Raw genomic sequence first — 72089 nt, 5'->3', positions numbered from 1 at the left:
CTGAAGAATATTGCTGTAGTATATTATATTTGACATTTACTGCTGTGTCTAATAATGCATCCCTTACTTCTCTCCAGCAGCCATGTTCCTTCATTATTTTAAATTTTGGGAGCTTTTGTTTTTGAAAAATAACAAAAGTCTCACTTCTCCATTTCTCATTAGGGTGCATATTTAATTGTGTTCCTCTGTTCATTATATTTGAATATTGCCATTCAACCAGAAAAGTGCTGGCAAAATCCTGTAAGTGGCTATGCCTGGTTTTTCCAAGGTATTTAAAATTCTATCGTTGTTTCCATAAGCCACAGACAGTGGGTTATTTTTCATGGACAGACAGTGCATTCTTCTCTTGGGGTTTTTATGGACAGACTGTATAAAATGATAACACAATGAATGGGATACCAGCTCCACTATATCAAGGGCTTAAATCAGCTATTTCAGACAGAAACTCAATGTAGTAGAGCACGTTTCAAATGGGCTTGCAGGTACAGGCTATAACGCAAAAATTTCAACATCTTTTGTGATTAATTCTTATGAAAGGTTAATGACATTTTTTACAATAAATAAGAGCTAAGGTGAGGGAGATTTCAGTAATGTAGGTTCAGGTGGCAACCTGAATAAAATTGAGAAGATTTGCATGCCAGAATTAAAATAGAGACAATCTATCTTCAGAATGGCTAGGGTTTGGCTTATTGTGGAAGGTATAGCAAAGGTGAATCTTCTACTTGCCTGTTCATAATCCTTTTCATTCACGTGATAGTTTTAATGATTTTGTAATACCATATTCACTATAGCTCATTTCATACTCTCGCTTTCTAAGAAGTTACTTCATTGTACTTGCTTAAAAAGAAACTTTTTAATTTTAATTTCTAATTAACCCTAACTTAATCATAGTCATTAGGGCTTCCATTTTGTTGTTTCTTTTTTAAACCTGTTGTGGAAAATGGTCTAAACTTAAGTCATTTCTTAAAACTGTCTCTAAGGAGTGTGAAGAAATGTCTATTTACAGTTAATGATCCACAAAATCAAGAATTACCCCCAGTTTGCCAATGAAGAATACCTTTATCAGTTTGAAATTCTTCTTAATGGAAAAAATTCACATGGATTTAATTTTTAAACATGGCCTTTAATGCAAACTTAAATTTCCAACTACCCACGTATGACATGTGATCCAGATCTCTCTTCTCTTGTCATATTTCTTCTGAGAATCCTGGTTATATGTAGATTCTCTTTATCCAAATTATTATGACCACAGTTTTATAATTATTGGTATGTAATAAATGGATTTATTACACAGTAAATTATAATAATATCATGTAACAGACACCAAAATAGTTTGGTTTAAATCACTGAAAGAATTTCAGCATTATATTCTAGAGGCTTCCCACTTAATCTTTATCTAATCATTATGATTGATAAACTTGTAAAGAGATGATGTTGTATGATACACTGGAGACAAAACATCATATTTTTGGCTATCTAAAAATAATAGGGGGAATGCAACTGCAAATACTCATAAATATAATGCTTTCCATGATAAATCTATTTTTACTCTTTTATTTTGTCTCTTTCATTCCCAAGAAGAAGATAAGGTGGCTTTATCATTAAAGTGCCCATATAATTTATCATCTAAACTTTCAAGCATGAGAGGGTTAATATTAATCATCATACTAAGGCATAGATGTAAACTAGCCCTATCCCAGGAATGCTGGGGCATATAGTCACCCCAGTTACCCCAAAGTTCAGTATAATAAAACCATAGACTAGGCAAGATAAGACAAAAGGAAAAAGAAGGAATTAGAAGGAAGGGGTAGTAAAAAACCATTCAGGAATGCCTGCCTAACTTTGATCTATTTAGACAGAACATATATCACTTAGCAGGTTCAAAGTTGATAATTTCTCATATCACTATTTATTAAATCATAAGGAATACTGTATTAGTCCGGATAGGCTAACCACTGTAATAAATCCAAAATCTTAGTGGCATAAGATAATAAATGTTTATTTTTCACTCACATTATTTTTCAGTATAGATTTTTTTTTACTTTTTTAATAGTCTTTTATTTTTTATTTATTTATTTTTATTTATTTATTTTCAGCATAACAGTATTCATTGTTTTTGCACCACACCCAGTGCTCCATGCAATATGTGCCCTCTCTATTACCCACCAACTGGTTCCCCAACCTCCCACCCCTGCCCCTTCAAAACCCTCAGGTTGTTTTTCAGAGTCCATAGTCTCTCATGGTTCATCTCCCCTTCCATTTTCCCTCAACTCCCTTCTCCTCTTCATCTCCCCATGTCCTCCATGTTCTTTGTTATGTTCCACAAATAAGTGAAACCATATGATACTTGACTCTCTCTGCTTGACTTATTTCACTCAGCATAATCTCTTCCAGTCCCGTCCATGTTGCTACAAAAGTTGGGTATTCATCCTTTCTGATGGAGGCATAATACTCCATCGTGTATATGGACCACATCTTCCTTATCCATTCGTCCGTTGAAGGGCATCTTGGTTCTTTCCACAGTTTGGTGACCGTGGCCATTGCTGCAATAAACATTGGGGTACAGATGGCTCTTCTTTTCACTACATCTGTATCTTTGGGGTAAATACCCAGCAGTGCAATTGCAGGGTCCTAGGGAAGCTCTATTCTTAATTTCTTCAGGAATCTCCACACTGTTCTCCAAAGTGGCCGCACCAACTTGCATTCCCACCAACAGTGTAAGAGGGTTCCCCTTTCTCCACATCCTCTCCAACACACGTTGTTTCCTATCTTGCTAATTTTGGCCATTCTAACTGGTGTCAGGCGGTATCTCAATGTGGTTTTAATTTGAATCTCCCTGATGGCTAGTGATGATGAACATTTTTTCATGTGTCTGATAGCCATTTGTATGTCTTCGTTGGAGAAGTGTCTGTTCATATCTTCTGCCCATTTTTTGATATGATTATCTGTTTTGTGTGTGTTGAGTTTGAGGAGTTCTTTATAGATCCTGGATGTCAACCTTTTGTCTGTACTGTCATTTGCAAATATCTTCTCCCATTCCGTGGGTTGCCTTTTTGTTTTGTTGACTGTTTCCTTTGCTGTGCAGAAGCTTTTGATCTTGATGAAGCCCCAAAAGTTCATTTTCTCTTTTGTTTCCTTTGCCTTTGGAGACATATCTTGAAAGAAATTGGTGTGGCTGATGTCGAAGAGGTTACTGCCTATGTTCTCCTCTAGGATTCTGATGGATTCCTGTCTCACGTTGAGGTCTTTTATCCATTTCGAGTTTATCTTTGTGTACGGTGTAAGAGAATGGTCGAGTTTCATTCTTCTACATATCACTGTCCAGTTTTCCCAGCACCATTTATTGAAGAGACTGTCTTTTTTCTATTGTATATTTTTCCCCTGTTTTGTCAGAGGAAAACTTCCAGACTCTTTTTATGAAGTCAGCATTACCCTGATCCCCAAACTAGGCAAAGACCTACTCTCTTTCTCTAAAGGAGAATTTCAGACCAATATCACTGATGAATATGGATGCTAAGATTCTCAACAAGATCCTAGCAAATAGGATCCAGCAGCACATTAAAAAGATTATCCACCATGACCAGGTGGGATTCATCCCTGGGTTACAAGGTTGGTTCAACATTCGCAAATCAATCAATGTGATAGAACAAATCAATAAGAGAAGAGAGAAGAACCACATGGTCCTCTCAATTAATGCAGAAAAAGCATTGGACAAAATCCAGCATCCGTTCCTGATTAAAGCGCTTCAAAGTATAGGGATAGAGGGAACAATCCTGAACTTCATAAAATCTATCTATGAAATACCCACAGCAAATATCATCCTCAATGGGAAAAAGCTTGCAGCCTTCCATTTTATTATTATTATTATTATTTGTTTATTTGTTTATTTTCAGTGTAACAGTGTTCATTGTTTTTGCACCACACCCAGTGCTCCATGCAATACGTGCCCTCTCTTTTACCCTCCACCTGGTTCCCCAACCTCCCTCCCCCTGCCCCTTCAAAACCCTCAGGTTGTTTTTCAGAGTCCACAGTCTCTCATGGTTCATCTCCCCTTCCAATTTCCCGTTGAAGGGCATCTTGGTTCTTTCCACAGTTTGGCGACCGTGGCCATTGCTGCAATAAACATTGGGGTACAGATGGCTCTTCTTTTCACTACATCTGTATCTTTGGAATACCATGCAGTCTTGATGATCACAGCTTTGTAATATAGCTTGAAGTCAGGCATTGTGATGCCCCCAGCTTTGGTTTTCTTTTCCAACATTCCCCTGGTAATTCTGGGTCTTTTCTGGTTCCATGCAAATTTTAGGATTGTTTGTTTCAGTTCTGTGAAAAATGTTGATGGCATTTTGTTGGGGAACCCTTTACACTTTTGGTGGGAATGCAAGCTGATACCGCCACTCTAGAAAACAGTATGGAGGCTCCTCAAGATGTTAAAAATAGAACTACCCTATGACTCAGCAATTGCACTACAGGTGTTTACCCCAAAGATACAGATGTAGTGAAAAGAAGGGGTACATGCATCCAAATGTTCAGCAGCAATGTGTATAATAGCCAAACTATGAAAGGAGCTGAGATGTCCTTCAACAGACAAATGGATAAGGAAGATGTGGTTCTTATATACAATGGACTATTACTCAGCCATCAGAAAGGATGTTTCCATCAACATGGATAGAACTGGAGGGGACTATGCTAAGTGGAATAAATCAAACAGAGAAAGAAAATTATTACATGGTTTCATTCATATGTGGAACATAGGAACTAGTCCAGAGGACCATAGGGAAAGGGAGGGAAAAATGAATGGGAAGAAATCAGAGAGGAGACAAACCATGAGAGACTCAACTCCAGGAAACAAACTGAGGGTTTTAGAGGGGAGGGAGGTAGTAAAGTTCATCAGTGCTACAAAAGTTGGAGCATGAAAAGCCTTAGTTGTTGCTTTCAGAGGGGATAGAGATGGGGTAACCAAGAAATGAGTATTAAGGGGGGCACATGTTTTGATGAGCACTGGGTGTTATATGCAATTAATGAATCATTGAACACTACATCAAAAGCCATTGATTTACTATGTGTTGGCTAATTGAACGTAATAATAAATAAAGATTGTGAGAGTTATAGTTGCTCCATATCCTTGCCAACACTTGGTATTACTAGGCTTTTTATTTAGACATTTTGCTTCAGTGTATGGGTAGTAATATCACATTGTGCCAAATTATCTTTATATACATATTAATGTTTATATTCATATTCATTCTATACCAATTTCTTTATTATCATGAATCATAGCCTGGATGCAAATTGTTGAGAAACTACTAAAAACAATTAATATTCATGTGAACTAAAGGTCTTTATAATGTACTTGGAAGTAAAGTGATGAAAAAGGAATTATGTTAAGCTTAAGTGTACTTTGTCCAATGAATAAGCTCTAGTCCACTTCTAAGGATAAAGTTGTTTTGTAAAGTAGAATAACAAGATAAAAGAGAAGGATTTAGAGTCCATAAGAGACTATGGACTCTAAATCCTTCTCTTTTATCTTGTTATTCTACTTTACAAAACAACTTTATCCTCTGAGGGTTTTGAAGGGTCAGGGGTGGGAGGTTGGGGGAACAGGTGGTGGGTAATGGGGAGGGCACGTTTTGCATGGAGCACTGGGTGTTGTGCAAAAAGAATGAATACTGTTACGCTGAAAAAATAAATAAAATGGAAAAAAAAAAAGAGAAGGATTTAGCTTATAACATGTGAGAAATGAAACATACCAATAGGAGAGATATAAAAAGGCATGATGCAAAGAAGAACTTTCATCAAATCATTTACTCTTTTTGGAGTCATTATAAAGTGAATAATAGAGTTAGATGGCTTCTATATTTTCCCTCCATCTATGACATTCTATGGTTATTTATTTTCTCCTCAAGAATATTATTTATATTCTTTTTTTTATCCAAATATTGGTTGTCATCCACACAAAACCCAAAGACCAGTTGTGGCTCATGAGGGCTCCCTGAGGCTCAAATCACTGCCCATTCACTCTGGAGAACAGGTGCCTTGATGGAAGGATATCTTTGATTCACATTTGAATATGGGCATGGTGATATGGAAACTTCTTTGGAGAAAATGTTTCATTTTTCTCTACATGCTGAAACTTGGACTTGTAAGCAGTGGTTAAGTTCTTCAGTGCTCCAAAAGTTGGAGCATGAAAAGCCTTAATTGTTGGCTTTGAGTGGAGAGAGATAACCATAAGATAGACAAACCGCCTCAAAACCCCTGAAAATAACTTATCTGCTTGTAGGTAACCTAAATGCCTGTTATGAATATCTGTGCAGGTTTCTATATCTATTTAGGCTATTTAGGGTGTGCTTTTATGCCCATGGATTGTGTCTGAGAACTGGGCCAGATCATTTGTCCGGTGAATATGTTAAGGTTTTTTTTTTTTTTTTTTTTTTTTTTTAGTGTGAAAAGATGGTTTTATTTATTTATTTATTTATTTTTCAGCAAAACAGTATTCATTGTTTTTGCACAACACCCAGTGCTCCATGCAATACGTGCCCTCCCTACTACCCACCACCTGGTTCCCCCAACCTCCCACCCCCGCCCCTTCAAAACCCTCAGGTTGCTTTTCAGAGTCCATAGTCTCTTATGGTTCGCCTCCCCTTCTAATTTTTCCCTCAACTTCCTTTTCCTCTCCATCTCCCAATGTCCTCCATAACAAATGACATGGAGGACATATGTTAAGGTTTTATTAAGGTGTCAGTAGGGGCAACTTCTTGGGCAGTAATGTTAATGTGTAAAATCCACTTGTTTAGGCAGTTATCTTCTCTGACATTAATGCCTCATTTTCAATTTGCTTTGAAATCTATTACTTTTTTTTTTTTTTAAAAGCATCCGTCCATGTGTTGGTTTCTAGTTTTCAAGTGTAATCAATGGTAAATGCATTGCCTCCTCCTATTATAATCATGGTTTACTCTTCATTTGAATCTGTCAGACAATACTTAATGTTGGCCAGTTAAGTGTTTAACATGTCACAGGTTTGCTCTGTTGACGCTGTAATAGCATCCCCCTGTGGCACAGGTAATGAGACATGGGTTTGCTTGGCAACCTGGTTCTAGTAGTTCACCTCTGACCATCAATCTGATGCAGGCCAAATCTCTTGGCATTTTATACTCAGGGGCCATTTATTTTGGACGTATGATGGTAAGTCCTGGTTTTTCTTTAGAAATAGTGTAATCTTGGTCATTCCTCTTTGTGAAGTGCATTTTTTGTTTAAAGGATACTTTTTAATTTCTGTAATTTTCAAAAATGTGCAGAGGCCATCATGGAATTATTGTACACCATAGAGTATTATAGATGTGGTTCCAATGCTATCTTTGTCCTTAATTATGATTTTTTTAGTGACTGATCTTTGCACACACATATATATCTACCTTGAACTCTCTCATTAATATTTGTACGGTATTCTATTGATGAACCATAATTTTTTTTGCCATTCTCTTATAGATGAACATTCGAGTTATCATCAGTCTTTGCTACATAAAGCAATGCTACAATAAATATCCTTTTACATACATGTTTGCATACTGTTGAAGTGAAGACCAACCAAATGAGACAGCAAAGACTATTTATTCAGTCTTGCTATAGCTGAGGAGCAGCCATTTTCACTTGCATTTTGGCAGAGACTCAAAAACAGACAGAAGAGTGGGAAAGCTTTCTAGTAGAAAAAAGGGAAAGCTGCAGGTATAGCCTGATTGGAGACTATTGGCAGCTGGAAGCTGGAGGTGCGTTAACCAGGGCATCCTATGTAATTGGTTAGGAGAGCATATTTGTCTTTTTCTGATTGGTCTTAAGTTGGAAGTGGAGACAAAAATTAGGGAACCTATTAATTATTAATAAAATCCTAGACATTTTGAACTGATTATTATAGAAGCTATTGGTTAGCTTCCTAGGTTATTACTAGAAATAGCTAGTCCAGCTTCTTTCAAGTCTGACACATAGCAGGCTTGCTTCCTGGGCTATTTATTGCAGATAAGGAGTTGGTTTCCTGGGCAGTCACTTAAGGTTGTGGGTCAAAGTTCTAGTTTTATATATGGTACAACCATTGTTTATTTGCATATTCAGTCTCTTAATACATATGCAAATGCATCTGTATGAGAAATTCCTGAAAGTGGAATTTCCAAATCAAAGATATATGCCTTTTAATTTATGTATATTTTGTCAAATTGCTTTATATAAGTTTCCATGAATTTATTGTCCTTATAGCCTTATGGGGATATAACAGGTGCATTACCAAACTCTTCATCTTTGCCAGTTTGATAGGTTAAAAAAAAAATAGTGTCTCACTGTAGCTTAATTTGTATGAGGTTGAGAATTTTTTTTCATGTGTTAAATCGTGTTTATCTTCCTCTGTAAGTTGTCTATTCATGTCCATGGTATTAACATATTTTTAAGTGCTCCCAGGCCAAGGAGGGTATTGATAAGAGAGTATGTCTCTGGAACTTGAAATTAACAGCTTGAAAATTCAACTTAGATTCAGGTCAGGACAAGAGATATACTCTCTTAGAAAATTTTAAGTATATAATACAGTTTCATTAACTATCATCACCATGATACACATTAGATCTCCAGGACTTATTCATCTTATAATTCAGAGTTTTTACCCTTTGACCAACATATCCCTATTTTCCCCATCCTTCATGTAGACAACCACCAAACTACACACTATTTTTATGAGTTTCACTTTTTTAGACTCCACATACATGTGAGATCATACAGTATTTGTTGTTTTCTGTCTGACTTATCTCACTTAGCATAATGACTTCAAGTTTTATCCCATATTATTGCAAATGTCAGGATTTTCTTCCTTTTTATGGCTGAAAAACATTTCATTATGTATATAGAAGATATATGGATATCTATCCATATATATGGATATCTATATATATTTAATATATCTATAGAGCATGTATATATATATATATATATATATATATATATATATCTTCACTATTCCCCATACTTTTTTATTCATTCATTCATCAACAGACACTTAGGTAGTTTCAAGTGCGTGGGCTTCAGAGTTGGGCAACTCAAGCTATATTCCCAACTCAGCCATTCATGACCATAGGGGAATTAGTGACCTTTCTCACCCTCTTCTTCTTCACTGGTCCAATGGAAATATTAACACCAATTCAGAAGTTCTTGAGGGAGGGTGAAATTTTTAACATAGTACCTGGAATGTTGTAAGCATGCCAAAATTGCAGGTTCAGGTACTCTTCTTGGGAATCTAGTGGACTTTCTATCCACCTGGAAACCTAGGCAAACTGAGATTATTAGCAAAAATTTCAAGTAAAGCCCTCATGAATATGAGTCACAGACCATAAAGCTTTCTAAGTTGTCAGTACTTCTTTAAAGAGTCCTAGTAATACGGGGGTGGGGGAGAGGAGAGGGAATGGGAACATGGTTGATGTGTGTCGTATAATTTCGTTGCAAATGCAAATTAGTTTTCCTGTCATTTGTTAGCAAGCCCACTCTTTATAGTAACTGTTCATAATGAATCAGGCTGATATTTTGTTCATACATTTTCCCTTGAGGCTTTAATAACTCTGCTTCTGTGTTTTATGGTTACACATTGTGGAATGAGACTCTGGTGGAAATACAATCCTATTTTATAGCCTCTGTAGAAATGAGAGGCAGAAAAAAACAGCAAGGGAAGCAAATCAGTGGTCAGAAAGAGTTCCGAGAGAGAGGAGGGCTCCTCCAGTCAGGTCTGGAAAGTGTATGGGAAATGTGAAGGATGGCCCAGAAAATGTCCATCAATAAGGTGGCTGAGTGGAATTAGAAAATATAACAAAGGCTCTTGGACTTGGTTAGGTGAAAACCTTAGGTGACCTAAAATGAATAGTTGTACAATTCAGCAAATAGTTACTGATAACCTACTACTTCCCAGAACCTTCATAAGCTCTAAAGCTGCGTTATCCAGTATGATAGCCATTAGTCACATGTGCCTATTTGAATTTAAATTACTTAAATATCTAACTAATTAATATCTAATTTGAATCTAAATTACTTAAATATCTAACTAATAAATTCAGTTCCTCGGTTGCACAAGTCACATTTCAAGTGATGGGGCTATGATAGAAGTATGTCAACATACTCTTGCAGGGGTTGAGGCTAGGGTAAGGAGGCTTAAAAAGGGTGGTGGCCAAATAAGAGGATGAAGGAATAAGCAGATCTTCAGCAAAGACTTCAGAGTGGATACAGAAATGACCTAAGTCATAAAGATGAGTGGGTTTTTCCAGGTGGTCAAAGGTAGAGGAGAGCATTATAAGCGGAAGTAGATAAGCAAATCAAGAAAGTGTGAAGCAGGGGCGTTTGGGTGGCTCAGTCATTAAGTGTCTGCCTTCAGGCAGGTCGTGATTCCAGGGTCCTGGGATTGAGCCCCACATCTGGCTCCCTGCTCAGCGGGAAACCTGCTTCTCTGTCTCCCACTCCCCCTGCTTGTGTTCTCTCTCTCACTGTCAAATAAATAAATAAAATCATAAAAAGAAAGAAAGGAAGGAAGATAGAAGGAAGGAAGGAAGTGTGAAGGAGTGTGGACTGTTCAGAAAAATGCTTATAGTTTAGTGTGGCTGAAGAGTGCTGCCAGAATGGAGTTCAGGGAGGTAGGTGGTGCCAGACTGGGAGCATTTGGGCACTATACCACAGTTTGGGGACTTTGTCTTTTGGGCAATGAAAAGACAGTGAAGGGTTTTGAACAGGAGAGTGAATTATATGGTCAGATTTATATGAATTGGAATGGGAAAAGTTTAGAGTTTGTCGTCAAAGCATCAATGTTTTAAATGCTGCACATTTCACTGTGTCTTTGGCCAGGTCATTTAATTTTCTGAGTCTCAGTTTCCTCATTTATAAAATGAGGCTTATTTCCACCTCATAGGAATGATAAGAGGCTGAAATAATATAAGGTAGGTAAAGCAGTCAGTATAGTCCCTGGTACATAATACGTGTCTAACAAATCTTAAATCCTTTTTTTTTTTGGCCTATTGTTGCAAAGGAAACAAAACAGCTGATGTCCATTTGGGCCTCAGAGATACATTGATATCTTAATTAACTGATGTCCCTTAATATTGAGTGAGAGTGGGAATGTATAGATGAGTAGGACAAGAACATAAGTAACTATGGTATTACCCACCCCCCAAGCACAATCTCTCCTACCCAAGGTGATATTCTAAGCTACATGGTGGTTCTAGCATCAGATAACCTGTGTGGGGGAAGGGGTGTTTGTTGGGGATTAGTTTTCAGTGAGGGATTGGGCAAGCTTAAAAGCAGAAACTTGATGGAACCAAGAAGATTATGTTGACATAAAGAAAGAAAATTAAGGTGGTCCTTGGTATAGTTATGAGGTAGAAAGAGATGAAGTCTTTAGCAAAACACCTACTAAACTTCCCTAGAGGGGCGCCTGGGTGGCTCAGTGGGTTAAAGCCTCTGCCTTCAGCTCGGGTCATGATCTCAGGGTCCTGGGATCGAGCCCCACATTGGGCTCTCTGCTCAGCAGGGAGCCTGCTTCCCTTCCTTTCTCTCTGCCTGCCTCTCTGCCTACTTGTGATCTCTCTCTGTCAAATAAATAAATAAAAACTTAAAAAAAAAAAAAGAATGATCTAAACTTCCCTAGAGACTCTCCTGGGGGCTCCTTACTGGAAGGTTGTATGAAGGAAGGGCATGATGCATTCTGTGTGAGGAGTACAAGTGATGCAGAACACCGTCTGTGGAGTCCGTTGGATTTCATATTTATTTATATAAAAATCGTCTCTAGTCCAATTTTATGACAAATCCTACTTCTTTCTATGGCCATCATCTCACTTCCAGTTTTTTCTTTCCAACATTTCCTGTTTTCTCTTAACTGCTGAAAATTGCATTTAGACAATACATTAGGCCTTAGTCCTGGTTGTAAATCTATAGCAGTGTTTCCCATTTGAAGACCCTCAACTCCCACATACCAGTGGAAGAAAAAGTGAGGGCACAAGGACCCTTAATAATTTTTTCAAAAACCCTTTGGCTAGAGTTCTCTCAAGTCAGTGGTGATGGCTGTGGTTATGTCCTATTGATTGAAAGGTCTCGATTGATTGACTAGATTTGTTTACCACTGATTAACAAAACATTGGAAAATTAATTTTCAGAATGTGTCATTTAATGCATAAAATCTTTCAAAAACTTTGGGGAGTTGAAATGAATACTAGCAGGTAAACAGACAGGAGTCACTAGCCCATAGCAGGACTATTGTGGGACATGGAGAGAGAAAATCAGTTCACCATGTTTTCTTTAAGATTGTTGAAAGATGACCTCAATTTTATATATATTTTCTCCTGATTGTGGGGTAGACTGTTACTAAAGCATGCATATATCAAGAATGCCTTTTTCTATTTCTAGCCATTGTTTAGATATGTAATTGGAGAGATGGTATCCCATAAGATTGCATACTAGTCTAGAAATTTTCATGAGAAATGTGGTAAGAATGGAAGATTACTCTAGGTCCATAAACATATGGACCTAAAATTCCAGACCTAAATTTTCTTCAATTCACATTAGTAATTTGTTTGTTTCTTCTTTCAGTGTGTTGAGGTATTTTAATAAATACTCAACTTAGAACATTCCGCTTAAAAATTTTAATCTTTGTAGATTTATAGTATTGCAATTCCACTGTCAAAATGACAGATACTGATACATATTTTAGGGTAATCTTATATGATTATTTTTCAGTGTACCATATCAATCAATGCCCTGACAAGTCATAAAATGTTACAGCTCATAAAGAGCCAGTAAATACCCAATTTTCCAGGTAGAGCAGAACTATAAATTAAATTGATTTCATAACTATAAAATAATTAGTCCAGTATTTCCAGCAACTTTGTTTGAGAACTTCTCTGCCACAGACCACTATTTGAAAATGAACTGGTATGTATTAATTCTGGTTTCACACACTGTGCTTGAGTTTTTAAATTTTTTTCTCTTATGTCCCAGTATCTCACCTCTCCTCCCTTCCTCAAGATGAATTCATTTCTTCCTCTGGCTTCATCAATTTTATTTATGCTGATCATTTCTAAATTTGTATCTTCTACCCAGACATCTCTTTCCTTATACAGATCCATATGCCCCAGTGCCCACGAGGCATGGCTTGGATGGGATCTCTCATTATAAACAGACCCTGAGACAGAAGTCTGAATGCAAGTAGTTAATTTGGGAGGATATCCCAGAAAGCTCAACAGAGGAATGAGGAAATGATAGAGGAATCAAGGATTTATCATGAAGCAGAATACAACTTGTGTGCAACTGGACTTCAGTCCTGATGGGGCACTCTGGGAGATAGTATAGAAGGTGTCTTAGATTTATCTTCCCCCAGAGGGAGGAGGGGACATGGTGGGGTATGTATCCCTCAACTTCTTTTGTCATGGCCAGAAGACAGCTTCAGAGACTAACTCTTCATCATGTTGGTTTGGATATCCATGCACATGGGAGAGAGGAAACTCTTAGGTAAAAAGTCACCAGTTCATGCCCAAGAGGTTATGGTCAGTGTACCACAGTGTCTGGGGCTGCCATTTTCCATGGAAATGTCATATAGATCCATCAAGCTCTTGGCATCTAAAATTGGTTCCCCAAACTTGTTTTTTCTCCATACCCTAAGAAATGTGCTACAGTTTACTCCTTGATCCAGACAGAGACCCATCCCACCATTTCCTTTTCAGGGCCTGAATCTTACCAACTTTACCTCAGTAGATCCTAACTGTTCTTTCCCCCCACCGCCCTCAGCACTGATTACATTATTTTAGACCTTCATTATTTTCCTGTTTTGCTTTTCCAACCAGTCTCTCTACTGGTCATACCCTCTACCAGCCTTACTCCTTCCAGATGTGAAAGTTCAAGAACCACTAAGCCAGGATGAGTTCCAAAACATACATCTAACAATGTCTTTTCTCTGCTTAAAATCATTAAGGATGTCCAGGGTGAGGTTTAAATTCCCTTATGAGGCTGTTCATGGTATTGCCATTTTCATTCCATGTCACTTTTCTACCTCACCAGGCACCCAGGCCACTCTGAGCTGCTTCAGTTTTAGGACTTTTGCATAGAATCTGCCCAATCCTGGTTCATCTGTGAGGTCTCCCCTCCTGAGGGTGCCTTATCCTGACTCACCTGGCAGTGGCTGTACTTGCTCACATCCCTTAACACTAGTGTTATTGACTACTTATTTGTCCATCTCCTCAACTCAGCTCTAAGTGCCCCCAAAGCAGAGTTTCTCTATTAGTCTCAATTTCTAGTACCTAACACAGTACCTACTCATAATAGATGCTCGATAAATAGTTGTTGAATTAATTATTTTGCCAGAATTATCTTCTTTACTCCTCAAAGGGGTCCTATGAAATTGTATTTTTACCTTTGCTTTACAGAAAAAGATTTTGAGCTCAGGTAGATTAAACACCTTGCTCAAGATCACAGAGCTAAAAAATTATCAAATCAGGATTTGAATTCAAATCTGCCTCTAAAGCCCATATTCTTTCCATTAAATCATCCTAATATTTACCGTTGCAAAACACTAAACATTTTCTCTGTTTCACAATTTGAGAATTTAAAAAACTATGAACTAAATTTTTTTTTCCTGGAAATGAATGTATACACAGTTAGCTTCTTCTAGTAATGAAATATTCAGCTACCAGAAATACAGTCCTGCAGGGTTTGGTATAGAGTTCACTGAGAGTAGCCTGTGACTTTGTAGTGGAACTTTTATTTTATGTATGGGGGTTAGATCATGGAAATGAATATCCATGGTTAAATTGTGATGCCTCTGAGCTTGTGGAATTTAAATAAGCATCAGTCAGTTTGACAGTCAAGAGGATATATGTGAGGGCCTAGGGGGTGGACAGGGTGAGGAGATTTGGAAATATAAGCAGTAAATTTTCATACATCACTGATTGTGGAAGTGAAATGATTATCCATCAATTACAAAGCAGTTAAATGGATATGTTTCTGGATTTTTACTGCACTGTTTATGGATCCTAGTATCTTGCAAGAGCTACTTATACACCACAGTCCATGCTTGACAGTCAGCATCAGTTTCAGTATGCTGGAAATTCAGAGTGCTCATTGGAATTAGAAATAAATAAGCAACAAAAGAGGAGATGGTCCTGAAAGAACGTTACTTTTGAAATAAAGCAAATTATAAGGAAATAATTTTCCAAGATAAATTCAGGGCAGCCTCACATGAGGATTTTTTCTTTTTGTTTTTGCCTTTATATTGTGGAACTTAAAATATAAACTTACTTGTTTACAGAAGGTGTTAAATGATCTATAAATCCAAAGTTGCAGATGTATGATTTTTTTACATCCATTTAAACTCTGGGTCAGTTGGCCCTCCAGTGCAAAATATAACACTTGGAAGATTCAAATATTGTTTGAGAATTTATGAGAAAAACTAAATGAGAAAATGAATGTAAAACATTAATATAGTACATGGACTATATAAATAATTGACACATGTTTGCTGTAATTATCATTAATATCATTATCAAAAAGACAATTACCAAATGAAAACTTGTTCTTCTACAATGCTGATTTCAGTCCGTGCTCAACTATTAGCCGTTACCCTCTCTTTAACACACGCACACACGCACACTCCCAATTGACTTTTCCCATGAGACTGAAATTAAATTTGTGATTTATCAGATACTCACAATTCAGTCCTGAAAGAACACAGCAGATATGAGTGATTCAAAAAGGATACTAAAAACTAGTCTTGTACTTATGGACCTTATAATACCTGTTTTAAAGGTATTGATCTGAATTCAACCTTTAAGTTGAATTTTTATACTAGTCTGATATCATCAACATGTGATAGGATCCTTTTTCCTTCCACTCTGTCTGTAAGAAAATTATATCATATTTAATTGGAAAGTACAGAAAGTACTAATATTCATGGGATTTCTCAAGTAAACATTGAAATTTAAAAAGTAATTAACAGGTCTTTAGTTGTGATAGGCAGGGCTTATGGCCCAAGTGCTTAATTCTGAATTCCTAGAATGAATGACATTCTTCTAGTGAACCAGAAAAGATAATCAATATAAACGAAAGCAAGTATTAAAAACATACCTACCAGTTTTGAAACATGCACTCAATAGCTTACTCAAATACACTGCTGAAGATCATGTTCTGTGGAGGAAAAAATCCAGTATTACATACCCCCTAAACTTGTAAAACGTAAGAGATTATATCATTCAAGAGTCAACTTGAAATATTTCATGTAGAAATATTGCTTGATAATATCTTCCCATTCTACTTTGGCCTTCCAGATCATCTGAAGTGTATAAAGAAGTTGTGGGTGAGACTGTTTCACCGGCTTTTGCAATGGTCCAGGGGAGAGACAAGTGAAGATAATCTGTAAAGATAATTGATCTAAAAGAGACAACTGTATATTGGGCTTGATATGGTACCTGCTAGGCCTTCAGCCTTACCCCAGGACCAGTGCTGGCAAATCCTGTCCTGTCTTTTTTTAAAAAAAAATTAATTATTTAAATTCAAGTATAATTAATATAGAGTGTTATATTAGTTTCAGGTATACAATTCTATACATTGCTCAGTACTCTTAATCCTCTTCATCTATTTCACCCATCCCACTGCCCACCTCCCTTCTGGCAACTACCAGTTTTTTCTCTATAGTTAAGTCTGGTTTTTGATTTGTCTCTCTTTTTTTAATTCATTGATTTTGTTTCTTAGATTCTATGGATGGACACATGGGTTGCTTCCGTATTTTGGCTATTGTAAATAATGCTAGAATAAACATACAAATGCATATGTCTTTTTGAATTAGTGTTTTCATTTTCTTTGGGTAAATATCTAGTAATGGAATTACTGGGTTATACGATATTGCTATTTTTAGGTTTTTGAGGAACCTCTATACTGTTCTCCACTTACACTGTAAGTAGTTGCACCATTTACATTCCCACCAATAGTGCACGAGGGTCCCCTTTTCTCTAAATCTTTGCAAACAGTTGTTGTTTCTTATGGTTTTTATTTTAACCATTCTAACAGGTAAAGGTGATATCTCGGTGTGGTTTTTATTAGCATTTCCCTGGTGATGAGTGGTGTTGAACATCTTTTCTTGTGTCTGTTTGCCATCCATATGTCTTCTTTGGAGAAATGTCTGTTCTTGTCTTGTGTTCATTTTTAATTGGATTATTTGAATTTTGGCTGTTGAATTGTACAAATTCCTTATATATTTTGGATACTAACCCTTTATTGGGTATGTCATTTGAAAATTTCTTCTCCCATTCTGTAGATTACATTTTAGTTTTCTTGATTGTTTCCTTTGCTGTCCAGAAGCTTTTCATTTGATTGTAGTCCCAATAGTTTATTTTTACTTTTGTTCCCCTTGCTTCAGAGGACGTATCTAGAAAAAATTTGCTATGGCTGATGTCAAGAAGTTACTGCCTCTATTCTCTTCTAGGACTTTTATGGTTTCGGGTCTCATATTTATGTCTTTAATCCATTTTGAATTTGTTTTTGTGTATGGTGTAAGAAAGTGGTCCAGTCTCATTCTTTTATATGTTGCTGTCCAGTTTTCCCAGTGCCATTCACTGAAGAGACTATCTTTTTTCCATTGTATATTCTTTCCTGCTTTGTGGAATCTTAATTGAGCATATAATTGTGCATTCATTTCTCGGTTTTCTATTCTGTTCTATTGATCTATGTGTCTGTTTTTATGCCAGTACCATACTCTTTTGATTACTCCAACTTCCTGATTTAACTTGAAGTCTGGAATTGTGATACCTCCAGCTTTGCTCTTTTCTTTTTCAAGATTGCTTTGGTCATTCAGGGTCTTTTGTGTTTCCATATAAATTTTAGAATTGTTCTAGTTCTGTGAAAAATGGTGTTGCTATTTGATAGGAATTGTGTTAAATGTGTGGATTGCTTTGAGTAGTATATACATTTTAGCAATATATTTTTTCCAATTTTTTGGAATTATTTATTTTCCAATATTTATTCTTCCAATCCATGACTGTGGAATGTCTTTTTATTTCTTTGCATCATCTTCATTTTCTTTCATCAGAATTTTCTAATTCTCACAGTATAGGTCTTTCACCTCTTTGGTTAGGTTTATTCCTAAGTATCATATTTTATTTGGTACAAAATGTGTAAATGAGATCAATTCCTTGATTTCTCTTTCTGCAACTTCACTATTGGTATATAAAAATACAGTAGATTTCTGTACATTGATTTTGTATCCTACAACTTTACTGAATTTGTTTATCAGTTCTAGTGGGATCTTTGGGGTTTTCTATAAGTAGTATCATGTCATCTGCAAATAGTGAAAATTTTACTTCTTTCTTACTGACTTGGATTCCTTTAATTTCTTTTTCTTGTCTGATTGCTGTGGCTAGGACTTCCAGTCTATGATGAAAGAAGTGGTGAGAATGGACATTCTTGTCTTGTTCCTGACCTTAGGGAAGAAGTTCTCAGATTTTCCCCATTAAGGATGAAAACTAGCTGTGGGTTTTTTTTTTTTTAAATATATAGACCTTATGATATTTCATATATGAACTTTATGTTCCTTCTAAACCTACTTTGTTAAAGATTTTTATCATGAATGGATGTTATACCTTGTCAAATGCTTTTTCTGCATCTATTGAAATGATCATATGGTTCTTATCCTTTATCTTATTGATATGATGTATCATGCTTGATTGATTTATAAACATTAAACCACCCTTGCATCCCAGGAATAAATCCTACTTAACATGGTGGATGATTTTTTTAATGTATTGTTGGATCCTGTTTGTTAGTATTTTGTTGAGGGTGTTTTTGCATATATGTTCATCAGACATATTGGCCTATAGACCTCTTTTTTGTGGTATATTTATCTGGTTTTGATATTGAAGTAATGCTGGCATCATAGCATAAATTTGGGTTTTCCCTCCTTTTCTATTTTTTTGGAATAACTTGAGAAGAATAGATATTAACTCTTCTTTAAGTGTTTGGTAGAATTTGCCTGTGAAGCCATTTGGTCCTGGACTTTTGTTTTTTGGGAGTTTTTTGATTATTGATTCAATTTCTTTGCTAGTTATTGGTCTGTTCAAATTTTCAATTTCAACCAATTCTGGTAGGTTGTGTTTCTAGGAATTTATCCATTTTTTCTATGTTCTCCAATTTGTGGTATGTAGTTTTCATAATACTCTTTTACTGTATTTCTGTGTTGTTGCATTTCTCCTCTCCTAGTTGCAATTTTATTTATTTAAGTCCTTCCTCTTTTTTTTTTTTTTTAGTAAGTTTGTCTAGAGGTTTATTGATTTTATTGATTTTTTTTTTCAAAGACTCAGTTCCTGGTTTCATCAGTCTCTTCTATGGTTTTTTCAGTTTCCATATCATTTATTACTTCCTAACTTCTGCTGACTTTAGGTTTTGTTTGTTCTTTTGCTAGCTCCTTTAGGTGTAAGTTTAGATTGTTCATTTGAGATTTTTCTTGCTTCTTGAGATAGGCCTGTGTTGCTATAAACTTCCCTTTTAAAACCACTTTTGCTGTGTCCCAAGGGTTTTGAACCATTGTATTTTCACTTGTTTCCATGAGATTTTTTATTTCTTCTTTGATTTCTTGGTGACCCGTTCATTGTTTAGTAGCAGATTATGTAGTTTCTATGTATTTGTGGTCTTTCCACTTTTTTTCTTGTGATTAACTTAGTGTTGTGCTCCGAAAAGATGCATGGTATGACTTGGGTCATTTTGAATTTGTTGAGACTTGTTTTGTGGGCTAATATGTGATACATTCTGGAGAATGTTCCATGTGCACTTGAAAAGAATGTGTATTCTGCTGTTTCAGGATGAAATGTTCTGCATATATCTGGTTTTTAAAAATAATTCATTTATTTCTTTGAGAGTGAGAGCATGAGAGAGAAAGCACAAGCAGGCAGAATGGCAGGCAGAGGGTGAAGCAGACTCCTTTCCAGCTGACCAGGGAGCCCAATGTAGGACTCAGTCGCAAGACCCTGGGATCAAGACCTGAGCTGAAGGCAGAGACTTAACCAACTAAGCCACCCAGGCATCCCTGAATAGATCTGTTAAATCAATCTGTTCCAGTGTGTCATTCAAAGTCATTGTTTCCTTATTAATTTTTTGTTTAGATTATCTGTCCATTGATGTAACTGGGAGTTAAAGTCCACTATTTTTGTATTATTGATTAGTTCCTTTATGTTTGTTATTAACTGTTGTATGTATTTGAGTGCCCCCATTTGGGTGCATAAATATTTACAATTGTTATATCTTTTTGTTGGATTGTCCCCTTTATTATGATTTAGTATCCTTCTTTGTCTCTTGTTATACTCCTTGTTTTAATGTCTATTTTGTTTGATATAAATACTTCTGTTTAGACTTTCTTTTACCATTCATTTGCATGATAAATGTTTCTCCATCCCCCTCATTTCCAATTTTCAAATTTCTTTAGGGTAAAATGAGTCTCTTGTAAGCAGCAGATAGATGGGTTCTTTTTTACCACCCATTCTGTCACCCTATGCCTTTTCATTGGAGTGTTTAGTCCATTTACATTCAGAGTAAGAATTGATAGATGTGTATTTATTGCCATTTTGTTACCTGTTTTGTGATTGCTCCTGAAGATTTTCTCTGAACCTTTCTTGTCTTTTTCTATTTCATGACTTGCTAGTTTTCTTTAATGACATATTTCAATGTCTGTCTCTTTAGTCTTTGCATATTTTAGTGGCTTTTGATCTGTGGTTACCATTAGGTTTGTATATAACACCTTCTGCATATAGTAGTCTATATTAAGTTGTTGGTTATGTAAATTTGAACCCATTCTTTATCCCTTTTTTTTCTCACATTTAAGGTATGTGGTGTCATATTTTATATCCTTTAATTTTGTGAGTTACTTGCCTGATATTTTACAAAAATATTTATTTTTGCTGCTTTTGTGTTTCCTACCTGTATACTGTCACCTTTCCTTTCTACTCAGAGTCGTCTTTAATGTCTCTTGCAGGGCTGGTTTAGTGGTCATGAATTGCTTTAGTTTTGTTTGTATGGGAAACTCTTTATCTCTCCTTCTATTCTGAATTATAGCCTTGCTGGACTGAGCATTCTTAGCTGCAGATTTTTCTCACCCAGCACTTTGAATATATCATGTGCCTGCCTCTGGCTTAAAAAGTTTCTACTGAGAAATCCCCTGGTAAACTTATGGGGTTTCTCTTGTATTTAACTGTCTTCTTTTGTCTTGCTGTTTTAAATTTTTTTCTTTAGCACTATATTTTTTTTACAATTTTAATTATGTGAGGGAAAGAGAAAGAGAGGGAGCACAAGCAGGGAGCACAGTAGAAGGAAAGGGTGAGGTAGGCTCCCCACTGAGCTGGGAGCCCAATGTGGGGCTCTATCCCAGGACCCTGGGATCATGACCTTAGTTGAAGACAGATGCTTAACCAACTGAGCCAGGCAGGCACCCCTCTTTATCACTGTATTTTTCCATTTTAATTATTATATGTCTTGGTGTGGATCTGCTTTTGTTGATTTTTTTGGGGTTCTCTGTTCCTTTTGGATTTAGATATCTGTTTTCTTCCCCAGATTAGGGAAGTTTTCAGATATTATCTCTTCAAATAAATTTTCTGCCCCCTTTTACCTCTCTTTTTCTTCTCTGACTCTATAGTGAGAATGTTATTACATTTGAGAGTCACTGAGTTTCCTAAATCGATTCTTGGTTTGCATAATTCTTTTTCTCTCTTGTCCAGTTGATTACTCTCCATTACTTTGTCTTCTAGGTCATTAATTCATTCCTCTGCTTCTTCCAGCATGTTGTTCATTCTATCAAGCATGTTTCTCATTTCATTTATTGAGCCCTTTATCTTTGCTAAGTTATTCCTTATCTTTCTGTTAAGGATCTCACTGATGTCCTCCACTATTTTCTCAAGTCCACTGAGCATCCTTATGATCAGTGCTTTAAATCCTCCATCAGGCATGTTACTTATATCTATTCCACTTAGATCTCTGGCCATGACATTGTCCTATTCTTTCATTTGGGACAACTTCTTCTGTCTTCTCATTTTTTCTAAGTCTTTGTGCATGTTTCTGAGTGTTGGAAAAGTCAGCCACTTCTGTTCTTGAGGGTAATGGCCTTATGGAGAAGAAGTCTATGGAGGTCTATGGTGTCCTACAGTGTAGCGTCCTCTGCTCTCCAGGGACTGGCATTTCCTGGAGACCCTCCAAAGTGTGCTGTGTATGCTCTGCTGTTGTGACCTGGCTGCTCTATTCTTCAGGGTAGTTGTCTGCAGAGACTCTTATTGCCTGTTGTGGGCATTGTTTGGTTCCTGGCCTGAATGTAGTGAGTTTTAACTAGGTATGCTCTGGTCTGCTTATGAAATGAGATCTATCACCACTGCTGCCAGAACTCAGGCCCTGCACAACTCTCAGGTTGGAAAGCGTGTTGTGGGCAGGGATTTGGTCCAGTCTTCTGGGAGAGGGGCCCCTGTTCTGAGACTAGGGCAAGCATCACTGGGAAGGGTGGTTCCACAGGAGGAGGGGAGGAAGAGCTTGGTGTAAGCAAGTTAGGTAGTAAGTGTCAGCACTGTACTAGTCTTGCAAGTGGCTCTGTGTTTATTCTGAGGGGTTGGGGAGGGAAATGACGCCTGCCATTCCCATTTTTCCAGGAGGGGTTTCTCTGTGAATGCTGCCTTTAAACTGGGACATGCTCTGAGATGAGCAAATAACCTCCCCATCATGAGCCCCAGGTGCTCTTCAGGTCACTGTTTTTACCTGTATGTTCATGGGCTATTTGCCCGCCTTCTCTCCAAGAGTAGCCTCAATGTTTCTGGGCTCTCCCTGAGCCAAGCATGCTGACCTTTAGAACTCCAGACCTTAAGCCCCATTGGTTGCAAGAACTCATGAAATTCAGCCCTTCTTGTTTTCCCAGCTAACTGCAAGGGGGATTTGTTTTCTCCATGTACTTCCCTGTGTGTTACTCTGTTTCTTGCCCCTGTCTCTGACCACAGCTCCTTCCTCACCTCAGCGACCACAATCCATTTCAAGAGGATATTTCTACAATTTCAGTCTATCAGATACTATTTGTGGAATGCTATGGATAGAATGCTTTCCTTGTTATTATCAACATTGCACATGCCAAATCTGTGCTGTGAAAGTGTGTATATATCACAGGTCCTATGTAGAATGGGAATTGAAGTGTATAATAAATTATCAAGTGGAGTTTTTGTTTTATGGATAAAATTTAAATGTTTTTATCAATTCTTTAATTTTTAAATAAAAGATCTGCTGTTATTTGGAAAATAACTCTAATAAGCCTTTAACATTTCATTTTTTTAAGATTTTATTTATTTTTTTTTAAGGATTTTTTTTTTATTTGTTTATTTACAGCATAACAGTGTTCATTGTTTTGGCATCACACCCAGTGCTCCATGCAGTACGTGCCCTCCCTATTATCCACCACCTGGTTCCTCAACCTCCCACCCCCCCGCCCCTTCAAAACCCTCTGGTTGTTTTTCAGAGTCCATAGTCTCTCATGGTTCATCTCCCCTTCCAGTTTCCCTCAATTCCCTCTCCACTCCATCTCCCCATGTCCTCATGTTATTTGTTATGCTCCACAAATAAGTGAGACATATGATACCTGACTCTCTCTGCTTGACTTATTTCGCTCAGCACAATTTCTTCCAGTCCCATCCATGTTGCTACAAAAGTTGGGTATTCATCCTTTCTGATGGAGGCATAATACTCCATTGTGTATATGTACCACATCTTCCCCATCCATTCATCTGTTGAAGGGCATCTTGGTTCCTTCCACAGTTTGGCGACCGTAGCCATTGCTGCAATAAACATTGGGGTACAGATGGCCCTTCTTTTCACTACATCTGTATCTTTGGGGTAAATACCCAGCAGTGCAATTGCAGGGTCCTAGGGAAGCTCTATTCTTAATTTCTTCAGGAATCTCCACACTGTTCTCCAAAGTGGCTGCACTAACTTGCATTCCCACCAACAGTGTAAGAGGGTTCCCCTTTCTCCACATCCTCTCCAACACACGTTGTTTCCTGTCTTGCTAATTTTGGCCATTCTAACTGGTGTCAGGTGGTATCTCAATGTGGTTTTAATTTGAATCTCCCTGATGGCTAGTGATGAACATTTTTTCATGTGTCTGATAGCCATTTGTATGTCTTCATTGGAGAAGTGTCTGTTCATATCTTCTGCCCATTTTTTGATAGGATTATCTGTTTTGTGTGTGTTGAGTTTGAGAAGTTCTTTATAGATCCTGGATATCAACCTTTTGTCTGTACTGTCATTTGCAAATATCTTCTCCCATTCCGTGGGTTGCCTTTTGGTTTTGTTGACTGTTTCCTTTGCTGTGCAGAAGCTTTTGATCTTGATGAAGTCCCAAAAGTTCATTTTTGCTTTTGTTTCCTTGGCCTTTGGAGACATATCTTGAAAGAAGTTGGTGTGGCTGATATCGAAGAGGTTACTGCCTATGTTCTCCTCTAGGATTCTGATGGATTCCTGTCTCACGTTGAGGTCTTTCATCCATTTCGAGTTTATCTTTGTGTACAGTGTAAGAGAATGGTCGAGTTTCATTCTTCTACATATCGCTGTCCAGTTTTCCCAGCACCATTTATTGAAGAGACTGTCTTTTTTCCATTGAGTATTTTTTCCTGTTTTGTCGAAGATTATTTCACCATAGAGTTGAGGGTCCATATCTGGGCTCTCCACTCTGTTCCACTGGTCTATGTGTCTGTTTTTATGCCAGTACCACGCTGTCTTGGTGATCACAGCTTTGTAGTAAAGCTTGAAATCGGGGTAACGTGATGCCGCCAGTTTTGTTTTTGTTTTTCAACATTTCCTTAGCAATTTGGGGTCTCTTCTGATTCCATACAAATTTTAGGATCATTTGCTCCAGGTATTTGAAAAATACCGGTGGAATTTTGATCGGAATGGCATTAAAAGTATAGATTGCTCTAGGTACTATAGACATTTTAACAACGTTTATTCTTCCAATCCAAGAGCATGGAACAGTCTTCCATCTTTTTGTGTCTTCAATTTCTTTCATGAGTGTTCTGTAGTTCCTCGAGTACAGGTCCTTTACCTCTTTGGTTAGGTTTATTCCCAGGTATCTTATGGTTCTTGGTGCTATAGTAAATGGAATCGATTCTCTAATTTCCCTTTCTGTATTTTCATTGTTAGTGTATAAGAAAGCCACTGATTTCTGTACATTGACTTTGTATCCTCCCACGTTACTGAGTTGCTGTATGAGTTCTTAAAGATTTTATTTGTTTATTTATTTATTTATTTATTTATTTTTTAAAAGAAAGAAAAGGTTTAATATTCAGCAGGGAAATAGGTATGAACCCTCAGATTTGAGACTTCCTTCAAAATCAACCTAACATCTCTTCCTGATCACTCTGGGAACCAAAGGCTAAAAGGAAGACAGGTACCAGGTTTGTTACCTACTTTTTTTTTTTTTTTTTTTTGGTGGTTCTTTTTTTTTTCCCCCTTTTTATTAATTTTTTCAGCATAACAGTATTCATTCTTTTTGCACAACACCCAGTGCTCCATGCAAAACGTGCCCTCCCCATCACCCACCACCTGTTCCCCCAACCTCCCACCCCTGACCCTTCAAAACCCTCAGGTTGTTTTTCAGAGTCCATAGTCTCTTATGGTTCGCCTCCCCTCCCCAATGTCCATAGCCCGCTCCCCCTCTCCCAATCCCACCTCCCCCCAGCAACCCCCAGTTTGTTTTGTGAGATTAAGAGTCATTTATGGTTTGTCTCCCTCCCAATCCCATCTTGTTTCATTTATTCTTCTCCTATCCCCCTACCCCCCCATGTTGCTTCTCCATGTCCTCATATCAGGGAGATCATATGATAGTTGTCTTTCTCCGATTGACTTATTTCACTAAGCATGATACGCTCTAGTTCCATCCACGTCGTCGCAAATGGCAAGATTTCATTTCTTTTGATGGCTGCATAGTATTCCATTGTGATTTTATTTATTTATTTGACAGAGATCAAAAGTAGGCAGAGCAGCAGGCAGAGAGAGGGGGGGAAGCAGGCTCCCTGCTGAGCAGAGAGCCTGATGTGGGGCTCGATCCCAGGACCCTAAGATCATGACCTGAGCCGAAGGCAGAGGCCTAACCCACTGAGACACCCAGGCACCCCAAGATTTTATTTATTTATTTGAGAGAACAAAAGAGCAAGAGAGAGAGCACGAGTGGGGGAGAGGGGCAGAGGGAGAGGGAAAAGCAGGCTTCCCACAGATCAGAGAGCCCAATGTGGGGCTTGATCCCAAGACCCTGGAGTCATGACCTGACCCAAAGGCAGATGCTTAACTGATCAAGCCGCACAGATGCCTCAGTGCTTCAAAATTATTTTAAAGCAAGGTGGGTTATCTAAACACACACACACACACACACACACACTCACACATATATATATGTTGAGTTTCATCTTGGTTTCTAATGCCATTCTCCAATAAAGGGACATGTATGAAAAAGATGGGGGTACAGAGAGATGAGTAACTTTACAGTAGAGAAACCTGACAAGCACTACCTCAACCAGGTGGTCAAGATTAACCTCAAGAGTAGCAAGTCTTGTTGATACTATGTACTCTCAGTATGATGTGCTGAAGTAGCATTTTATGTCTGCGGTATTCTTCCCAAAAGACACAACCACAGATAAACATCAGTAACATTCCAGTAGAGGGACATTTAACAAAATACTTGACCAGTACCTCTCAAAACTCTCAAGATCATCAAAAATAAGGAAGGTCTGAAAAACTGTCACAGCCAAAAGGAGCTTAAAGAGAAACGACAACTAGCTGTAATGTGGCATCCTGGATAAGATACTGAGGCAGAAAAAAAGTATATTAGGTAAAAACTAAGAAAATATGAATAAAATATAAATTGTAGCTAATAATAATGTATCCATGTTCATTTATTAATGTGGCAAATATAACATACTAGTGTAAGATGTTAATAGTGAGGAAAACTGGGTGTGAGATATGGGAACTCCATACTATTTTTATAATTCTTCTGCAAATATAAGCTATTCTAAAATAAACAAGTCTACTTAAGAAAAATATTAAATTGCAGTGATATAAAGTAAGGAAAAATAATAAAAACAAGTTAAAAGACAAAGCCAAATACTGGAAACAGATTTTTTAAAGAGAGAAAATTACAGTGATACTAAATAATTATAGCAGTTGAGAAAACTAATCCAAACTAAAAATCATTTGACTATTGCTGAGTATGTCTCATTATGATCACTAATATTTTACCTTTACATGTTTAGAGCTGGATGTCCTGAAGGAAATACCTGGGACTGCCTAAGACAATGGTAGGAAGGTTCAAATGCCAGTCTTATGGATCGAAGGTCCAGTTTATTTGACAGCATGCTCTGTCTCTGTCTTTGTCCTTTCTCTCTCTCACTCACTCTCTTTTAGTTATACACTGTGTGTGGGGGGGTGGGGTATATTTGATCCTTGCTGTGGTTTCTTGTTCTGTCTTCCTGCTTCTTCCTTCTAGACCCTCATCCATCACCCCCACCCTTTGTACCTCTGGCTACACAAAAGAAGTCTGCTATTTCTTTGAGCGAATCAGAAAAGGAGCATGGACAGAAAAAGGATAAAAGAGGGCCTGGGCAGTGAGGATCGGTCTTAGAATATCCCAGGTCACTTAAGAGGAAGCTGGCTAAGAACATTTGAGAAATTTCCTGAAACCACTGCTTCAGAGAGAATGAAAAATACTATTAGTGGCATTAAAAAATGAGAGATAAACAACCTTTCATTGTTTTCTTTAAGCAAAAAAACATTCAAGAAAAGATTTGATTGGATTTTGATAAAGCTGAAATGGCTTCTAGTCGCAACTCTCTCTCCTTCTCTTTCTAACTCTCTCTCCTCTTATATTTTATGGTTTCTCTTGAGAGAAACGATGACATCCCATTTCTGGTTCATATGTTTTAGAAAAAAAATGAAAGCATATTGTCAGTCATGTAATTGATATACAGTGCTTCTTGACATGTCTATTTTTAATTAAAACACATTTTAATTAAAAAAGGAGAGAGCAATTTTAAGAAGAGAAGTTCTCTGCCAGATGGTGATTCCTAATTTACCTCAAATGTGTTGGGAGCCACATGATTCATTTTTGATTAGCTTGGGTTTGTGCATTGTAGAGAATAGCAATTTTATTATAAAAAATAACCACCCACAGCACCCCTTTCTAAGTGAGGTAAGTAGGTGTATAGGGGCATAGTCATTGGCATTACTGAATGTGTCATACAGATATTCACCTGGAAATTCTAATGGCATGAGTAAGATTTTTGTGTAAAACTTCAATGCATGTACTAGTGCTTTTGTTGATAAATACAACCCCTGGGGGCACCTGGGTGGCTCAGTAGGTTAAGCATCTGCCTTCAGCTCAGGTCATGATCACAGGGTCCTGGGATTGAGCCCCGCGTCAGGCTCTCTGCTCAGTGGGGAGCCTGCTTACCCCTCTCTCTCTCTGCCTGCCTCTTTGCCTACTTGTGATCTCTCTCTGCCAAATAAATAAATAAATAATCTAAAAAAAAAATACAACCCCTGCAATATCAGATTTAAGTTTGCAAATGCAGGATCACATTTGAGTGCCAGGCCTCAGAGCCAAGAAATACTGCTGCCAGGGTTTCCCCCTCACAGGGCTTCAGGTAGAGGAGGATGGAGAAATAATACTGTTCCTCCCTTACTTTTTCCCAAAGACTTATACCTCACTGGCTTCATGACCAAATCTGAATTCCTCACAAGCTCTGTCCTCCACACATACAAATATTTCACATGTTCCACATTTACTTACTGTAGTAAGTATGTATATTACCATATGATAGTACTGTGTTTAGTATACTGTACTAGAATATAGTAAGTATAGTTCTACCTATATAGACTATACTGAGAGAAAGCAAGGTGGACCACAGGATAGTAGCTGTTCCAAAGAATTTCTCTCCAGTTAGAGTGGCAGAATGAAACTAACCCTGAAGCATTCTAATTCACAATTGCAGGATGTACTTAAGTTAAGCCTAAATTATCAAATTTTAAATATCAGAAGAAACCAGCAGTAGCATTCCCTGGATGTGACTTGGGTAAGCCAATTAATCTCTAGGTGTCAATTTCCCACTGAAAACAAATAATAATTCCTACCTCCTATAATAATTGTAAAGAATGAATGGAATAATGACATTTAAGACAATTTGTAATGATCAAATAGCATAATATAATTTATTAATAGTGACTGCAACAAAAATTGCTTTTCTTGGATTTGAATATTCTACTGTGCAAAAAAAGTCCCATGGCATTGATAGTGTTTGTTTTTTAATATCCTCTGTGAGACTAAGGAGGAATGAAGCAAAAGAGAAAATGGTCCAGGTATTTTGGGATCTTAAATGAACCTAAATAGTTATTTTAAGCATTTATAATTTTAATCATTCATGAGACACTCACAGTTTCCTTTTTCTTGCCTAGATTCTGTTCCTGAGTCATGTTCAAAATAGCTCTAAAAATGAGAATATAAATTGAATGCATTGTCAAAAACAAACATAACTTTCAAAATAAGGTGTCATTTTATTTAAAATTCTGTGATGAATTATATCCCAATTTGAAAAGAGGAAATTGTTTAATAGAGTCAATGAGAAGATTGTTCTTTCTAGTGTCTTTTAAAGAATGTTTTGGTAATAAAAAAAAAATAAAGAATGTTTTGGTATTTAAACACTGAGCATCTGACTGCAATTTTAAGAAACAGCAGGTTAAGATACTGCATTGATTCTTGCAAGGTGTTATAACATAGTGAGATAAAATCGACTGACAAGTAATAGAAACTTAACAAATTTCAGACTTAAAGACTTTCAATAATAATAAAAATTTAATCCTCTTTTAACTCAAACTCATTTGTGACCAACACCTTAAATTTTCCATTGAATTTTGGATGCAGCAAAGATACCACATACCCCACGTCACAGAATTTATCAATGATGAAAATAGTGTGAGAAGGAGGAGTAGGAAAGTTAAGTATATTTAAGTGTACCTTTTAGATTAGAAGTCAGCTATTTGACAGGTGTCACATATATCTTGAGGTTAGTTAACATTAATCTTGCCAAAACACTGTTTTACTTCTAAATATTAAAGTGTATTTACACAATGGCTATAAAGACATGGTTCATTACTTTTACCAAAATGCAGTTGATATGACACTGCTGTAATTTATCTGTCTAACTCCTACTTTTTATATTAGTTTACTTTGCATTGGCATGATTTCTAAAGTGTTCAGATCTTTTAAATTTGCATTTCAAAGTAGCTATAAAATATGTATTCCATTGCAAAACATTAGCATAAAGCGATTCGGTATTATATATTCTGTCGGAAATGCCAAGAAGAATTCCACAACTATTGCATTTCCATCTGGCAGCATCTTCCTACACTGAATATTTGCATAAATATTTCAACAATAAAGTAAAATTATGAAACATAAACTCTTTAGGTTATATTCCAAATTGATAACCTCTTCAAAATTTAATAAGCAAAAGAACTATGCAATTGCAAGGAAATTACTATGGTGCTTTCCACCTATTTTGAACTGTCCTGGGGAAATAGTTCCTTCTTCAATACATATTTCATTCATATCTTACTCTTTTTGTCCATAAGGAATGAGTGCTCAGTGGTTGAAAAAATGAATTCCTACCCAATATAGGTATGAATGTTTAAGTAGTCTGGCTGCCTTTTCCAGAACATTATTCAGCCTGAATGAAAGAGTTACGTGCTGAGTTAATGACAGGTGACTGTCGTGGAATTGGGATATTACAGAGCAAGAACCTTCTATTTTATTTAAATGAATGCTATCTTTTTTACTGCAAAGATAACACTCATCCTCAGAGCTGTGTTTTTCAGGATTGGCAATGATTGGTGTGCTAACCAAATTTCTAGAAGCTCATTTATTTTTCACCAGTGTTTTCACCCATATTGTAGAGATGTTCATATTTTCAAGTGTAAGTGAAGATAGAGATAGGGAGTTTTATATGTACTTTAATAATCTAATTCTGAAAGTATTGTTCTACATTAAGAGATAGCCAGGAGTCCCTCATTGCCAACAGACAGAACTGGGTATCAATTTGGCTCTGCCTTTTATTGATTTTGTGACCTTGAGTAAGTTCTTTAAAATCATTCTGCTCATCTTGAAAAAAGTAGTAACAGTAATGCCAGTTAGTGGGGTTGTTCTACAAATGAAGGGAGATGATATATGTCAAGTGCTCGCTTCAGTGCCCAGCATGGATAAAGGTTGAGAAAATGTGAGGCATTACTATTTACAATATTCTTGCTCTTGATAACATTGAGTTATTACCTACATGTCCTTACTATCATATACAATTATGTGTGATTTACTTATTTATTTTAAGGGGCACCTGGGTGGCTCAGTGGGTTAAGCCGCTGCCTTCGACTCAGGTCATGATCTCAGGGTCCTGTGATCGAGTCCCGCATCGGGCTCTCTGCTCAGTAGGGAGCCTGCTTCCCTCTCTCTCTCTCTGCCTGCCTCTCTATCTACTTGTGATCTCTGTCAAATAAATAAATAAAATCTTAAAAAAATATTATTTATTTATTTGAGAGAGAGTGTGTGTGTGTACACGTGAGCAGGCAGGGCAGCAGAGGGAGAGGGAGAAGCAGACTTCCAACTGAGCCTGGAGCCCATCGTGGGGCTCTATCCCAGGACCTAGATCATGACTTGAATGGAAGGTAGACACTTAACCAACTGAGCCACCCACTATATTTTATACATCACTGTATATCACTATATTTTAAAATATAGTGCATATATAAAAAATATATCTAAAATATATCACTATATTTTAACATTTTTTATATATTTGTATAAGGTACTTTCTCTTAATCAGTGTATGGATTTTTAAAAAAGTAAAATGAAAATAACCTTGAAAATATTCATCATTTTTTTTCCAAAAAATTCAGATAAAAACATTAGGTAGTCTTATTTTGAAAATAAACATTTAAGATATTAAGTTCATTATAAGAAAAATATTAATTTTCTCTAGTTTTTTTTCATATCACCATTTTAAATTAAAAGTGAGGGGAAAAAATCAAAACAGACTATCAAGTTTAATAGACCTGATTTTACATTTTAGGGTAAATACAACACAATCAAATTTTTTTTACTATACAACTTCTGATTTTACACATAAAATATTTTCATCGTTAGATTCATAAATTTATTTAAAGAAAAACAAAAGTAGCTTAAACTATATGAGATATTACATCATTGCAGAATGAATGTGAGCTTTGAGATTGAAGAAGCTGGGTTTTAATATTAACTTTCCCACTTTCTTGTTTCTCTGTTTCAGTTTCCTAACTTTGTAGAGCTATTATGAGATTAAAATGAGATGATATTAAATGCGATTATATATGTAAAGCATCTAAGAGACAAGCACAAAGTGCTTAATTAATGGCAGCTATTAAGTCTGGAAATCTGAGGAGGTTTTTTTGGATGCAATACTTACTAGGTGAATACTTTTAGACAAATCAGTTTAGCTTTCAGAACTTCCACTTGCTTATTTAAAACAGATTGATAGTACTTGCAGAGTTTTGAAGATTATTAAGTAGTAATAGCATATAAAGCATAACTCCTACAAATTTTATGTATAGTGTGACCTTAGTATGATTTCTCTATTCTACTGTAGATAGTATTTGTAGTCACAAAAAGTGCTGCTACAAACATTCTATGTCTTTTGCTGCACATACACATGAATTTCTATCAAGTAAATCCTAGGAGTAGGGTTGCTAGGTGATAGGGTGTGTGTAGCACAATGATAGCCATGTAGTAGATAATAATTTTTAAGATTTTATTTATTTATTTGACAGAGAGAGAGAGAGAGAGAGAACACAAGTAGGGGGAGCAGCAGGCAGAGGGAGAAGGAGAAGTGGGCCCCCCACTAAGCAGGGACCCCCATGTGGGACTCAATCCTTGGACCCTGGAATCATGACCTGAGCCAAAGGCAGCTGCTTAATGGACTCAGACACCCAGGCACCCATGTAGTAGGTAATCATTAAATGATAGCTCATAATTTAGTTTGATAGTGGTATTCAGAGTTGACAAAATGGGAAAAATACTTGTCAAACAAACCAACCAACCAACCCTGTGAACAGTTCCTGAGACCTTCCTGCACTTACAGCTCTACAGAGCTGAGCGTATACAGATTTTAATTTACTGGTACAAAGTTAAAGAGAGAGATCTTAAGTACAGACCTTTTAGCATTTACTTCATCAAGGCAATCTTTGTAGTAAATGAGAATAGCTTCTCCATCCAGAATTTATTTTATTTTTCTTCTGTCTAATAAACTAAAACCAAATGGGGAATCTGAAGTAAATTTTTATTCAGAAGAAATGCAACATCAATTCCATTAAATATCACCTTCTACTCTGTTGTACACAAAGTAGGTATTCAATAAATATTTGTTGGGTACTCATTGATTTAATTCAGGATAACTTTTACTAGTTTAACAATGAATCTAAAAGTCACGAATTGTTTCATTTTCCAGTGAATTGCATTTTATGAGAACTGTTAGCACTAAAGTTATTTTAAATTTTTATTTGTTTTCATTTCCTATGAACTTATAAACAACAGCAAAATTGAATGAAAAACTCTGCTACTCACTGACTTACAACACTAAAAACAAATCTGTTATTTCAACTAGACTCACTCCATAATTTCATTACTTTCTAAAATAAATTTAGTCAGCTGTAACTGAAAATACACAATGGCAATGGGTTGATGTTACAGTTAGTATAACCTTTAATACAAGTTATTCTAATTTTGGCTCTTAATATAATTTTGTGTTTGAGAATCTTGCATCTAATTAGAAACATCATGCTACTATATGTCTAGAGGCTATATCTGCAGTACTTATCACTGCATTCATTCATAGGAGTTTTCCTCTGAATATTATGAAAAGAGGCAGTGCATATTGTCTTTCAGAAAGATGCTGCTGGAATTTCTCTGGCTATTTCAGAAAAGAAGAAAACTCCATTTCATGCTTTAAATATTATTAACTAGACTTCTATAACATTCTTCCTCTTAAAAGTTTGAAGAATGTAAAGTATTTTTCTCCTAAGGAAAGAGCACATGTGAAAATGACTTAATAATGATTTAAAATTAAATTGAAGAAATAATATTGAGGCCCGGGTGACCCTTGCTTTCAAGTCTGGTGGGAGAAAAGGGGAAAACTATACTAAAAGAACTATGGGGCTAGAATTTTAAAACTTTATGCATGCTAAACTCAATACCTATTTATAAGAAATGAACTTGCAGCATTTATTTCACATCTAGTACTAGAACTATGTTAGTCAGGAAAAAAAGACCGTTTTGTTTCTTCAGGACAATATTTAAAGAAAGGAACCACAGAAAGAAATGGATTCTATTGGAAGAACTTCTTGCTTTTTCTGTCCTGATAACATGCTAACTGTAAACAGATTGGCAAGACTGAGTCCATTGCTTACTAAGGACTGATTGTGCTTTTGTCTCTGTTTATTGAGAAAACCTTTGCCAAATCCACTAAATCTGCTACAATTTTGCCCAGCTTATAGGTTAAGGGAGGCTTTGGGTCACACCATCAGCTCTCTGGAGTTGTCCTGCCCTGCAGACATTGCAACAATCCAGACTAGACAGTATGGATTAGATGCTTTTATACATACACACAGGCATACACGCCCACACATACACTTCCCTGAATTTACTGGGGAAGTGTTTAAAGAAACTGAACAAGTCCTCGAAAAGGATGAAAAGGGACCTCATAATTTACTCCCTGGAAGTCTGTCAGAGGGCATAAATCAATGACACTCATTCCAATATAGTGTCTCCCTTGCATTGACCCCCCCCCAAAAACAATTACTGTGTCAGATCAAAAACAAGGAAATGACTAGATCAAAACAGCCAGGGCTGGGGACATCTGTCTTAGTCATTAGTGCACAAGAAAGTGATGCTGTATAAGATCAGATAGCTGTGTGCTCAGAAATCTGAAAATCAATTTCCTCAGATGCATGAAATAGAAACTTGATAAACATCTATTGTGCTTCTGTTACTCAGTATTTATCCTGCATTCAAAATTATATGTAGTTTCTTGGAGAAATAATTTCTCCATCCCCTACTCTTAATAATTCCTGGCTCCTCTTCTGTGCAACCCTCCAACCTACCCACCAACACCCTTCCCCCCAGCCTCCCATGTCATCAAATCTCTGCCATTTCCCACCTTACTATATTTTTCCTGATGAGGATAAATTTGACCTGGACGATTTATATTAGAATTTCTTTAGGGAGATTACAAACCGTGTGATAGTACTACTCTTTTTACTACTGCTTCACGAGTCTTTTTTCACTGCTTATTTTAGAAACCAAGAGTAGTTTAACTCAGAATTCTTTGAAGGCCAGTCTGTTCTTCAAACAAATTCCTCTTAGAGTAGAGTACTTTATTGTTTAGTCCGGTGCTACCCCTGGAATACATTTTTGTAGGCAATGAAAGAACCTGAACACACTCATGAAACATGTGTTCTTCTTGGCCAGGCCAGTCTGCCTTCTCTCTCTTTCTTTTCTTTTTTAAAATTTTATTGATTTATTTCATAGAGAGAGACACAGCAAGACAGGGAACACAAGCAGGGGGAGTGGGAGAGGGAGAAGCAGGTTTCCCGCCAGGGCAGGGAGCCTGATGCGGGGCTGGATCCCAGGACCTTGGGACCATGACCTGAGCCAAAGGCAGACACTTCATGACTGAGACGCCCAGACAACCCTGCCTTCTCTTCTATAATGAAACCTTAGTTAATTCCATCAGACTGGTTGGTTAATGTTCAGGCTTTGGTGGGGATTCTTTGTTTTGTTTGAGGGTAGTGGTTGCTAATTAGCAACTCCCTGTTGCTACTTCTATTTTGAGAGTAGTAGACAGAGAAACCAGACAAAATTTTTGATTTGCTAGAGTTTGAATTAGGCATTTTAATATGGAAAAAATTAGACTGAAGAGATCATGAGCTTACCTACCCCTCATTAGCTAATTAGACAACTTTGACAATAGAATCAAGTTTCTTGAGCGATTAGCAATTTTAAAAGAAAATGTATCTTAGGGTCTGAAAGAGTTAAGCATCCAAATATGCACAATTTATTCCCTAGGAGTAGTTTAGTCCCTGGGAGCATTTTGACCCATAGTTTTTAACTTTCTATCTAAAGGAGCAATTCACATAGAGGCAAACAGAACAGAGCCCTCATTATAGTAGAAACATGCATTATGATCACCCTTGATGTCTTGCAGAGATCATGCAAAAAAAAAAAGAGCAGTTCTAAATTATACTTCTCACAATGCTTCCCAAAGAGAAAATGGCAAATGAATTCAATTCTTTTAAAGCAAATTGAATATCTAAAGGAAAATAAATCTGGACAACCAACCTAGTTTTACGTGTTCCTTTCCCATAATTTCACTGCATTCTCCTTATTTGAATTGGGTTAGATCAAATTTAAGATAAAACACCTTAACACATATTTGTTGAATGAGCTTTTGAGAGAGAGAGAGAGAGAGAGACTTGTTTCAGGATGGAGAGACAGCTTTCCTATAATTGAATATCACTTGCATTTTTAATGTTTCACTGTCTAGCAATGGTGCTTTATGTTATTAAAATAAAGCTAAGAAAATATATGCTAAGAGAGAGACCCCACAGAACCTGCTAAGATAATATCAGATGTCCACATGTAAAAACACAGAATAGACTGAGGATAAAGCTCTCTTTTCTTACATGTATGAAGATTACCAATAATAATTGAAATTCTTGGGAAATGCATATTTTTCAAATAATGAGTTTGGCACAATATCTGTGCACACACACACACACACACACACACACTGACATAACACACAAACACACACTAAATGGATAACCAATCAAGATAGACTCTGGTGAGTTTTATCAGTGAGAGGACAGGAACTATTGCCCTTTGAACCAGATTGTTTCACGGGAAAATCACTGTGTAGACTAGGGTGGCTCAAATATCTAACCAAAGGTTAGGAATGAATTCTGATAGAGAATTTTCTGGAATGAAACTGTTTCATTCATCCTGTTTTTGGAGTCAGCATTTTTACTTTATTGGAGTTTTTTGTTTTTGGTTTTCAGTTTGTATCTTTATTATATCAATATGCATAAAACCCTCTTAAGAAGCAATAAAATTATATTTATTTATTTACTGAAGTAAGAAACATTTATTGAGAATTTACTAAGCACCAGATAGTGGTGAATACTATACCACTGGATATGTAGTGAAAACACAGACAAATACAACATAGCTCCTACCCTCAGAACCTCACCTTCCAGCAGGGTTACAAGCTACAATGAACTAAGGACTGAGGTAAGAATGCCATGAGGGCTCATGTGCAGATGGTCACAGGACACGGGGTAGAACGACTGATTCTGCTCCCCGCTGGGGGTTATACAAAAGGGGGCTTTTGCTAGGGTGGGAGTGGTGGTATTTGAACCCAACTTTGAAGGATTAGAGTTAGTATCTGGGAAATGTCCATGTCTGAATAACGGCCAAAGAGCAGAGTTAGAAGGGACTTGATTTAGTACAAAAGCAGGATCCAAAAAATGGCTGTCATGGCAGCAAACACAGGGCCCAGGGAGAGGGAGTTAAGAGGCGTAAGGGCAGTCAGTTTAGAAATTTTTGTTGGACATACCTGCGTAGTCCACTGACTGCCGCTATACATAGCACCTGGTGCAGTACTTCCCACCTCTGCAGACCCCCATAAAAGTAAGTGACCGTGTCTGGCAAGTCCCTAGCACAAGTGAGAGAAAAGTAATCCAGGCAGAGGGAACAGTCTGTGCAAAGGCTAAAATGCAGTATAATTGGGAAATGGCAAGTATCAGTTGTGGCTTGAATTTGGAACATGGGCCTGAGGAGCAGTACCACGGCCCTACCTATTAGAAGACCTGCCTGTTACAGTATTGCTTCTCTGCATGGCAGGGTCTCCAAAGGGCCAGCGGGACACCCAAGGCTCTAATACAGTCCACACTTTCCAAAAGGAGTCACTCTGTTATTGATGAAACTGTTTCAGTGAGAACTTGCTTGGTTTTTAAGCTTCCCAATCTAATACTTCACAGTGTGTCAAAGACATGTGCCAGGAACAGGCACCTAAAAACTGGAGGGAACCATAGTTTGTATGTCATGTTGATTTAAAATTATGCAATCTGGGGGCGCCTGGGTGGCTCAGTGGTTTAAACCGCTGCCTTCAGCTCAGGTCATGATCTCGGGGTCCAGGGATCGAGTCCCACGTCCGGCTCTCTGCTCTGAAGGGAGCCTGCTTCCCCCTCACTCTCTCTGCCTGCCTCTCTGCCTACTTGTGATCTCTCTCTGTCAAATAAATAAATAAAATCTTTAAAAAAAAAATTATGTCCTCATATCAGGGAGATCATATGATAGTTGTCTTTCTCCGATGAGGACATGGAGAAGCAACATGGGGGGGTAGGGGGATAGGAGAAGAATAAATGAAACAAGATGGGATTGGGAGGGAGACAAACCATAAATGACTCTTAATCTCACAAAACAAACTGGGGGTTGCTGGGGGGAGGTGGGATTGGGGGAGGGGGAGCGGGCTATGGACATTGGGGAGGGGAGGCGAACCATAAGAGACTATGGACTCTGAAAAACAACCTGAGGGTTTTGAAGGGTCAGGGGTGGGAGGTTGGGGGAACAGGTGGTGGGTGATGGGGAGGGCACGTTTTGCATGGAGCACTGGGTGTTGTGCAAAAAGAATGAATACTGTTACGCTGAAAAAATAAATAAAAAGGGAAAAAAAAATTAAAAAAAAATCAAAAAAAATTATGCAATCTGTAAAAATTCTACAAGGCAACTTAGAAAATAGGTGATGTATAGGTGATTAGGAGATACTAAGGTGCACTTACAAGAGCGTCCCTTGGTAGTGGACCAGTGTTGTAAGTTGAATTACACATGGAATTTCATAGGATATTTGAGTCAATTGTCTATATAATTTAGTACTTATCAACTTTTTAAAGGACAAGTTTAGAAAGAATATGATTATATGCTTAAAGTTTTCAGAGTGGCATCAAATGGTATGAGAATTCCTTTTTTTTGTAAGAGAAATGAGAAATAAGTGATCCCTCACACATAACAAGAATCTAGTCCCTACCATGCCTCTGATAGGCTATGTGACCTTGAGAATGTTATTTAACTACTTTGAGTCTCTGTCTTAATTTTTAAACTAGAAATGATACTTCCTGCCTGTGAACTTAATTGATTACAATAAAAATTAAAAGATTCCACACAGATAAAAGTATATGGTAAACTGTAAGAAACATATTAAAGATAAGGTATTATCAAAATAATTAATATGATAACTTTAAAATTTCCAAAGAGGAGTTTACTTGAATGTAAATAATGCATCCTATGAACTAGGAATTAGAGTAAAACACAAATGCAAGGTGATGGTGGGATAGCGATAGTAAAAATCAGAAAGAAGCTCATTCTTTAAACCAGTAATCCAAGGACTAAATGCTACTCCAAGAAAATGGTCTTCTGTAGAAGAATGAGTCCTGTAATTCATAAGTAGGTAAACCCTTGAAAAGGGAAAGCAGATCTAGTTTCAAACAGTTATTAGATCAGCAGGCCTGTTGTGAAAACAAAGACCCATATGTGTGACTTTTGTGTAGGTCTCTAGTTTGTTAGCTGACAGCACAAGTGTGGGAGTGACAGGCCAGGGAAGCTTTAATAAATGACACCTTAGAGCAAACACATACCCAGAAATTTTCACTGCCAAATAGTGCATGACTGGACAAATGTAAATATCTGGACCCAGAGGAGCCCTCTCTGGTTGTCTAAAGATGCTCAGTGCAAACATCATAAGGAGCCCAGGGACCATTAAGCTTCCACTTTCTCTTAAATTTATGGGTGTGGGTGTGTAGCCTTACAGCTGAGATTTTAGCAGAGCATCAGCAGTATCTAGTAAATGGGGAATGTCATTTAAAAAATTTACATACAGTGGTATTCGCTTTTTCTGGCATGTAGTTCTATGAGTTTTAACAAATACAGAAATGTTGTAGCCACCACTACAAATAGAAAGCAGACCAATCCTAATACTCTTTGTAGTCAGACTTTTCTCCTATCCCCAACCCCTGGCAATCAACAGTCTCGCTTCTGTTTTTTTTTTTTTTTAAGATTTTTTCTTTACATTTTTTTTCGATTTTATTTATTTTTTCAGCGTAACAGTATTCATTGTTTTTGCACAACACCCAGTGCTCCATGCAAAATGTGCCCTCACTATTACCCACAGCCTGTTCCCCCAACCTCCCACCCCTGACCCTTCAAAACCCTCAGGTTGTTTTTCAGAGTCCATAGTCTCTTATGGTTCGCCTCCCCTTCCAAATTTTTTTTTTAATAAACATATAATGTATTTTTATCCCCAGGGGTACAGGTCTGTGAATCGCCAGGTTTACACACTTCACAGCACTCACGATAGCACATACCCTCCCCAATGTCCATAGCCCCCTCCCCCTCTCCCAATCCCACCTCCCCCCAGCAACCCCCAGTTTGTTTTGTGAGATTAAGAGTCATTTATGGTTTGTCTCCCTCCCAATCCCATCTTGTTTCATTTATTCTTCTCCTATCCCCCTAACCCCCCATGTTGCTTCTCCATGTCCTCATATCAGGGAGATCATATGATAGTCGTCTTTCTCCGATTCACTTATTTCACTAAGCATGATACGCTCTAGTTCCATCAACGTCGTCGCAAATGGCAAGATTTTGATGGCTGCATAGTATTCCATTGTGTATATATACCACCTCTTCTTTATCCATTCATCTGTTGATGGACATCTAGGTTCTTTCCATAGTTTGGCTATTGTAGACATTGCTGCTATAAACATTCGGGTACACGTGCCCCTTCGGATCACTATGTTTGTATCTTTAGAGTAAATACCCAGTAGTGCAATTGCTGGGTCATAGGGTAGTTCTATTTTCAACATTTTGAGGAACCTCCATGCTGTTTTCCAGAGTGGTTGCACCAGCTTGCATTCCCACCAACAGTGGAGCAGGGTTCCCCTTTCTCCACATCCTCTCCAGCATCTGTCATTTCCTGACTTGTTAATTTTAGCCATTCTGACTGGTGTGAGGTGATATCTCATTGTGGTTTTGATTTGTATTTCCCTGATGCCGAGTGACGTGGAGCACTTTTTCATGTGTCTGTTGGCCATCTGGATGTCTTCTTTGCAGAAATGTCTGTTCATGTCCTCTGCCCATTTCTTGATTGGATTGTTTGTTCTTTGGGTGTTGAGTTTGCTAAGTTCCTTATAGATTTTGGATACTAGCCCTTTATCTGATATGTCGTTTGCAAATATCTTCTCCCATTCTGTCAGTTGTCTTTTGGTTTTGTTAACTGTTTCCTTTGCTGTGCAAAAGCTTTTGATCTTGATGAAATCCCAATAGTTCATTTTTGCCCTTGCTTCCCTTGCCTTTGCCGTTGTTCCTAGGAAGATGTTGCTCCGGCTGAGGTCGAAGAGGTTGCTGCCTGCATTCTCCTCAAGGATTTGGATGGATTCCTTTCTCACATTGAGGTCCTTCATCCATTTGGAGTCTATTTCGTGTGTGGTGTAAGGAAGTGGTCCAATTTCATTTTTCTGCATGTGGCTGTCCAATTTTCCCAGCACCATTTATTGAAGAGGCTGTCTTTTTTCCATTGGACATTCTTTCTTGCTTTGTCGAAGATTAGTTGACCATAGAGTTGAGGGTCGATTTCTGGGCTCTCTATTCTGTTCCACTGATCTATGTGTCTGTTTTTGTGCCAGAACCATGCTGTCTTGATGATGACAGCTTTGTAATAGAGCTTGAAGTCCGGAATTGTGATGTCACCAACTTTGGCTTTCTTTTTCAATATTCCTTTGGCTATTCGAGGTCTTTTCTGGTTCCATATAAATTTTAGGATTATTTGTTCCATTTCTTTGAAAAAAATGGATGCTATTTTGATAGGGATTGCATTAAATGTGTAGATTGCTTTAGGTAGCATAGACATTTTCACAATATTTATTCTTCCAATCCAGGAGCATGGAACATTTTTCCATTTCTTTGTGTCTTCCTCCATTTCTTTCATGAGTACTTTATAATTTTCTGTGTATAGATTCTTAGCCTCTTTGGTTAGGTTTATTCCTAGGTATCTTATAGTTTTGGGTACAATTGTAAATGGGATTGACTCCTTAATTTCTCTTTCTTCTGTCTTGTTGTTGGTGTACAGAAATGCAACTGATTTCTGTGCATTGATTTTATATCCTGACACTTTACTGAATTCCTGTACAAGTTCTAGCAGTTTTGGAGTGGAGTCTTTTGGGTTTTCCACATATAGTATCATATCATCTGCGAAGAGTGATAGTTTGACTTCTTCTTTACCAATTTGGATGCCTTTAATTTCTTTTTGTTGTCTGATTGCTGAGGCTAGGATTTCTAGTACTATGTTGAATAGCAGTGGTGATAATGGACATCCCTGCCGTGTTCCTGACCTTAGCGGAAAAGCTTTCAGTTTTTCTCCATTGAGAATGATATTTGCGGTGGGTTTTTCATAGATGGCTTTGATAATATTGAGGTATGTGCCCTCTATCCCTACACTTTGAAGAGTTTTGATCAGGAAGGGATGCTGTACTTTGTCAAATGCTTTTTCAGCATCTATTGAGAGTATCATATGGTTCTTGTTCTTTCTTTTATTAATGTGTTCTATCACATTGATTGATTTGCGGATGTTGAACCAAGCCTGTAGCCCTGGAATAAATCCCACTTGATCGTGGTGAATAATCCTTTTAATGTACTGTTGAATCCTATTGGCTAGTATTTTGGCGAGAATTTTTGCGTCTGTGTTCATCAAGGATATTGGTCTGTAGTTCTCTTTTTTGGTGGGATCCTTGTCTGGTTTTGGGATCAAGGTGATGCTGGCCTCATAAAATGAGTTTGGAAGTTTTCCTTCCGTTTCTATTTTTTGGAACAGTTTCAGGAGAATAGGAATTAGTTCTTCTTTAAATGTTTGGTAGAATTCCCCTGGGAAGCCGTCTGGCCCTGGGCTTTTGTTTGTTTGGAGATCTTTGATGACTGTTTCAATCTCTTTACTGGTTATGGGCCTGTTCAGGTTTTCTATTTCTTCCTGGTTCAGTTGTGGTAGTTTATATGTCTCTAGGAATGCATCCATTTCTTCCAGATTGTCCAATTTGTTGGCATAGAGTTGCTCATAGTATGTTCTTATAATTGTCTGTATTTCTTTGGTGTTAGTTGTGATCTCTCCTCTTTCATTCATGATTTTATTGATTTGGGTCCTTTCTCTTTTCTTTTTGATGAGTCTGGCCAGGGGTTTATCAATCTTATTGATTCTTTCAAAGAACCAGCTCCTAGTTTCATTGATTTTTTCTATTGTTTTTTTGGTTTCTATTTCATTGATTTTGGCTCTGATCTTTATGATTTCTCTTCTCCTGCTGGGTTTAGGGTTTCTTTCTTGTTCTTTCTCCAGCTCCTTTACGTGTAGGGTTAGGTTGTGTACTTGAGACCTTTCTTGTTCCTTGAGAAAGGCTTGTACTGCTATATATTTTCCTCTCAGGACTGCCTTTGCTGTGTCCCACAGATTTTGAACTGTTGTGTTTTCATTATCATTTGTTTCCATGAATTTTTTCAATTCTTCTTTAATTTCCTGGTTGACCCATTCATTCTTTAGAAGGATGCTGTTTAGTCTCCATGTATTTGGGTTCTTTCCAGCTTTCCTCTTGTGATTGAGTTCTAGCTTCAGAGCATTGTGGTCTGAAAATATGCAGGGAATGATCCTAATCTTTTGATACCGGTTGAGACCTGATTTGTGACCCAGGATGTGATCTATTCTGGAGAAGGTTCCATGTGCACTAGAGAAGAATGTGTATTCTGTTGCTTTGGGATGAAATGTTCTGAATATATCTGTGATGTCCATCTGGTCCAGTGTGTCATTTAAGGCCTTTGTTTCCTTGTTGATCTTTTGCTTGGATGATCTATCCATTTCAGTGAGGGGAGTATTAAAGTCCACTACTATTATTGTATTATTATTGATGTGTTTCTTTGATTTTGTTATTAATTGGTTTATATAGTTGGCTGCTCCCACGTTAGGGGCACAGATATTTAAAATTGTTAGATCTTCTTGTTGGACAGACCCTTTGAGTAGGATATAGTGTCCTTCCTCATCTCTTATTGTAGTCTTTGGCTTAAAATCTAATTGATCTGATATAAGGATTGCCACCCCAGCTTTCTTCTGATGCCCATTAGCATGGTAAATTGTTTTCCACCCCCTCACTTTAAATCTGGAGGTGTCTTCGTGTCTAAAATGAGTTTCTTGTAGGCAACATACTGATGGGTTTTGTTTTTTTATCCATTCTGATACACTGTGTCTTTTGATTGGGGCATTTAGCCCATTAACATTCAGGGTAACTATTGAGAGATATGAATTTAGTGCCATTATTAGTCTGTAAGGTGACTGTTACTGTATATTGCCTCTGTACCTTTCTGATCTACTACTTTTAGGCTCTCTCTTTGCTTAGAGGACCCCTTTCAATATTTCCTGTAGAGCTGGTTTGGTGTTTGCAAATTCTTTCAGTTTTTCTTTGTGCTGGAAGCTTTTTATCTCTCCTTCTATTTTCAATGATAGCCTAGCTGGATAGAGTATTCTTGGCTGCATGTTTTTCTCGTTTAGTGCTCTGAATATATCATGCCAGCTCTTCCTGGCCTGCCAGGTCTCTGTGGATAAGTCTGCTGCCAATCTAATATTTTTACCATTGTATGTTACAGATTTCTTTTCTCGGGCTGCTTTCAGGATTTTCTCTTTGTCACTAAGACTTGTAAATTTTACTATTAGGTGACGGGTTGTGGACCTATTCTTGTTGACTTTGAGGGGGGTTCTCTGCATCTCCTGGATTTTGATGCTTGTTCCCTTTGCTATATTAGGGAAATTCTCTCCAATAATTCTCTCCAATAGACCTTCTGCTCCCCTCTCTGTTTCTTCTTCTTCTGGAATCCCAATTATTCTAATGTTGTTTCGTCTTATGGTGTCACTTATCTCTCAAATTCTCCCCTCATGGTCCAGTAGCTGTTTGTCCCTCTTTTGTTCGGCTTCATTATTCTCTGTCATTTGGTCTTCTATATCACTAATTCTTTCTTCTGCCTCATTTATCCTAGCAGTGAGAGCCTCCATTTTTGATTGCACGTCATTAATAGCTTTTTTGATTTCAACTTTGATTTTGGTTAGATTTTAGTTCTTTAATTTCTCCAGAAAGGGCTTTAATATCTCCAGAGAGGGTTTCTCTAATATCTTCCATGCCTTTTTCAAGCCCGGCTAGAATGTTCAGAATCGTCATTCTGAACTGTGTTGATTAGGTCCCTAGCCTTCGGTACTGTCTCTTGTTCTTTTGTTTGTGGTGATTTTTTCCGCCTTGTCATTTTGTCCAGATAAGAGGATATGAAGGAGCAAATAAAATACTAAAAGGGTGACAAAGACCCCAGAAAAATGCGCTTTAACCAAATGAGAAGAGACCCCCAAATTGTGGGGGGGAGAAAGGGGATAAAAAGAGTTTCAGAAAAAAAAAGAAAAAAATTTAAAAAATAAAACAAATAAAGAAAAAATATAAAAAAGAAAGAAAAAATATATATATTTAGATAAACTAGTCAAAAACGTTAAAAAAGAAAAGGGTAAAAGTTTTAAAATATTTAGCAGAAGAAGAAAAAAGAAAAAAGAAAAAAATTGAAAAAAGAAAAAAAAATTGAATTAGCCGCAAGACTAAAGAATCATGGGGAGAAAGCCATGAGTTCTATGCTTTGCTTTCTCCTCCTCTGGAATTGCGCTGCCGTTTTAGGAATTGAACCTACTTTCCTTGATAGATGAACTTCGTTGGCTAGATATTTTGTTGATCTTCTGGGGGAGGGGCCTGTTGTAGTGACTCTCAAGTGTCTTTGCCCGAGGCGGGATTGCACCGCCCTTTCCGGCGGCCGGACTAAGTAATCGGCTCGGGTTCGCTTTTGGGAGCTTCTGTTCCCTGAACGCTTTCCGTAGAGTTCTGGAGGACGGGAATGAAAATGGCGGCCTCCTAGTCTCCGGCCCAGAGGAGCCGAGAGCCTGGGGCCCCACTCCTCAGTGCGCCCCCAGAGGACAGCACCCAATCACTCCCGTATCCCCATCCTCTAGCCGCGCTCCGAGCTCACCCAGCCCGCGACCAGTTCAAGGTAACCCCGAGCTGAGAGTTCAGTCCTCGGCTCTATCTCTGCAGCTGGCTTCTCTGTTCTAATACCTGCGAGCTCTGCGACACTACGACACCCCTGATCCTTCTGTGACCCTGCGGGACCTGGGGCCACGCTGACCCCGCGTGGGCTTCACCCTGGTTTAGCCTCTGGAGCAATGCCCCTCAGTGGAACAGGCTTTTAAAAGTCCTGATTTTGTGCTCCGTTCCTCTGCCGCTTGCCCGGAGCTGGCCCCTCCCCCCGCGGTCTATCTTCCCGTCGTTTTAGATTCACTTCTCCGCCAGTCCTACCTTTCAGAAAGTGGTTGATTTTCTGTTTCTAGAGTTGCTGTTCTTCTTCTCTTCGATCTCCCGTTGGATTTGTAGGTGTTTGCAATGTTTAGATAAGCTATCGAGTTGATCTCCTGCTACCTGATGTAGTCTCAGCCTGCTACTTCTCCATCTCGACTCCTCCCCTTTTTTAAAGATTTTATTTATTTATTAATTTGACAGAGAGAGAGAGAGAGGCAACAGAAGAGAGAACACAAGCAGGAAGAGTGGGAGAGGGAGAAGCAGGCTTCCCACAGAGCGGGGAGCCTGATATGGGGCTCGATCCCAGGACCCTGGGATCACGACCCGAGCCCAAGCAGTTGCTTAACAACTGAGCCACCCAGGTGCCCCCCGCCTCTGTTTATTATATATATAGTGTTGCCTTTTCCAGAATTTCCTATAAATGGAATTAATTTTTATGTGTTTCTTTGTCACTGGTTTTGGTTTTGAGTTATGAGAAGTTATTGTAAAAGCGCACATTGACCAGGACATTGAAAGAAAACAAAACTCAGATTCAATTGGAGACAGAATTTGTTTTAATGAACCTTGTATTTTTTTCTACATTCTTTACTACAAGAGATTGACAGGATTATGTTCTCATAAATACTTTTTTTGCATTAGGCCTTTCTTTCCAAGGACATCAGTAGTTTTCTATCACCTGTGGACCCTAACTTTATTCCACAATCATTTACTGACCACTTACTTTTTCTCTTTGTTTTTTCAAGTTTTTATTTAAATTCTATTTAAATATTTAAATAAAATAGAATTTAAATTAAAAAATAACTAATAGAATAATAACTTGTTCTATTAGTTAACATACAGTATAATATTAGTTTCAAATATACAGTATAGTGATTCAACACTTATTTTTAAGTTGTGATATAGTGTGCAATGCTGGTGGTTTGGAATGTATGTCTCTACTGTAGAGAAGCAAGAAGTTCTCCATCAGCTGCACCCTGGTGCAAGATGTCTACAATGGAATTCTCAATTCTCTTTAGACAATACCTGACTTATTTTCACTTTTATTTATTTAACATTTGATCATGTGCTATGCTTCAGGCACCACTCTTAGCACTGGGAATTAAAGCAGGGAATGTAGGAAAAACTCCTGTTCTGATAGAATTTATGGTCCAGCTGGTGGAAACAAATAATAAACTGTGAATGTAATAAATAAGTAATTTGTATGTTGGAAAGTGAAGAATCGTATGGAAAAAAAAATGTTAAGTAAAATAAGGAAGTGTGAGAGGAGGGTAGAGTTGCTATTTAAATTATTTATTTCCAGAAAAGGTAACATTTACTTGATAGAGATAAGAAGATGAGTCATGGTATCTAAAGAAAGAGCATTTCAGGCAGAGGACACAGACAATGCAAAGTCCTGAGGTAGGAGCATGCCCAGAGTGTTTCAGGAAGAGCAAGGAGAGCAGACTGGTTGGAACAGAGACAGTGGGATAGTAGGAGATGAGATCATAAAAGTAACTGGTTGATGGGGACTGAGAGCACGTGGGGCCATGTAGGTCATTATAAAGAATCTGGTTTTCACTCTGAGGGAAATGGGGACCATTGCAGGGTTTTGAGAAGAGGCATTGCTTAACCTGACTTTCACGTTAGAAGGAACTCTCTGGCAAATGTTTTGAGAATAGATGGTAGGGGGCAGTGGAGATATACGGAATTGATTGTAGTAATCCAAGAGAGGGATAATGGTGAATTACCATTGACCATGGAATTAAGAGCAGTGGTCAGAAAAGTTGGATTCTGGGTATATTCTTAAGGTAGATCCAACATGATTCTCTTAAGAATTTGAATGTAGGTACAAACATAGTGATCCAAAGGGGCACGTGTACCCGAATGTTTATAGCAGCAATGTCTACAATAGCCAAGCTATGGAAAGAACCTAGATGTCCATCAACAGATGAATGGATAAAGAAGAGGTGGTATATATACACAATGGAATACTATGCAGCCATCAAAAGAAATGAAATCTTGCCATTTGCGACGACGTGGATGGAACTAGAGGGTATCATGCTTAGTGAAATAAGTCAATCGGACAAAGACAACTATCATATGATCTCCCTGATATGAGGACATGGAGAAGCAACATGGGGGGTTAGGGGGATAGGAGAAGAATAAATGAAACAAGATGGGATTGGGAGGGAGACAAACCATAAATGACTCTTAATCTCACAAAACAAACTGGGGGTTGCTGGGGGGAGGTGGGATTGGGAGAGGGGGAGGGGGTTATGGACATTGGGGAGGGTATGTGCTATCGTGAGTGCTGTGAAGTGTGTAAACCTGGCGATTCACAGACCTGTACCCCTGGGGATAAAAATACATTATATGTTTATAAAAAAAAAAATTGGAAGGGGAGGCGAACCATAAGAGACTATGGACTCTGAAAAACAACCTGAGGGTTTTGAAAGGTCATGGGTGGGAGGTTGGTGGAACAGGTGGTGGGTAATAGTGAGGGCACGTTTTGCATGGAGCACTGGGTGTTGTGCAAAAACAATGAATACTGTTACGCTGAAAAAATAAATAAAATGGTAAAAAAAAAGTCATTAATTGGTTTTATAATTAAAACAATCTAATAACTGCCCATTTAAAAAAAAAGAATTTGAATGTAGGTTATGATTAAAAGAGAAAAAAGCGTATTAAAAAATGACTCCATTTATTTCTGCCTGAGGAATGAATAGTTTGAAATTCTCATTAAATGAGTTATGGGAGGGCATGAATATAGCAGATTTGGAGAGAGAAATTAATGTTGAATATAAGTTAGATACTAGATATCCATGAAGATTTGGGTTATATCTGAAATTTGGAAGAGAAACATGAGCTAGAGATATAAATATGAGAATTGTTGGCATAGAGTTGGTATTTAAAGTCATGACTGGAACACACAGAAAAGGCACCAGATCACCTTCCTATTTGAGCTTTTATAGCTAAACTGAACTAGAAATCTGAAACAAGATGAGAAGGTCTCATTCTCTTAGATAATAAATATTTCCTGCAGTTTGACCTACTTTTTTCTCAGTAGTGGCCCTCCCTTCCTCCTTTCTTTCTTCTTTCCTTCCACTGTGCTTTCTTTTTTTTTCCTTGTTGTACTTAAAAATTTTTTAAATTTAAAATCAATTAATTAACATATAGTATATTATTAGTTTCCAAGGTAGCATTTGGTGATTCATCATGTTGCCTACATGTAGTGCTCATTACTTCAGGTGCCCTCCTTAATTTCCATCACTCAGGTAACACTGTCTACCACCCAACTCCCCTCCAACAACCTTCACTTTGTTTCCTATGGTTAAGAGTCTCTTACAGTTTGTCTCTCTCTCTGATTTAGTCTTGTTTTATGTTTCCTTTCCTTCCCCTATGTTCATCTTTTTTGTTTCTTAAATCCTACAAATGAGTGAAATAATCTGATATTTGTCTTTCTCTGACTGATTGATTTTGCTTAACATAACATCCTTTAATTCCATCCATATCATTGCAAATGGCAAGATTTCATTCTTTTTGATGGTTGAGTAATATTCCATATTATATATATATATATATATATATATATATATATATATATATATCACCTCTTCTTTATCCATTCATCAGTCAATGGACATCTGGGCTTTTTTCATATTTTGGCTATTGTGGACATTGCTGCTGTAAATATTAGTGTACACATGCCCCTTTCAATCACTATGGTTTTATTATCCATTGGATAAATACCTAGTAGTGCAATTGCTGGCTCATAAGGTGGCTCTATTTTCTACTTGTGAGGAAACTCCATATTGTTTTCCAGAGTGGCTGTACCAACTTGCATTCCCACCAACAGTGTAAGAGGGTTTCTCTTTATCCGCATCCTTGCCAAGAGCTGTTGTTTCCTGAGTTGTTCATTTTAGCCATTCTGACTGGCGTGAGGTGGTATCTCACTGTGGTTTTGATTTGTGTTTCATCACTTGTGCCAAGTGATGTAGAGTATTTTTTCATGTGTCTATTGACCATTTTTATGTCTTCCTTGGAGAAATGTCTTTTGCCTATTGCTTGACTGGATTTTTTGGTGTTAGGGTGTTAAGTTTGATAAGTTCTTTATAGATTTTGGATACTAGCCCTTTTTCTGATAAGACATTTGCAAATATCTTCTCCCATTCTGGTTGTCTTTTAGTTTTCCTTTGCTGTGCAAAAACTTTTTATTTTGATGAAGTCCAAATAGTTCATTTTTGCTTTTGTTTCCCTTTGAAGATGTATCTAACAAGAAGTTGCTGTGACTGAAGTTAAAGAGGTTGCTGCCTGTATTCTCCCCTAGGATTTTGGTGGATTCCTGTCTCACATTGAGGTCTTTCATTCATTTTTAGTTCATTTTTGTGTATGCGGTAAGAAAGTGGTCTAGTTTCATTCTTCTGCATGTGGCTGTCCAATTTTTCCAATGCCATTTGTTGAAGAGACTGTCTTTTTTCCATTGGATATTCTCTCCTGTTTTGTCAAAGATTAGTTGACCATAGAGTTGAAGGTCCATTTCTGGGTTCTCTATTCTGTTCCGTTGATCTATGTGTCTGTTTTTGTGCCAGTACAACACTGCCTTAATGATATAACTTTGTAATACAGCTTGAAGTCCAGAATTATAGTGCCACCAGCTTTGGCTTTCTTTTTCAACATTCCTTTGGCTATTTGGGGTCTTTTCTGGTTCCATACAAATTTTAGGATTGTTTGTTCCTCTCTGTGAAAAATGTTGGTGCTATCTTAATTTTTTTACAAAAGGACAAGAACCATACAATCCTCTCAATAATTGCAGAAAAAACATTTGACAAAATACAGAATCCTTTCTTGATTAAAAACGCCACTGTGCTTTCTATCCATCAACACCAACTTCCTCCATTCAAAGGAGAGGAAGAGGAATAGAAAAAGAGAAGAGGAGGGAGGAAGGGAGGAAATATTTTTGTATACTTTTGATTTGATCACATAATCCCATTTCTTTTCACAATGAAATACTTGTCAGTCACTAAATATATATGGGGCTTAGTTAATAATGAAGATGATATTTGATTATTCACATTTAAAGAGTCAGGAAGTCCCATTTCCAAATTTTATTGAAGAAGATGGTGAAGAATTTTCTAGTACTTGCTGTGAAAGAGAATGCTGCCAATGAGTTTTACTAAAGAACCTTTGAATGAAGGATAACACGGAGGACATGGGGAGATAGAGAGGAGAGGGAGTTGGGGGAAATTGGAGGGAGAGATGAACCATGAGAGACTGTGGACTCTGAGGAACTAACTGAGGGTCTTGGGGAGGGCAGTGGGAGATTGGGTAAGACAAGTGGAGGGCACGTATTGTATGGTACACTGTGTGTGGTGCATAAACAATGAATTCTGGAACACTTAAGAGAAATTAAAAAACAAATTTAAAAAATTTTAAAAAAAGAACCTTTGTACAGCATGTGGAGACAATTGCTTATTTTCATTTCACATGCCAATTCTCAAATGTTTGTATTCTTTTTTTTTTTTATTTACAGCATAACAGTGTTCATTGTTTTAGCATCACACCCAGTGCTCCATGCAGTACGTGCCCTCCCTATTACCCACCACCTTGTTCCTCAACCTCCCACCCCCCTGCCCCTTCAAAACCCTCTGGTTGTTTTTCAGAGTCCATAGTCTCTCATGGTTCATCTCCCAAATGTTTGTATTCTTAAAGTTGCCCAATAGGGCCAAGAATCAAGAAAAAGGCAGATTTTTTATAATGCAATATATGATTAGTTACGTTTAACTAAGACCTGCTTTTTCTCTCCCATGAAACCAAAACTAGCCACACAGATGGCTGGGAATCATGTGGAAAATGTTCTTGTGTTCACCATTCTCCAATAACTATTCCTTCTCACTTCATCTCAGCTGCCCACAGGAAAACTAGGCAGGCCCAGGCAATGCCCCATCTCATAGAGTGAAGGCCAGTACTTGCACATATGACCAAGAATTTGCCTTTCTAACACTGAGTAAGCACCTCAGTCAGAGAAACCTTCTGCTTTTACTCTGTTCATTGCCTCTCTCAAGACTACTCTGTCAATACCCCTGGGTCCAGCCCTCTGGACTGAACTCTCCCTCCAACCGCTTCTGCCTCTGCCCACCTTCTCCTGTAACCAGGGTGAGTGGGTTTTTCTGGGGAAAATTGCACAAACAAAAGCAGTGTTCAAGGAGCCTCTGCAGCACCCATTGCTTACCCTGTTTCACTCTCCTCCATCTCAGTTTCCTACATCCAGAATTCCCAATTATAGCTCTTTTGAAAATAAACTCATGCTTACTCTCCTTAAGTGTATATAGTTGGTGATAACCAAGATCTGTCTGAGTGAAGGTTCACAAGGAAAATAAATAGCCACAGTAGAATTAAATACATTAAGAAGTGAAAGGAGTAGAATAAAAAGATCAAAGAAAAAAAAGAAAGAAAAATGGCCTAATAGGTAAGTAAATCACTCTAGTAAATAGTACTTTTATGTGATTTAAAAGAAAGTAAAAAATCAAGGACTTTATAATAAGAGATGAGGAAAGACACTATATCCTACTCAAAGGGTCTGTCCAACAAGAAGATCTAACAATTTTAAATATCTATGCCCCTAACGTGGGAGCAGCCAACTATATCAACCAATTAATAACAAAATCAAAGAAACACATCAATAATAATACAATAATAGTAGGGGACTTGAACACTCCCCTCACTGAAATGGACAGATCATCCAAGCAAAAGATCAACAAGGAAATAAAGGCCTTAAATGACACACTGGACCAGATGGACATCACAGATATATTCAGAACATTTCATCCCAAAGCAACAGAATACACATTCTTCTCTAGTGCACATGGAACCTTCTCCAGAATAGATCACATCCTGGGTCACAAATCAGGTCTCAACTGGTATCAAAAGATTAGGATCATTCCCTGCATATTTTCAGACCACAATGCTCTGAAGCTAGAACTCAATCACAAGAGGAAAGCTGGAAAGAACCCAAATACATGGAGACTAAACAGCATCCTTATATTTAGATAGTAGGCAAAATTTTCTCGTTCATAAAGAGCAAGGTGAAATATGGATAGAAAGATGATAAATGATCACAACAGCTGCTGCATTGGTTTGAAAGCTAGTGATGTGATAGTAATAAACCCAAAGGGTGATTGGCCCTCAAAAGTTGTCCAAAAATAAAATACTGAATAAATACTGCAGAGTTTGCCCCTCCCTACCAGACAGATTTACATCTGTGCCAATAGCCATCTTGCAGGATTTGGTAGATAAAATTATCATGCTTCATTATCTGGATTTCTGTGAGACCCCTAACAAAACACCCACTAGGCCAATCACTACCCAAACAACTATTTTTATAGAAACAGGATTATTACCTGGAATCTCTGTTCCATAGACTCTAATGTTTGGCCAGGCAATCCCAATTCATGTCGAGGGGTGATGTTTGGGATTGCAAATCGACGTTGTCTTGTGGAAGGTCATATTTCTCCCTATTCTGCCAGAAAAATAAAACTATAGTTTTTGATACTGATAACGAGTTCTATTTTTACTATATGCCTGGGGAAGAATAAAGAAGGAAAACAGACTATACCTGAAGCCATGAAGGAAAATAGAACTCTTCAACTTTTGTGTAATGAAAACTATGAATTTCTTTGGGCAAGATAATTCTAAAATAGCCAAACGTACTCTTAATTTTTCTCACAGTGCTACATACCTATTTTGCATGTTCCTGGCTCCAGTAATAGTTTAATACGAAATCTGGGAACTTTCCAAGGGAAGAACACTTTGTACTGTTTTCTGTTTACAGCGTATCTTGCTATCATCACCCTACTTTCCATTGAGCTCAAGATAAGAACTGCATATTAGCGAAGCTGGGAAACAGGGATTTGGAATTTGATGCAGCCTTCTAAAAGACCAATAAAATATAATCTAAGAGAACATTACTTTCTGAAGTTGAGTACATACTAGATACCAAATAAAAATACTTTCTGATTTGTTATGAAGGACTCTGTGGCCTTAAAGAAATGGCTTTCTTAGAACTAACAGGATAGGAATTAGAACAACATATAAGTGATTAATGGCAATAAAATCAAGACTCAAAGAGAAACGAATCTTTGTTTCTATTCCTTGCACTGCAAAGGAAAAGTCTGTGTCTTTAAGACTTTGAGTCTAACACATAGTAGGTGCTCCATGAACATTTCTAAAAATTAACCTGTAGCAGTGAATGTTTATAATATCCTCTGAGTGGCTTTCTGAGAGACTATATTTCTCCACTCTACTATAGGAGATTTAAAAGTACTTTGCGTTTTGGCGTGGAAAGAAATTGAATGTCACCTCTGCAATTTGTGCAGCGGAAATAAAGGATGCAACTAGTACAAAGACTTAGGCAGAGCAATGTGGAAGTGACTCATGAGTTCAAAGTTCAACATAAATCCTCCTATTTGACTAATTAATTTCAATATCCTACAGGGATTTATGTGGCCATTTCCCCCCTAGGGTGAAGTAGAATTGAGATTGAGTGTTTATCAAATTCATAGTCATCAGATACTTTTCTAGTTAATGAATATGTGTGCATAGGATTGGGGGAGGGGGTCCACACATTTCCTTGGATATTCTTGATTTGTCAATAATGTTTCAAAACCATCTCAGTGCAAAACAGAGCATCTAAGAGGCTTAGAGTTAAGGCATCCCCTCCACTAGCTCTTAAATTTGGTATTTAGTTTTACAGCAAGAATTGAGCCTGACAGTGACGCTGCAGAGCAATGCCTGTATTGTGCTGAATTCATTACTGTCTCCACACCCTGAAGGGTGAAGGATTGGGACAGGTGCCCAAGAGATGGCAGACTTGACAGGACTGTCTTCTGATATGAAGTATAATCATATTGGTCTGTCTGTATTGATATTGCTCTGTAGACAGATATTCCACTTTTAGAATATTCTGTAACAGAAACTGTATGTCACAAGTTATTACCTGATGTTGCTCTGTTATGGCGTGGTATGTTGAGATGTACTCAATTTTTTGAGAGTGGGAGTTGAGGGCTGGTGTGTATGATGCATTTCACCACTAAGTGTCTAAAATAGCATCCACTTGGTTTCTCCCTATCCCTTTGTCTTGATCACTTTCTCATATTATATATTTATTGTTTATTGTTCCTCCCTCACACTAGAGTGTAAGGTTCAGAAGGACAGGGAGTTTGTCTGGCTGTTCACCATTGTTCTTTGGTATCTAGAACAGTATATAACTTATGATAGACTCTTAAAACATTTATTGAGTTGATCAGTGATATACTTTGTGATACTCTTAAGTCTGAGCATGGGTCTCTTTGCTTTAATGTCTTTTCTATGTACTGCTTCAAATGATTTATCTGTTTACTCTGATCTAGAGTCATCCACTAGAATTCAGTGATGCTGTTTGGTTGAATCAGTAGCTCCACCTTCTTTCCAGTATGTCTTCCATCCAAACAACTCCATAAATAGCTCATTTTCCTTGTCTCTAGTGACCTCAGGTTGGCCAAAAGTAATAGCTGCTGTGCTTAAGCTACTTCTCACATCAAACAGAGTGAATTATCATTGTGTCTTGCTATCACCACTACATTTGGCTAAGGATCCTTCTCTGGTTTTAGTTCATCCTTTCATATTGGTCCTGTTGGCAGTATTTTCTGTATTCACAGTTTTTAACAACTACTTAAACATTAATGAAAGTTGGAATAGCATGGTGAGTAAGAACTTGGAATTCAGGTGAACCTGCGTTCAAATGCCGGTGTCAGCACTTCCCAGTTTGTGCCCTTGGGCAAGTAACTTAATCTCCCTGGCAATTAATCCTCCACCTGTAAAAAATGAATTAATGATAATATCTACCTCAATAGTATCATAAACATTCAATAATGATTACCTATTAATATTATTAATAATTTTAGACATATCTCTTTAGACTGAACCATTTGCTGCCTCCCCAGACTAATCTCTCACAGGCCCCACTGGCTTTAAAGTTAAGAATCATCTGGTAAAAACTGAGCTGCACAGTCCTCCCCTCACTGCACATCTTCCACCATGCCCTCTAATCTAGGGGTTGCCTGCCTGTAGATCATGGGACAGCAACATTTAAAAAGATATTTTTTGAAAGGGAAAAAGTAGTTTACATCATAAGAATGCTAATTTTTCTTTAACATGAAATAACATGTTAAAAATACCAATTTCTACTATCAGCATGATTTAACTAAAAAACATTTTAACCCCCCCAAAAACTAAAAAGGATAAAAATCTTGGAATACAGAACAAACAGTCCTTCTCAGAAAAGAATATCTAGCAACTATATCTGTTCTCTGTCATTTATGAATCCATATCTTTATCTGTTATACTGACTTTGTTTTATTTTTCTGATTTTACTGGATACATGTAAAAATTTAGTAGAGACAAGCATTGGTCCAGTCTGTCATTTGAAAACCCTTCTCTACCTTGCCTAAATGATCTCAACCTTATCTCTTTAAAATCTTCCAGGGAGGTTTCTGTAACCTCCTTTGAATACTCTTTGAATACTCTCTTTATAGTGGTCATCCTACTCTCCATCAGAAATTTTAATCTCTTGTGAAACCTTATGACCCATATGTAGTAGCTTATAACTTTTTTCATTCACATTAGTATCTCTTCACTGTTGGTCAGATAATACCTACGTCCTAGACACTTTGTTTGTATAATCCATAGAGAGTTGGGATGTACAGTCTACCTTGGATATTCCACATAAAATTTGTTCACAAACCAGATTTTTTTTTCTCTCACACAGAATTTGTCTTTGCTCCCACCAGCTTGTTTCACCCATACTGCCCTCACCCCAGAACATCCTGAAGAAATAAAGAATAATGAGATAAAAAGTTAAATAACAGGAGAGGTCATAACTGTTCAAACAACAATATAAGGAAAATCACAAGACAGTATATGATGAATTGCCAAATTAATGGCACTGAAAAATCTATGCCTTAGTAGCCTTGAATTAGTGAACGTTCATTGGTGCTTTGAACATCCACGTTAACTTGCTCATAAAAGAGCATGTTACTGCCTTCACTACATTTTTCAGCTATCTCTATTTTCATTCCAGTTTTCTGATTCTTATTTAACTCCTGATCTAAGCGGGAGTCTTTCTAATCACCACCTCCAGCACCTTTTCTTTTTCACTATCTTGAATCCTTCTAACTCCTTTGGTCAAGCCTCTCCACTTCTTATTACACTGGATACAATGATTTTCATCAAACATCACCTTATGTTGGTTATATCCTTTCCAATTTTTCTCAGACTCCCAATTACTGACTTACCTAAGATCCTTTCCCAGCTGGTTTCAGGCTACCATAAGGACATTGTCTCTGTGTTATTCCTTGACTAAACATTTCTCATCTACCTGTTAAAACCTGCCTCCTTGCTTTTCCTTCTACCGCATTTATTCTCTCATTCTGATGTCTGAACATGGTGATTTTTGGTTACCAGCCCTAAGTGTCTTGTTTGTCTTTTGTTTGTTTTAAGAATTAAACTTTACTTCTTAGCACTGGCTTAAGAGTCAGAAGACCAAAGATTAAGTCCTAAAGAGCGCCATACTGGCTAACTTTGAACAAGTCATTGATTCAGTGATAACCACAGAGTAAAATGGTGATTCTAAAAATATATACTTAAAAAAATTTCATTACCTGATGAAATAACAATTTGGCAACCTTTGTCCCTAACACTAACAGCAAAACATATCTTTTGAAATGTCGTCGTCCCATGCAAGTCATACCTCCAACAATTCCTGGGTTGGTGGGCATGCTGGTAGATGTGGGCAGGGAGACACTGTAGCTTAGCTCTTATTGAATGATGCTTAACATTAACTCCAGAGGGGCCTGTGAAAGATGGGTCTGGAGAGTCAGCAAGTAGCTAAGCCTAACTTATATATCTAACTATGTCTAGATACAAACTACTAATTATAATAATCAGTAAGTTATTAGTATAACCAAATTGATACATCAATAAATGAAATAATGAATGTGACTGCACTTTGTAACCTCTGAGCTTGATATATATAAGTCACTAATAATAATATCATTCTGTAGCTGATTACATCCTACTCTTTTGATTGAGTGCCTGATGCCTTTGGACAAGGAATGGAAGATGACTACAGAATCGGGGTCTAGGTCATGCCCTGATGCTGACCCACTGGGGGGCTTCTCCTCGCTGGGATTTTATATTAGTATCTGAAAAAGTAGAGGCCCTTTTTCTGGTCTTCAAAAATTAATGATATCTACTATGAACAGTAATATACCAACAAATGGGACAATTTAGAAGCAATGGATAAATTCCTACAAACATACAACCTACCAAGACTGAGTCATGAAGAATAGAAAATCTGAACAGACCAATTACTAATAAGGAGATTTAATTAGTAATCAAAACCTCCCAATAAATGTAAGTCCAGGACTGATGGCTTCACTGGGGAATTGTACCAAACATTTAAGAAGAATTTATGCCAATCCTTCTCAAACTCTTCCAAAAAATAAGAGGAGGGAATACTTCCAAACTCATTTTATAAGGCCAATATTAACCTGATGCCAAAATTGGACAGGGACACTACAAGAAAAGAAAGTTACAAGTCAGTATCCCTGATGAACATCAATGCAGCAATTGTCAGCAAAATATTAGCAAACAAAATTTGGTAGTACATTAAGAGGGTCATATACCATGATTAAGTGGGATTTATTTCAGGGATGCCGAGGACGTTTAACATCTGAAAAACAATCAGTGTGACATACCACATTAACAAAATGAAGGATAAACATTATATGAGTATCTCAATATTAGATGCAGGAAAAACGTTTAACAAAACTCAACATCCACTTATGATAAAAACTCAAAAAATGTATGTAGAAGATATGTACCTCAACATAATAAAGGCCATCTATGACAGGTTGACAGCTAACATCATATTCAGTGGTGAAAAGCTCAACAGTAAAAAAAAAATCAGGAAAAAGACAAAGATACTCTCACCACTTTTGTTCAACATAGTATTAGAAGTCTTAGCAAGAACAATTAGTCAAGATAAAAGAGGTATAAATCATCCAAATTGGAAAAGGAGAGTAAAACTGTTTCTATTTGCAAATGACATGATATCATGTATAGAAACTTCTAAAGACTTCACCGAAAAACTGGTAGAACTAATAAATGAATTCAATAAATTTTGTGAAGACACTAAATTAATGTAGAAAATCTATTGCATTTCTACAAACTAATAATGAACTATCAGAAAAGAGAAATTAAGGCGCACCTGGGTAGCTCAGGGGGTTAGGCCTCTGCCTTTGACTTGGGTCGTGTTCTCAGGGTCCCCGCATGGGGCTCTCTGCTCGGCAGAGAGCCTGCTTCCTCCTCTCCCTCTGCCTGCCTCTCTGCCTACTTGTGATCTCTCTGTGTCAAATAAATAAAGAAAATCTTAAAAAATAATAATAATTTTTAAAAAGAGATAAATTAAGAAAACAGTTCCACTTACAATTGTATCAAAAGACTAAAATATTTAGGAATAAATTTAACTGAAGAGGTGAAAGAACTCTATACTGAAAGCTACACAATATTGATGAATGAGATTGAAGAAGACATGAATAAGTGGAAAGGTACTCCATGCTTATGGATTGGGAGAATTTGTATTTTAAAATGTTTGTATTACTCAAAGCAATGTACAGCTTCAGTGCAATCTCTATAAAAATTCCAGTGGCATAAGGAATAGCATGGAGTACATTAGGAGAAGGAAGGGAGAAATGAAGCGGGGTGGAAACCAGAGGGGGAGATGAACAATGAGAGACTATGGACTCTAGGAAGCAAACTGAGGATTTAAGAGTGGATGCGGGGATGGGTTAGCCTGGTGATGGGTATTAAAGAGGTTGCATATTGCATGAACCACTGGGTGTCATACATAAACAGTGAATCATAGAACACTACATCAAAAACTAATGATGTATTGTATGGTGACTAACATAACATAACAAAAAAAAAGCTAAAATAATCAAAACAGTGTTATGTTGACATAAAAATAGACACATAGACTAATGGAACATAGAGAATCCAGAAATGAATTCATGCAGATATGGTCAATTATGTACAACAAAGGAGCCAAGAATAGATAACAGGGGAAGGAGAGTCTGTTCAATAAATGGTGCTAGGAAAACTGGACCCCCATTTCACACCATAAATAAAAGTCAACTCAAAATGGATTCAAAATTTGAACATAAGACCTGAAACCATAAAACTCCTAGAAGAAAACATGGGGGATAAGCTCCTTGACGTTGCTCTTGGCAATGATTTTTTTGGATTTGACACCAAAAGCAATGACACAAAAGCAAAAATAAACAAATAGGACTATATTAAATCAAAAAGCTATTGCATAGGAAACCTTTAATAAAATGAAAAGAAAACTACTTAATGGGAAAGAGTATTTGTGAATCATCTGTCTGATAAGGGGTTAATATCTAAAATATATAAAGAACTTATAACTTAGTACCAAACAAAACAAAACAAAAGAAACAAAAAAGCTCCACCAAACCCAAACAATCCAATTAAAAAATGAACAGAAGATCTGAATAGAAAATTTTCCAAAGGAGACTACAGATGGCTAAGAGGTACATGAAAGGATACAAAACATCACTAATCATCAAGGAAATGCACAATGAAGTATCACCTCACACCTGCTAGAGTGGCTATTATCAAAGAGGCAAGAAATAACAAGTGTTAGGAGAAAAGAGAATTCTTGTGGACGGTTGGTGGGAATATAAATTGGTGCAGCCATTATGGAAAATAGTATGGAGGTTTCTCAAAAAATTAAAAAAGAACTACCAAATGTCCAGGAAAACCACTTCTGGGGTATATATCTAAATGAAATGAAAATAGGATCTCAAAGAGACATCTGTACTCCTGTGTTCATTGCAGCATTATTCACAATAGCTAGGATATAGAATATATCCTATAGAAACAATCCAAGTGTCCACCAGCATATGAATGGATTTTTACAAAGATGTTATATATATGTTATATTAAATATGTTATATATATTATATATGTTACACACACACACACATACATATACATATGTATAGAATGAAGTAATGTTTAGTCATAAGAGATAAGGAAATCCTGCTATTTGTGACAACATGGATTGAGCTTGAGGACGTTATGTTAAGTGAAATTAGCCAGACAAAGACAAATACTGCATGGTATCATTCATATGTGGAAGCTAACAAACAAAGAAACAACAACAAGAAAAACTCCCCAAAACAAAGTCAAGTAAAATTCAGCAACAGAGAATTAAAGTGGTCCCTAGGGGCTGAGGTTAGGGAAAATTAGGAAGAGGTTGTTAATGGGTACAAACTTTTAGCTATAAGATGAAGGTCTGAGTATCTAATGTAAAACATGGTGATTATAGCTGATAACACTGTATCGCATAGTTGAAGTTTGCTGTTGAGAATTTAAATGTTCTCACACATGCACAAAAAAGATAAATATGTGAGGTGATGGATGTGTTAATTAACTAGATGGGAGAAATCCTTTCATAATGCATATATATATATCAAATCACCATGATGTACATTTTAAATACCTTATAATTTTATATGTCAATTATACCTTAATAAAGGTGAAAATTTCAAAAACCTAATGATATTAAAAAACCTAATGATATGAATGGCAATTAATTTTTATTTTTTAGTTCATTTTATTCAATGAAAACCTATTAAATATTTGCTACTCTTCTTCTCCTAGCCTGGCATCACTTTCATTTACCTCAATAATTTATTTTACCATTATCTCTGATAATTTTTTTGTCAGTGAAATGATAAATAATATAAATACGCTGTTCAGCAATTTTATTTTAATAATGACAAGTTAATAATATTGTAATAATAATAATACCTCATGTGTATCACTTATCAGCTTTCAAGTGGATATTTCTCATTTCAAGAATAGAGATAGTATTTTAGGGAGATAAGTGATCAATATTATGTCTATATAACCTAAACATCAGGTTAATCATCAGTAGCTAAAGATTCAAATATTGGAGAGTGGGGAGAATAAAATAAATTTGTTTGCTATTATTTATGTACAAATACATAGGATTTTTTAAAGAAAATTATGCCATAGAGCTATATAATTCAAATTCATAAATAATTAACCCCAAGTGTTACTTGTCATGAATATAAATAAAACTGAAGAGACCAGTTGGGTGCATAAATAACCCATGGCCAGCCAAATAAAAAATGAACAATTCATTCTAACATCCAGTTGTATTGTCTGGACAATGACAAACGTATGCACATTTTAAATATGCAACGGATTTAGAAAGTTGAGGTTATCCAATTAAAATATCAGGATTGATTTATTTCTTTTTATTTATTTTTTTTTGCAAGTAATCAGCTGCCCTAGACATAATCAATGAGCAATTGAAAGGGAAACAAAATCATTCTTTTCAACAATGGTCACACTCCTGAGAACTCTTTCTCAGTGAACAGTGCTGGAAAAAGAATCACTTGGGCTAAGAAGCTTGAGTTCTGGTCCTATATTTTCCAAATTCTAACTGTATGACTTTAGGCAAATGTTTTCTCTAATCAGTTGTTCCACATGTACATACTTTTAATGAAGATGATCTTGATAAAACCAAAATTGAATTATGTCAGTACTTTGCTCTAAATCCTCCAATGGATTTTTTAATTAAAAAAATTTTAATTGAAGTATAGCTGGCATAGAATATTGTGTTTAGTTTCAGGTATACAACATAGTAATTCAATAATTATATATATAACACAGTGCTTACCATAATCAATGTTGTTACCATCTGTCATCATACAAGTTATTACAGTATTATTAACTATATTCCCTATGCTGTACTTTTCATCCCCATGACTAATTTATTTTATAACTAAAAGTTTGGGTTTTAGTCAAAGTAAAGACCACAGTGTTTGTAGTCGTCTTTGAGGCTGTAGATCTGGCTTCTTTACTGATTCTCCCTTGCTCAGTCCATTCCAGACACACCTACCTCCAACAGGCAAAGCATACTCCTTCCCGCTTTCCCTCAGTTATCCAAGTGGTTTTCTTCCTTCCTTTAAATGTCCATTCTTAATGAGGCAGTCCTGTCTCAACACTCCTTGTACTCTTCCCTGCTTCGTTTTTCTCCATGACACTTAATAATCATCAAACATACCATAAGTTTTCCTGGTTTATCTTGTTTATGGTCTGACTCTTCTCATAAAATGAAAGCTTCACAGGAGCAGAGATTTTTGTCTGTTTTGTGCACTGTTGCATCTCCAGCACCTACAATGATAGTTGGAACTTTTAGTTCATTTCACAAATATTTGTTGGATGAATAAATGAATCGATCATGGATTGCCTGAGCATATGTAACTTGCCATACATCATGCTGGCTGCTGAAATCCAAAGGTGAATAAAATTGCAATCCTAATCCTTAGGGAAGTCACATTATGCAGTTGTGAGTCAACTCTTGCCAAAAAGCTGGGTAAGTTTAATAAGATAAGAGAAGTATTGGTCACATGGAGGTTGAAGCATCAAACTCTTGTACAAACTGAGACAGGTTCATAGAGGAGGGAATCTTTAGCCTGAGATGTGTAGCATTCCATCAGTTAGATGAAGACAAGAATATTAAGGGGAGAAAAAGGTCAAATTTAAGGGCATTCCCTATATCAGGAATTTAAAAAATGAAAGGAAACAGTGTATACGGAAGTGCTTTGCAAACTAGTGCAATAACTTCTTTTTTTTTCCATTTTATTTATTTTTTCAGCATAACAGTATTCATTGTTTTTGCACAACACCCAGTGCTCCATGCAAAACATGCCCTCCCTATTACCCACCACCTGTTCCACCAACCTCCCACCCCTGACCCTTCAAAACCCTCAGGTTGTTTTTCAGAGTCCATAGTCTCTTGTGGTTCGCCTCCCCTTCCAAATTTTTTTTTTTTAATAAACATATAATGTATTTTTATCTCCAGGGTTACAGGTCTGTGAATCGCCAGGTTTACACACTTCACAGCACTCATGATAGTACATACCCTCCCCAATGTCCATAGCCCCCTCCCCCTCTCCCAATCCCACCTCCCCCCAGCAACCCCCAGTTTGTTTTGTGAGATTAAGAGTCATTTATGGTTTGTCTCCCTCCCAATCCCATCTTGTTTCATTTATTCTTCTCCTATCCCCCTAACCCCCCATGTTGCTTCTCCATGTCCTCATATCAGGGAGATCATATGATAGTTGTCTTTGTCCGATTGACTTATTTCACTAAGCATGATACGCTCTAGTTCCATCCACGTGGTTGCAAATGGCAAGATTTCATTTCTTTTGATGGCTGCATAGTATTCCATTGTGTATATATACCACCTCTTCTTTATCCATTCATCTGTTGATGGACATCTAGGTTCTTTCCATAGCTTGGCTATTGTAGACATTGCTGCTATAAACATTCGGATACACGTGCCCCTTCGGATCACTATGTTTGTATCTTTAGGGTAAATACCCAGTAGTGCAGTTGCTGGGTCATAGGGTAGTTCTATTTTCAACATTTTGAGGAACCTCCATGCTGTTTTCCAGAGTGGTTGCACCAGCTTACATTCCCACCAACAGTGGAGCAGGGTTCCCCTTTCTCCGCATCCTCGCCAGCATCTGTCATTTCCTGACTTGTTAATTTTAGCCATTCTGACTGGTGTGAGGTGATATCTCATTGTGGTTTTGATATTTATTTCCCTGATGCCGAGTGACGTGGAGCACTTTTTCATGTGTCTGTTGGCCATCTGGATGTCTTCTTTGCAGAAATGTCTGTTCATGTCCTCTGCCCATTTCTTGATTGGATTGTTTGTTCTTTGGGTGTTGAGTTTGCTAAGTTCCTTATAGATTTTGGATACTAGCCCTTTATCTGATATGTCGTTTGCAAATATCTTCTCCCATTCTGTCAGTTGTCTTTTGGTTTTGTTAACTGTTTCCTTTGCTGTGCAAAAGCTTTTGATCTTGATGAAATCCCAATAGTTCATTTTTGCCCTTGCTTCCCTTGCCTTTGCCGTTGTTCCTAGGAAGATGTTGCTCCGGCTGAGGTCGAAGAGGTTGCTGCCTGCATTCTCCTCAAGGATTTGGATGGATTCCTTTCTCACATTGAGGTCCTTCATCCATTTGGAGTCTATTTTCGTGTGTGGTGTAAGGAAGTGGTCCAATTTCATTTTTCTGCATGTGGCTGTCCAATTTTCCCAGCACCATTTATTGAAGAGGCTGTCTTTTTTCCATTGGACATTCTTTCTTGCTTTGTCGAAGATTAGTTGACCATAGAGTTGAGGGTTGATTTCTGGGCTCTCTATTCTGTTCCACTGATCTATGTGTCTGTTTTTGTGCCAGTACCATGCTGTCTTGATGATGACAGCTTTGTAATAGAGCTTGAAGTCCGGAATTGTGATGCCATCAATGTTGGCTTTCTTTTTCAACATTCCTTTAGCTATTCGAGGTCTTTTCTGGTTCCATATAAATTTTAGGATTATTTGTTCCATTTCTTGAAAAAAATGGATGCTATTTTGATAGGGATTGCATTAAATGTGTAGATTGCTTTAGGTAGCATAGACATTTTCACAATATTTATTCTTCCAATCCAGGAGCATGGAACATTTTTCCATTTCTTTGTGTCTTCCTCAATTTCTTTCATGAGTACTTTATAGTTTTCTGCGTATAGATTCTTAGCCTCTTTGGTTAGGTTTATTCCTAGGTATCTTAAAGTTTTAGGTGCAATTGTAAATGGGATAGACTCCTTAATTTCTCTTTCTTCTGTCTTGTTGTTGGTGTACAGAAATGCAACTGATTTCTGTGCATTGATTTTATATCCTGACACTTTACTGAATTCCTGTACAAGTTCTAGCAGGTTTGGAGTGGAGTCTTTTGGGTTTTCCACATATAGTATCATATCATCTGCGAAGAGTGATAGTTTGACTTCTTCTTTACCAATTTGGATGCCTTTAATTTCTTTTTGTTGTCTGATTGCTGAGGCTAGGACTTCTAGTACTATGTTGAATAGCAGTGGTGATAATGGACATCCCTGCCGTGTTCCTGACCTTAGCGGAAAAGCTTTCAGTTTTTCTCCATTGAGAATGATATTTGCGGTGGGTTTTTCATAGATGGCTTTGATAATATTGAGGTATGTGCCCTCTATCCTTACACTTTGAAGAGTTTTGATCAGGAAGGGATGCTGTACTTTGTCAAATGCTTTTTCAGCATCTATTGAAAGTATCATATGGTTCTTGTTCTTTCTTTTATTAATGTGTTCTATCACATTGATTGATTTGCGGATGTTGAACCAACCCTGCAGCCCTGGAATAAATCCCACTTGATCGTGGTGAATAATCCTTTTAATGTACTGTTGGATCCTATTGGCTAGTATTTTGGCGAGAATTTTTGCGTCTGTGTTCATCAAGGATATTGGTCTGTAGTTCTCTTTTTTGGTGGGATCCTTGTCTGGTTTTGGGATCAAGGTGATGCTGGCCTCATAAAATGAGTTTGGAAGTTTTCCTTCCGTTTCTATTTTTTGGAACAGTTTCAGGAGAATAGGAATTAGTTCTTCTTTAAATGTTTGGTAGAATTCCCCTGGGAAGCCGTCTGGCCCTGGGCTTTTGTTTGGCAAACTAGTGCAATAAAAAAGTCTATGAATTATCATTATTCAATGTGTGTTGATTTTTCTTTTTCCCATTGGCATCACAGAATATTCCATGATACATTATGGCAAAAGACAATCATGCACTTTTGAGTTTTATTGGAATAGATAATCAAAATTGAGATGCTCATATTGGTCAAAGAATATATGTCAAAGAATATATGAAATGTTTAGCATGCCTAAGCATTTTTTAAACCTGTTTTTCAGTAATTAAATGCTGTTATCTCTGATTTTTCAGGCTGACTACAAATTAAGTAGGACACTCTGAAAAAAATTAGTCTTAAAATAAGCCATGCTATATTTCTCAAGTGTACAAATTGTTAATTAGAACCGAGAAGTGAACAGAAGGGGCTTAAAATAAAGACCTTCAATTTCAAATTAAAAGTGAAAATGGACCATGCTTGACACTGGCATTAAAAAAGAGCTACAAGGGGTGCCTGAGTGGCTCAGTGGATTAAAGCCTCTGCCTTCGGCTCAGGTCATGATACCAGGGTCCTGGGATCAAGCCCCGCATCCGGCTCTCTGCTCCGCAGGGAGCCTGCTTCCTCCTCTCTCTCTGCCTGCCTCTCTGCCTACTTGTGATCTCTGTCTGTCAAACAAATAAATAAAATCTTTAAAAAAAAAAGAGAGAGCTAGAATTATGCAGTGTGAAATAAAAATTTGAGAATTTCTGAAATATTTAAGGGAGTTTGGCTATAAATTTTTATATGTATTGATTGAAATGTGTATATTATCTTTTTATTTTACTAAATAATTTTTAATATTTTGGAAAAAGACTTTAGAAAATGAGAAATTATTTATTTTTGTATTTTTATGTTTACTTTAACTTACATTTTTTATAATATACTCGGACTTTGTATACTTGAAATCAATTGCATTTTGTTTTTCAGTCATTGAGATCAGTGGTCAGCAGGTTATGCCCTGCAGACCAAATCTGCCCCTGTTTTTGTACAGTCTGCTTTTTAAGAAATTTTTTTACATTTTAAATAGACAAAATTTTAAAAAGTAATATTTTTGGCATATAAAACTACATGAAATTCTGAATTTAACGTTCACAAATAAAGGCTTATTGGAACAGAGACACATTCATTTGTTTACATGTTGTTTATGTCTGCTTTCACATTACAACAGCAGAGTTAAGTAGTGGAGATAAACTCCTAAGGGCCACAATGCTAAAAATATTTACTATTTTCCTGGCTCCAGCTTTTGGTCATTCTGTCAATAGAAAAAACAAAATCAAGACATCTTGATTATAATAACATAGTATATCTCTAAGATAAACAACTTATTTATATTTTAAATAAATAATGATGTATCAAGTAGACTTTTATTACTTTTCTAAGTATCACTGGCCCAATAACAAAACATAGTTTTGCCTGAATCATTTGAATTTTGGTATTCTCAATATGTGTGTCAATAGGGAAGAAATGAACATATTTTATTTAACAGATTGTTGACTTAATTTATAAATTTAGTATTTAGACATATGGTATAGGCAGGGCTCCGTTTGTACTCTTGCCTCCAGCTCTTTGATGTTAGAGGAGCTGGGGAACAAAGCAAACATAAAGAAGCAGAAAGGGTAGGAGAGGTGAGCAGAGTGATGGCCAAGTGAGGGTTGACAGAAGGTAATTTAGAAAAATTGAGCAAGTTAGGGTAAAAAGAAGCGTATTTCTGAGCTCTGTGAGAATCTGTGGCCTCTAGAAAGTAGATTGGCTTTAGGAAAAGTGTTCTCTTCCTAAGTAACTCCATACCTCACAAAGGAGCAGACTGAAGTACAGTAAGATTATTAGTCATGCTGTTACTTATGATAAGGCATGACTAACTAAATCAACCCATGCATTAAGGAATCATTAAAAATCCAGAGATTATAGAAAGATTTAGTTCCAAATTGTCTATCGTAATGACCTTACATGGAAATTTCAACTTTATGGCATTAAAGATAAAATACTTAATGCAGCTTGTGCTGTCATTTGAGACTCATTTGTCAGCAACATTTATTAAATACCTTTTGGGTTCTAGACACTGCAATAAGAGCAATGAAATAGAACCATATAGTTCAACATGGTGACCACTAGCCACATATTGAGCACTTTAATTGTGACTGGCTCAACTGTTGTGTATCCCATGTATAAAATAAGCACTGGAGTGAAGACTTACTATGAAAAAAAAAAAGAATATAGATGTTTCAGTCATAGTCTATTTATGTTGGTAACATGTTGAGAAAATAATATTTTAGATATATTGAGTGACATAGATTTTTATTAAAATTAGTGAGAATGAGTGCCCACAAGGAGCTTACATTTTAGGCAAACCAATAAATAAATAAATAAATAATGGAAGATGACAGTCATAAACACAGACTGCTTTGGCAGCATCTAGGTAAGATGCCCAGTTGAGCCCAGGAAGGAGGAGCCTGCAACATGAGATGATGTGTTGGATGAATCCTCAAGGATGAACAGGAGATAACCTTTAGTCAGGGCAGAACATTCCAGGTAGAAAATGCAGCATGTGCAAAAGCATAGCTGTTTGAAATAGCTTATGTTTGAGAAACTATTGATGGTTTGGTATATTTAAAAGTAGAGTGGGTTTGTGGGACGAAACTAGAGAGGTTGTCACAGGCCACTAATGAAGGCCTTTGAAAGTCAGGCATTAAGGAAAGAGTGAAGAAGTTTTGGACCTGATCTCATGTTTGAAAATGTGTCATCTTCAACAAATGTTGAAAAAAGCACTTATAAACACCAAATGAACCTTCTCCAAGATAGCCTAATGTGAAGTCTAGGAATGATATTGATTGTTCCTTCACATTTGATCCATGAATCATTTAACTTATGGCCTGTCAAACAAAAGAGAAGTGCCCACAGTATTGTTGCATATGTATAAAATATAGATAATGCTTAGAAAGGTGCTGAAAAGTCAAAACCCCTCTTAAGTAACAGAGAAAATAGTTTTCTAGAGGATTTATATGTTACTCACACAGAGGCTACTTCGGTCATTTGTAATTCACTAATTATTTATGCAAAAAGCAAGCAATATTCCACTGTCTAGGAGACTGCAACTTTACATGCTTTATGCAATCTTCATGAAAAAGAGACAAATGATTTTAGCATGAAGGACTTTGTAAAGGAATCGTGTTTCATGGCCAGTTCTGCACCAAGAACTGATCATCCTGGCATAACCATTGCTTGGCTCCTGCGAGAAGAGTCCTGTTCTGCCAGTAACTAGTTCCCCAACAAAAGCTTCGACGCTACCCCTCATCACAGAGCCAAGTGTTTTCTAAGTAAGGAACACTTTAAGGACCCCTAATTTAGCATATTATTTAACTAAATATCACTTCATATGTGTTCTGACCTTGGATTCCAGATCTAGTAACAAAACTTTGAAAAAGCACTTCCTTGAACCTCAGCATCTTTTGAATGGGCACCTGCCACAGTCTTTCGTCTTATCTAAAGGCTGTGCTTCATATTCTTAGCTAGACCTTCTTCTCCTCCATGCCTGTTCTTTGCAGATGAACATGTCATGATTCTAATCTTGTTCCACCTCTGGGCCTATGTACCACAGTTGATGGACCTGGATACCCTCTGTCTCTACATCAATAGCCCCAACTGTAGACTCCATATTAAAAATGCTCACTAAGAAGAGCACACTATTTAAGAACTTGGTAATGCATTGGCTTCCATTGAAAAGGCTGTTTTTGACCCTTAATATTATAATTTTCAGATGTGGTATCTAAGAGCTTGGACTTTCTTTTCACATGCTAACTACTCCATTGTTACACCAAAGTTGATTTTTCTTTTTTTTTTAATTGTGTTATGTTAGTCACCATACAATACATCATTAGTTTTTGATATAGTGTTCCAAGATTCATTGTTTATTTATAACACCCAGTGCTCCATGCAATACATGCCCTCCTTAATACCCACCACAAGGCTCACCTATCGCTCTACCCCCATCCCCTCTAAAATCCTCAGTTTATCTCTGAGTTCACAGTCTCTCATGGTTCATCTCCCCCTCTGATTTCCCCCCCTTCACTTTTCCTTTTCTTCTCCTAATGTCCTCCATGTTATTTCTTATGTTCCATAAGTGAAACCATATGATAATTGACTCTCTCTGCTTGACGTATTTCGCTCAGCAGAATCTCCTTTTGTCCCATCCATGCTGATACAAAAGTTGGGTATTCATCCTTTCTGATGGAGATGTAATATTCCATTGTATATATGGACCACATCTTCTTTATCCATTCATTGAATTTTAAAAGATGGCAGTACTCCTCAGTTTTTACTTCATTCTTTTTCAGTTCCCAAATTCTTTTGAACCAAAAAGTAGCCTTGATTGCTCGGAGTTAGAGGTGCATTAACTAATTATTTGGCTGGATTATGGAACGTAGAATGAATATTTCTGAAAACCAAGAACTCCTGTTGATACAAATAACCCATTTTCTATACACTCCAGTTAATTCTCCTGATTTCCAATCAAGACTAGCTGGACAATTTTAGCCTGTCTCCAAAAGGCCCGGTATCCGATCCTGGTCCTTGTTTCCTGAAGAACAACATGGCTGAAGTATTTTTTCCCAAGTGCTTTCTTCATGGTCACACTCTGGAATTCACAGGATTATCTCCCTCTCTCCGCCCCCCGCCATGTGATTTGTTATAGGCTACAGCCCTATATCCCATAAGCACTGGGGAAATCAAGTTAAGTAGGAAGAATAGGCAACCACAAATTATTGCTTTGTTCTGTCTTGGACTGTCAGCTGCTGTCTCAGTCATCTATTTTTTGGTAGTCTTTTGAGATGCCAAGTAAGTGAAAGAAGTGACTGATTTTTAAGTAATTAAAGGCTA

The sequence above is a fragment of the Meles meles genome, chromosome 4 (genome assembly GCF_922984935.1).
Source record: "Meles meles chromosome 4, mMelMel3.1 paternal haplotype, whole genome shotgun sequence".
Lineage (NCBI taxonomy): Eukaryota > Metazoa > Chordata > Mammalia > Carnivora > Mustelidae > Meles > Meles meles.
The sequence above is the reverse complement of the archived record's forward strand: the minus strand, read 5'-3'. Positions refer to the sequence as shown.